The sequence below is a fragment of the Arachis ipaensis genome, chromosome B8 (assembly GCF_059453495.1).
Source record: "Arachis ipaensis isolate K30076 ecotype BB chromosome B8, ASM5945349v1, whole genome shotgun sequence".
NCBI classification, from domain to species: Eukaryota; Viridiplantae; Streptophyta; class Magnoliopsida; order Fabales; family Fabaceae; genus Arachis; species Arachis ipaensis.
Genome location: NC_142443.1, coordinates 123484296 through 123556384, shown reverse-complemented (window position 1 = coordinate 123556384; position 72089 = coordinate 123484296). Strand labels below are relative to the sequence as shown.

The window sequence follows — 72089 nt, the reverse complement described above, 5'->3', positions numbered from 1 at the left end:
AAGATGAATGGCATCCAAGAAGAAAGCACACCACAACCAAAATAAAGGAGAAGAAATCACCATTCCAAGGTCACTGTAGAAAGAAAACCAAAATTAACTCAAAACTCAACAGAAGAAAATAATGTTCAACTCAGAGAAAATTCAATTGGCAAGAGAAAATATGTTAGAAGGAAAAGAGTAAACAAGACCCCTACTACTCCACCAGAAGAAACAACTGGCCTGATTAAAGACTTAATGGCAGAATCTACAAAAAGTCTTGTAGAAGGACTTTGTTTGACGGATTTACTGGCACATAAAATATAATTGCACAACCAAGTACAGTAAAATTGAAGACAACAGAAATGTAAGTTTTTCTTGCGGTATAATCACTTCCATGAAGGAGGCATCAAAGTCATTACCAGAAGAGAGACAAGTCCCGAGGTAATATGTATCACTCCTACATTTTATTACGTATTTTTCTAATAAGTATATATAGAAAAATATGTCATAGAAAAGATACCTCCTTCTCTACCAATCCAAATCAAAGGAAGTTGTACATATTACTATACATTGCTACAATGACGCTGGACTGCAAAAGGAGATAGAAGTGCAAAGATAGAAAAAGATCACCAAAATTCTATAAGCACTCTGGATCGGCGTGTCCACGTTACCACAAGAGGACTTGCAGAAGAGAGAAAAATTAAAGTCTCCTTATGAAAGAGTGAAGACAACTTGTTATCCGACTTGACAGAAGTATTCCAAACCATAAGACCGCACGGGATGAAGCTAAATCCCACAAAGTGCACCTTCGCCATAGAAACAGGAAAATTCTTAGGATTCATGCTCACCCAAAGGGGGACATTCAAGCTAACCTGACCTGCTTGAAAGGAGGCACGACTTCACATGGACCTAGGAATGTGAATAAGTCTTCCAAGAATTCGTAAAATTCTTGCCTCAGCCTCTAATTCTTACCTGACATGAAACAGGAGAAGAGCTTGTCTTATATTTAGCTGTGACCAACAAATCAGTAGTCTATGCACTATTCAAAGAAGATGACATCGGGCAAAGCTCGCCTACATCACCAATAAAGTACTACAAGGAGCTAAACTCAATTATTAGAAAATTGAGCAAGTTTCATATACTTTGGTCTTAACATCCCAGAGATTGTGACCCCACTCTCAAGCTCACACCATCAAAGCTCGAGCTAATAAGACCATCAAGCATATTGGTGAGCACGGAATTACACTTCACACTATTGAACCAGCAAGTGCACTGGGTCGTCCAAGTAATACCTGAGTGAGTCAGGGTCGATCCCACGAGGATTGTGATTTGAAGCAAGCTATGGTTATCTTGTAGATCTTAGTCATACGGATAGAAGAGTTGTTGGATTTGTTTAAAAGCATAAAATTGGAATAAGATGGAATTACTATGTTTGATTATGACCAGTGATAAGAAGATGGTTAAGGCTTGGAGATGCTTTGTTCTTCTGGATTAATTCTGATCTTACTATCTTCTTCAACTGTGAGTGATTTCTTCTATGGCAGGCTGTATGTGATTAACGTCTTTTTTAAGAGATCGATAATACTCCTCCATATCTGAACCCCAGGGTTAGTGCGGATTCAGTCTGATTGAAGGTGAAGCTTCTGCAGTTCATTCTCCTTGGTGATCCTACTCAAAACGCCACATACAAAGTCGAATTTTCTGGATCAGAGGATGTTGCGCCTTTGGTTCTAGCTTCTACTACAAAGACTCTAATCTCCCCATACTTTGGATGAACTGGTGTTTCGAGAAGTCTCCAACGAAGTCGTAGATTAGCCGTCTAGGAGATGTATGATCAAGTTGGTGGTTCATCATTGTCCGATGAAAGACTCACTCTGAACCCATGTAGAATTAGATAACCTTGTGCCGGCTCAACACATTCATATTGATGAAGAACGAAGATACATCTTAGAATAGAGAATCAAACACGGATTGAAATAGAACAGTAGTACTTTATTAATCCATAAAAGTCAGCAGAGCTCCTCCCCTCAACCTAAGAGGTTTAGAAACTCATACTAATAGAAAATACAATCTATAAAATGAAATATGACAGGTCCTCCCCCAGAATCCGTAAAAGTTCTCAAATAAATACTAAGCTAAATGACTAAAGATTACATAGGAAGGGTAAAACAGTCTTTTAGTGCTAAAATTCACTTCTGGGACCCACTTGGTGAGTGTTTGGGCTGAGCTTGATTGAGATCCACGTGCTAAGAGGCCTCTAGGGCATTGAACGCTGGCTAGGGGGTCCTTCTTGGGCATTGGAACGCTGGCTACTTCTTTGTGGGCGTTGGACGCCATAATAAGGCAGGAGGCTAGTGTTGAATACCAATTTTGGGCCTTCAATTCTAAAGCAAAGTATGGACTATTATATATTTCTGGAAAGCCCCAGATGTTAGCTTTCCAAAGCCATTGAGAACACTCCATTTGGACTTCCATAACTCCAGAAAAGTTCTTTCGAGTGCAAGGAGGTCAGATCTAGACAGCATCTGCAGTGCTTTCTCTACCTCTGAATCAGACTTTTGCTCCAACTCCTCAATTTCAGCCAGAAAATACCTGAAATTTTCTAAAAACACACAAACTCAAAGTAAAATAAAAAAATGTGAATTTTACACTAAAACCTATAAAAACTTAATAAAACTTAAACAAAACATACTAAAAACTATATGAAAATGATGGCAAAAAGCATATAAATATCCGCTCATCAGAACACCAAACTTAAATTGTTGCTTGTCCCCAAGCAACTAAAAACAAAGTAGGATAAAAAAGAAGAGTAAGATTCAATAAATCTCAGAGTTTCCAATGAAGCTCAATTTCAATTATATGAGCGGAACTTAGTAGCTTTTTGCTTCTGAATAGTTTTGGCATCTCACTATCCATTGAAACTTAGAAGTGTTAGCATCTTTAGGAACTTAGAATCTAGATGATATTATTGACTCTTCTAGTTTAGTTCTTTTTTATTCTTGAACACAGCTTTTTAGAGTCTTGGTCGTGACCCTAAGCACTTTGTTTTCCAGTATTACCACCAGATACATAAATATCACAGACACTTAACTGGGTGAACCCTTTTGGATTGTGATTCAGCTTTGCTAGAATCCCCAGATAGAGGTGTCCAGAGTTCTTAAGCACACTCTTTTTGCTTTAGATCACGACTTTAACTGCTCAGTCTCAAGTTTTTCACTTGACACCTTCACACCACAAGCATATAGTTAGGGACACTTTAATTGAAGTGCTTAGGCCAAGATTTTGTTTCTTATAGGCCCTCCTAACCATTGATGCTCAAAGCCTTGGATCCTTTTACCCTTAACTTTTGGTTTAAAGGGTTATTGGCTTTTTCTTTCTTTTCCTATTTTTCTTTTTGCCATTTTTTTTGAAATATGCTTTTTCTTTTTCTTTGCTGCTTTTTCTTGCTTCAAGAATCAATTTTTGGATTTTTTAGATTACCAATAATACTTCTCCTTTTTCCTTGTTCTTTCAAGAGCCAACATTCATAAACTCCAATTTCAAATATGCACTGTTGGTGCACGAAATTGTGATCATCAATGGCGCCAACAACATGGTACGCTCAATCGTAATCTCAACTTTTTATCACAACTTCGCACAACTAACCAGCAAGTGCACTGGGTCGTCCAAGTAATAAACCTTACGTGAGTAAGGGTCGATCCCACGGAGATTGTTGGTATGAAGCAAGCTATGGTCACCTTGTAAATCTCAGTCAGGCGGATATAAAATAGTTATGGAGTTTTCAAAATTTTATAATAAGTAAACATAAAATAAGGATAGAAACACTTATGTAATTCATTGGTGAGAATTTCAGATAAGCGTATAGAGATGCTTTCGTTTCTCTGAATCTCTGCTTTCCCGCTGTCTTCATCCAATCAGTCTTACTCCTTTCTACGGCTGGCTTTATGTAAGGGCATCACCGTTGTCAATGGCTACATCCCATCCTCTTGTGAAAATGGTCCAAATGCTTGTCACAGCACGGCTAATCATCTGAGGTTCTCGATCATGCTGGAATAGGATTCACCCTCCTTTTGCGTCTGTCACTACGCCCAGCAATCGCGAGTTTGAAGTTCGTCACAGTCATTCAATCCCTGAATCCTACTCGGAATACCACAGACAAGGTTTAGACTTTCCGGATTCTCATGAATGCCGCCATCAATCTAGCTTATACCACGAGGATTCTGATTAAGAGATCCAAGAGATAATCATTCAATCGAAGGTAGAACGGAAGTGGTTGTCAGGCACGCGTTCATAGGGGAATGATGATGATTGTCACGTTCATCACATTCATGTTGAAGTGCGAATGAATATCTTAGAAGCGGAATAAGTTGAATTGAATAGAAAACAGTAGTACTTTGTATTAATCTTTGAGGAACAGCAGAGCTCCACACCTTAATCTATGGAGTGTAGAAACTCTACCGTTAAAAATACATAAGTGATGAAGGTCCAGGCATGGCCGAGAGGCCAGCCCCAAAACGTGATCACAGGATCAGAAATACAATCCAAGATGATCCGAAGATGTCTAATACAATAGTAAAAAGTCCTATTTATAATAAACTAGTTACTAGGGTTTACAGAAGTAAGTAATTGACGCATAAATCCACTTCCGGGGCCCACTTGGTGTGTGCTTGGGCTGAGCTTGAATGTTACACGTGCAGAGGCTCTTTCTGGAGTTGAACGCCAGGTTGTAACGTATTTCTGGTGTTCAACTCTGGTTTGTGACTTGTTTCTGGCGTTTAACTCCAGACAGCAGCGTAGAACTGGCGTTCAACGCCCTTTTACGTCTTCTAAACTCGATCAAAGTATGAACTATTATATATTTCTGGAAAGCCCTGGATGTCTACTTTCCAACGCAATTAGAAGCGCGCCATTTTGAGTTCTGTAGCTCCAGAAAATTTACTTTGAGTGTAGGGAGGTTAGAATCCAACAGCATCAGCAGTCCTTCTTCAACCTCTGAATCTGATTTTTGCTCAAGTCCCTCAATTTCAGCCAGAAAATACCTGAAATCACAGAAAAATACACAAACTCATAGTAAAGTCCAGAAATGTGAATTTAGCATAAAAACTAATAAAAACATCCATAAATGTAACTAGATTCTACTAAAAATATACTAAAAACAATGCCAAAAAGCGTATGAATTATCCGCTCATCATAACACCAAACTTAAATTGTTGCTTGTCCCCAAGCAACTGAAAATCAAATAAGATAAAAAGAAGAGAATATACTAGAAATTCCAAACTATCAATGAAACATAGCTCCAATTAAATGAGCGGGACTTATAGCTTTTTGCCTTTTGAATAGTTTTGGCATCTCACTTTATCCATTGAAGTTCAGAATGATTGGCATCTATAGGAACTCAGAGTTCAGATAGTGTTATTGATTCTCCTAGTTCAGTGTGATGATTCTTGAACACAGCTATTTTATGAGTCTTGGCTGTGGCCCTAAGCACTTTGTTTTCCAATATTACCACCGGATACATAAATGCCACAGACACATAATTGGGTGAACCTTTTCAGATTGTGACTCAGCTTTGCTAAAGTCCCCAATTAGAGGTGTCCAGGGTTCTTAAGCACACTCTTTTTTTGCTTTGGACCTTGACTTTAACCGCTCAGTCTCAAGTTTTCACTTGACACCTACATGCCACAAGCACATGGTTAGGGACAACTTGGTTTAGCCGCTTAGGCCAGGATTTTGTTCCTTTAGGCCCTCCTATCCACTGATGCTCAAAGCCTTGGGATCCCTTTTATTGCCCTTGCCTTTTGGTTTTAAGGGTTATTGGCTTTTTGCTCTTGCCTCTTGGTTTTAAGAGCTTTTGGCTTTTTCTGCTTGCTTTTTCTTCTTTTTTTTTGCCTATATATATATATATATTTTTTTTTTTTCTGCAAGCTTTGTTCTTTGCTGCTTTTTCTTGCTTCAAGAATCATTTTTATGATTTTTCAGATTGTCAAATAACATGTCTCCTTGTCATCATTCTTTCAAGAGCCAACATATTTAACATTCTTAAACAACAACTTCAAAAGACATATACATTGTTCAAGCATTCATTCAGAAAACAAGAAGCATTGTCACCACATCAACATAATTAAACTAAGTTCAAGGATAAATTCGAAACTCATGTACTTCTTGTTCTTTTGAATTAAAATATTTTTCATTTAAGAGAGGTGATGGATTCATAGGACATTCATAACTTTAAGACATAGTTACTAACTACTAATGATCATGTAATGAAGACACAAACATGGATACGCACTTAACATAGAAAACAAAAAATAGAGAAAGTAAGAACAAGGAATGAGTCCACCTTAGTGATGGTGGTGTTTCCTTCTTGAGGAACCAATGATGTCCTTGAGCTCTTCTATGTCTCTTTCTTGTCTTTGTTGCTCCTCTCTCATTACTTTTTGATCTTCTCTAATTTCATGAAGGATGATGGAGTGCTCTTGATGTTCCACCCTTAGTTGTCCCATGTTGGAACTTAATTCTCCTAGGGAGGTGTTGATTTGCTCCCAATAGTTTTGTGGAGGAAAATGCATTTGAGGCATTTCCGGGATCTCATGGTGATGAGCTTCATGCGCCTCTTGAGCTCCATGAATGGGCTCTCTTGCTTGCTCCATCCTTTTCTTAGTGATGGATTTCTCTTCCTCAATGGGAATATCTCCTTCTATGAAAGCTCCAGCTGAGTAACATAGATGGTAAATAAGATGAGGAAAAGGTACCCTTGCCCCAGGAGAGGGCTTTTTGGCTATTTTGTAGAGTTCAAAGGAGATGACTTCATGAACTTCTACTTCCTCTCCAATCATGATGCTATGAATCATGATGGCCCGATCCACAGTAACTTCAGATCGGTTGCTAGTGGGGATGATGGAGCGTTGGATGAACTCCAACCATCCTCTAGCCACAGGCTTGAGGTCCAATCTTCTTAGTTGAACCGGCTTGCCTTTGGAGTCAATCTTCCATTAAGCTCCTTCCACACATATGTCCATGAGGACTTGGTCCAACCTTTGATTAAAGTTGACCCTTCTAGTGTAGGGGCGTGCATCTCCTTGCATCATAGGCAAGTTAAACGCCAACCTCACATTTTCTGGACTAAAATCTAAGTATTTCCCCCGAACCATTGTAATGTAATTCTTTGGGTTTGGGTTCTTACTTTGATCATGGTTCTTAGTGATCCATGCATTGGCATAGAACTCTTGAACCATTAGGATGCCGACTTGTCGGATGGGTTTTGTTAGAACTTCCCAACCTCTTCTTTGGATTTCATGTCGGATCTCCGGATACTCATTCTTTTTGAGCTTGAAAGGGACCTCGGGGATCACCTTCTTCTTGACCACAACATCATAGAAGTGGTCTTGATAAGCTTTGGAGATGAATCTTTCCATCTCTCATGACTCGGAGGTGGAAGCTTTTGTCTTCCCTTTCCCTTTTCTAGAGGATTCTCCGGTCTTGGGTGCCATCAATGGTAATGGAAAAACAAAAAGCTTATGCTTTTACCACACCAAACTTAGAATATTGCTCGCCCTCGAGCAAGAGAAGAAATAATAGATGAAGAAGAAGAAGAAAATATGGAGGAGAGGGGGGAGTGGTGTATTCGGCCAAGAAGAGAAGAGAGGGTTGTGTTGTGTGGAAATGAGGAGGAATGGAGGGCTATATATAGGGAAGGGAGGGGGGGTAAGGTTCGGCCATAAGGGTGGGTTTTGGGTGGGAAATTGATTTTGAATTTTGAAGGTAGGTGGAGTTTATGAGGTAGGTTTATGGGGAAGAGTGGATGGATGTGAGTGGTGAAGTGGTGATAGGAAAGAGAGATTGAGGTGATTAGTGAAGAGTTTTGGGGAAGAGTGTTTATGGGAATGTGTGAAATAGGGGTGAGAAGAAGTGAGTGGAGGTAGGTAGGGATCCTGTGGGGTCCACAGATCCTGAGGTGTTCAAGGATTTACAACCTTGCACCAAATTGCGCATGCAAAATGCCCTTGCACACAACTCTGGGCGTTCAGCGCCAGATTGGTGCTTGTTCTGGGCATTGAACGCCCATTTGATGCCCATTTCTGGCGTTGAATGCCAGAACCATGCTTGTTCTGGGCGTTCAGCGCCAGCTCTTCTCCAGGGTGCAATTCTGGCGTTCAAACGCCCAGATGCTGCCCATTTTGGGCGTTCAGCGCCAGAACCATGCTCTGTTCTGGCGTTGAACGCCAGCCATATGCTTCTTACTGGCGTTTAAATGCCAGTAAGGTCTTCCTCCAGGGTGTGATTTTTCTTCTGCTGTTTTTGATTCTGTTTTCAAATTTTTTATTTATTTTGTGACTCTACATGATCATGTACCTATAAAAACATATAACTAATAAAAATATAATTAAATAAAGATTGGGTTGCCTCCCAACAAGCGCTTCTTTAATGTCAATAGCTTGACAGTGGGCTCTCATGGAGCCTCACAAATGTTCAGAACATTGTTGAGACTTCCCGACACCAAACTTAGAGTTTGGTTGTGGCCTCCCAACACCAAACTTAGAGTTTGATTGTGGGGGCTCTGGTTGACTCTGTTTTGAGAGAAGCTTTTTATGCTTCCTCTCCATGTTTACAGAAGGATAACCTTGAGTTGTAAACACAAGGGAGTCCTCATTCAATTGAAGGACTAATTCACCTCTGTCAACATCAATCACAGCTCTTTCTGTGGCTAGGAAGGGTCTTCCAAGGATGATGAATTCATCCTTATCCTTCCCAGTATCTAGGACTATGAAATCAGCAGGGATGTAAAGGCCTTCAACCTTTACTAACACATCCTCTACTTGTCCATAAGCCTGTTTTCTTGAATTATCTGCCATCTCTAATGAGATTTTTGTACCTTGCACCCCAAAGATTCCCAGTTTCTCTATTACAGAGAGGGGCATGAGGTTTATCCCTGAACCAAGGTCACACAGAGCCTTTTCAAAGATCATGTTGCCTATGGTACAAGGTATTACGAACTTTCCAGGATCCTGTTTCTTCTAAGGCAATGTCAGTTGATCCAGATCACTTAGTTCATTGGTGAACAAGGGAGGTTCATCTTCCCAAGTCTCAATACCAAATAGTTTGGCATTCAGCTTCATGATTACACCAAGGTACTTGGTAACTTGCTCTTCAGTAACATCCTCATTCTCTTCAGAAGAGGAATACTCATCAGAGCTCATGAATGGCATAAGGAGGTTTAATGGAATCTCTATGGTCTCTAGATGAGCCTCAGATTCCTTTGGTTCCTCAGAGGGAAGCTCCTTATTGGTCACTGGACGTCCCAGGAGGTCTTCCTCCTTGGGATTCACGTCCTCTCCTTCCTTTACAGGTTCGGCCATGGTGATCAGTTCAATGGCCTTTCACTCTCCTTTTGGATTTTCTTCTGTATTGCTTGGGAGAGTACTAGGAGGGATTTCAGTGATCCTTTTACTCAGCTGGCCCACTTGTGCTTCCAAATTTCTAATGGAGGACCTTGTTTTATTCATGAAACTCACAGTGGCCTTTGATAGATCAGAGACTAAATTTGCTAAATTAGAAGTATTTTGTTCAGAGTTTTCTGTCTGTTGCTGAGTAGATGATGGAAAAGGCTTGCTATTGCTAAACATGTTTCTTCCACCATTATTAAAGCCTTGTTGAGGCTTTTGTTGATCCTTCCATGAGAAATTTGGATAATTTCTCCATGATGAGTTATAGGTGTTTTCATAAGGTTCACCTAAGTAATTTACCTCTGCTATTGCAGGGTTCTCAGGATCATAGGCCTCTTCTTCAGAAGGCGCCTCTTGAGTACTGTTGGATGCAGCTTGCATTCCATTCAGACTCTGAGAAATCATATTGACTTGCTGAGTCAATATTTTATTCTGAGCCAATATGGTATTCAGAGTATCAATTTCAAGAACTCCCTTCTTCATAGGCGTCCCATTACTCACGGGATTCCTCTCAGAAGTGTACATGAACTGGTTATTAGCAACCATATCAATGAGTTCTTGAGCTTCTGCAGGCGTTTTCTTTAGGTGAATGGATCCACCTGCAGAAGTATCCAATGCCATCTTAGCTAATTCAGACAGACCATCATAGAATATATCCAGGATGGTCCATTCTGAAAGCATGTCAGAAGGACACTTTTTGGTCAGTCCTTTGTATCTCTCCCAAGCTTCATAGAGGGATTCACCTTCCTTCTGTCTGAAGGTCTGAACATCCACTCTAAGCTTGCTCAACTTTTGAGGAGGAAAGAACTTGGCTAAGAAAGCCTTGACCAGCTTATCCCAAGAGTTCAGGCTATCCTTAGGTTGAGAGTCCAACCATACTCTAGCTCTGTCTCTTATAGCAAAGGGGAAAAGCATGAGCCTGTAGACTTTAGGATCTACTCCATTAGTCTTAACAGTATCACATATCTGTAAGAATTCAGTTAAAAACTGAAAAGGATCTTCAGATGGAAGTCCATGAAACTTGCAGTTCTGCTGCATCAGAGAAACTAATTGAGGTTTAAGCTCAAAATTGTTTGCTCCAATGGCAGGAATGGAGATGCTTCTTCCATGTAAATTGGAATTAGGTGCAGTAAAGTCACCAAGCATCCTCCTTGCATTATTATTATTTTTGGCTGCCATCTCCTCTTCCTGTTCGAAAATTTTTGAAAGGTTATCTCTGGATTGTTGTATTTTAGCTTCTCTTAGTTTTCTCTTCAGAGTCCTTTCAGGTTCAGGGTCTGCTTCAACAAGAATGTTCTTATCCTTGCTCCTGCTCATATGAAAAAGAGGGACAAAAAAATAAAAATAATAGGGATCCTTTTTACCACAGTAAAGAGGTGCCTGTGTGAGTAGAAGAAAAGAAAAAGAAAAAATTTGAACACAGATGGAAGAGGGGGTTCGAATTTGGGTGAGATGAAGTGTTAGTAGATGAATAAATAAATATAGTGAGATGAGAGAGAGAGAATTTTCGAAAATAATTTTTGAAAAAGAGTTAGTGATTTTCGAAAATAGTTTTTGAAAAAGGTTAGTAATTTTCGAAAATTAAAATAGAAAATGAAAATAATTAGTTAATTAAAAAGAATTTTTGAAAAAGAGTGAGATATTTTCGAAAATTAGAGAGAGAGAGAGAGTTAGTTAAGTAGTTTTGAAAAAGATAAGAAACAAACAAAAAGTTAGTTAGTTAGTTGAAACAAATTTTGAAAATCAATTTTTGAAAAGATAAGAAGATAAGAAGTTAGAAAAGATATTTTAAAATCAAATTTTGAAAAAGATAAGATAAGAAGATATTTTTGAAAAGATATGATTGAAATTAGTTTTGAAAAAGATTTGATTTTTAAAATCACAATCAATGACTTGATTCACAAGAAATCACAAAATATGATTCTAGAACTTAAAGTTTGAATCTTTCTTAACAAGTAAGTAACAAACTTGAAATTTTTGAATCAAAACATTAATTGATGATGTTATTTTCGAAAATTATGTGATAAAGATAAGAAAAAGATTTTTGAAAAATATTTTTAAAATTTTCGAAAATAAATAAGAAAGATGAAAAAGATTTGATTTTTTAAAAAAGATTTTGAAAAAGATAAGATTTTTAAATTGAAAATTTGATTTGACTCATAAAATTAACTAGATTTTAAAAATTTTTGAAAAAGTCAAATCTAATTTTCGAAATTTATGAGAGAAAAAAGGAAAGATATATATATATATATATATTGATTTTTGAATTTTTTTATGATGAGAGAGAAGAACATGAAAATGATGCAATGCATAAAAATTTTGGATCAAAACAATGAATGCATGCAAGAATGCTATGAATGTCAAGATGAACACCAAGAACACTATGAAGATCATGATAAACATCAAGAACATGTTTTTGAAAATTTTTAATGCAAAGAAAACATGCAAGACACTAAACTTAGAAATCTTTGATGCTTAGACTCTATGGATGCAAGAATGCATATGAAAAACACCATACAACACAAAATAAGAAAACATCAAGATCAAACAAGAAGACTTACCAAGAACAACTTGAAGATCATGAAGAACACTATGAATGCATGAATTTTTTCGAAAAATGCAAGATGAATATGCAATTGACACCAAACTTATAACATGACACATGACTCAAACAAGAAATACAAAATATTTTTTTGATTTTTTTTTTTGATTTTATGATTTTTTTGGTATTTTTCGAAAATTATTTGAAAAAGAAAAATAAGGATTCCAAAATTTTTAATATGAATTCCAGGAATCTTATGCTCTTTAGTCTAAAGCTCCAATCAAAGGGTCAGGCATGGCTTAATAGCCAGCCAAGCTTTAGTATGTAACTCAGACATGACACGCCTAACATGCCCTATCCAGAAGAATTAGACATGGCTTTACAGCCAGCCAGGCTTCAACATGCTTCATGAAACACTAGAATTCATTCTTAAAAATTCTGAAGAAAAATATATTTTTGAAAATATTTTTATTTTAAAATTTTTTTCGAAAACAAAGGAGAAATTTTTGAAAGATTTTTGAAAAATTTTTGAAAACAAAACAAAAAGAAAATTACCTAATCTGAGCAACAAGATGAACCGTCAGTTGTCCAAACTCGAACAATCCCCGGCAACGGCGCCAAAAACTTGGTGCACGAAATTGTGATCATCAATGGCGCCAACAACATGGTACGCTCAATCGTAATCTCAACTTTTTATCAAAACTTCGCACAACTAACCAGCAAGTGCACTGGATCGTCCAAGTAATAAACCTTACGTGAGTAAGGATCGATCCCACGGAGATTGTTGGTATGAAGCAAGCTATGGTCACCTTGTAAATCTCAGTCAGGTGGATATAAAATAGTTACGGAGTTTTCGAAATTTTATAATAAGTAAACATAAAATAAGGATAGAAACACTTATGTAATTCATTGGTGAGAATTTCAGATAAGCATATAGAGATGCTTTCGTTCCTCTGAATCTCTGCTTTCCCGCTGTCTTCATCCAATCAGTCTTACTCCTTTCTACGGCTGGCTTTATGTAAGGGCATCACCGTTGTCAATGGCTACATCCCATCCTCTTGTGAAAATGGTCCAAATGCTCTGTCACAGCACGGCTAATCATCTGAGGTTCTCGATCATGCTGGAATAGGATTCACCCTCCTTTTGCGTTTGTCACTACGCCCAGCAATCGCGAGTTTGAAGTTCGTCACAGTCATTCAATCCCTGAATCCTACTCGGAATACCACAGACAAGGTTTAGGCTTTCCGGATTCTCATGAATGCCGCCATCAATCTAGCTTATACCACGAGGATTCTGATTAAGAGATCCAAGAGATAATCATTCAATCGAAGGTAGAACGGAAGTGGTTGTCAGGCACGCGTTCATAGGGGAATGATGATGATTGTCACGTTCATCACATTCATTTTGAAGTGCGAATGAATATCTTAGAAGCGGAATAAGTTGAATTGAATAGAAAACAGTAGTACTTTGCATTAATCTTTGAGGAACAGCAGAGCTCCACACCTTAATCTATGGAGTGTAGAAACTCTACCGTTAAAAATACATAAGTGATGAAGGTCCAGGCATGGCCGAGAGGCCAGCCCCCAAAATGTGATCACAGGATCAGAAATACAATCCAAGATGATCCGAAGATGTCTAATACAATAGTAAAAAGTCCTATTTATAATAAACTAGTTACTAGGGTTTACAAAAGTAAGTAATTGACGCATAAATCCACTTCCGGGGCCCACTTGGTGTGTGCTTGGGCTGAGCTTAAATGTTACACGTGCAGAGGCTCTTTCTGGAGTTGAACGCCAGGTTGTAACGTATTTCTGGCGTTCAACTATGGTTTGTGACTTGTTTCTGGCGTTTAACTCCAGACAGCAGCGTAGAATTGGCGTTCAACACCCTTTTACGTCTTCTAAACTCGATCAAAGTATGGACTATTATACATTTCTGGAAAGCCCTGGATGTCTACTTTCCAACGCAATTGGAAACGCACCATTTTGGGTTCTGTAGCTCCAGAAAATCCACTTTGAGTGCAGGGAGGTCAGAATCCAACAGCATCAGCAGTCCTTCTTCAACCTCTGAATCTGATTGTTGCTCAGGTCCCTCAATTTCAGCCAGAAAATATCTGAAATCACAGAAAAACACACAAACTCATAGTAAAGTCTAGAAATATGAATTTAGCATAAAAACTAATAAAAATATCCCTAAAAGTAACTAGATTCTACTAAAAACATACTAAAAACAATGCCAAAAAGCGTATGAATTATCCGCTCATCAACTGTTCACTCATACATTCAAAAAAAGCAATGCCACCACATCAAAATAATTGATTATTATTATTATAAAACTCGAAAATTTATGCATCTCTAATTCTTCTAAAAAATCACTATTTTATTCATGTTTAGATAAGAGGAATATTTCATAGCTGATTGAAAAAAAATAAAAGCTTAATTATTACTAATGCTTATGCAATTCTTAAATTAAAAGACAAGAAAATAAAAAATAAAAATAAAAATAAAAGCCTAAATACTAGTAGTAATCATGTAAGCATAAATATGGAAGACAGAAATTAGAATAACAGAAATATGAAAAACAGGAATTGGAATAGTCACAGGGTTGAAACTCAATAACCTCAAGCTTGAGGGGCAATGGGCTCTTCAGATGAGAGCTTTTGGCACTTCAACTCCTCTATCTCACGCCTCTGCTTCTCTTGCTCTTTGACCAGTTTGCAGATCATGCTAGTCTGATCTTTCTGCTCCTCTCTTAGTTGATCCAAGGTGGTTTGTAGGTGCATCACATATGCCTTCTGCTGATCCCAATACTCATTTGGAGGGATCTCTTAGGGAGGCTCAAGTGCCTTCCTTTTGGGCTGATCCTCTGGTATCCTAGAGCTTTCCAACTCTTGCTTAGTGATTGGGCTTTCCATTGGAATAAATGTGTCTATATGAAGTAGAACTTTAGCCTCTTGGCATAGGCAAAAGATAAGATTTGGATAGGCCAGCATGGCATGAGTGGATATTCTGTTTGCCAACTTGTACATCTCACGGAGGATTATTTGGTGAACTTCTACCTCATTCCCCATCATGATGCAGTGAATCATCACATCTCTCTGAATAGTGACTTTAGAGCGGTTACTAGTAGGGAGTATAGAACGCCCAATGAAGTCTCGTCATCCTCTAGCAATTGGCTTGAGGTTCATTCTTTTCAGCTGGTTTGGCTTGCCTTTTGCATCCTCAATCCATTGAGTTCCAGGCAGGCAGATATCCTCTAGGACTTGATCCAGCTTTGGGTTGGCTACCACCCTTCTATTGTATGAATTAGGATCATCCCTTTGTAAGGATAATTTAAAGATCTCTCTCACCCTATCCAGATGAAAATAGATGATCTTTCTCCTGACCATAGTGCGAAAAGTATGGAATGCTGTTCCATCCTTCTTTTGCTTATTTGTCATCCCCAGATTTGCATAGAATTCATAGATCATGTTGTATCCAACAGTGATTTCAGGATTGGCTAGAATCTCCCAGCCTCTCTTTCGAATTTGCTCTTGAATCTCTGGGTATTCTTCTTCTCCTAATTCGAATTTGACCTCGGGAATTACTGGCCTTTTACTCATTATCTTGTGATAATGTTCTTCATGTTGCTTGGTGTAGAATCTAACAGGTTTGAAAACAACTGTTGGGTCATCTTCCTTCTTGTTTCTTGGAGCGTTCTTGCAACTTCTTGGAGCCATGGGATTCGAATCTTAATGAGAGAAAAGGGCTCCTTCCACACCAAACTTAAAAGGTTTGCTCGTCCTCGAGTAAAAGGTAAGAAAGGAAGAAGAAGAAAGTGAAGGAAGGGAGAATAGAAGAGAATTCGAATGGAGAGGTGGTGAATAAGTGGGAGGGGAGCACGGATATATATAGGGGGGAGGAATTTTCGAATTTAATCTTAAAAGAAAGATAAAGAAGTTTTGAAAAAGATAGAAAAGATAAGTTGTTAAACTTGAAAGATATGAAAAAGATATAAAAGATATAAAAGATAAGATAAGAAGTATGAAAAAGATTTTAAAGTTTAACAAAAGATATGAACAAGAATTACTAAAGATAAGAAAAGATTTTGAAAGAATTTGAAAACTAGTTGAAAAAGATATGTAGTTTTGAAAAATATTTGAAAAGATTTGAAAATGTTTTAAATTTGAAATCAATTTGAATTTGAAATATTTGAAAAAGATTTGATTTAAAAAATCATGGAATTTCAAAATTGAAATTTAAAATGATAGGTTGAATGAAGAAAAGATAAGGTTTTGGAAATTACCTCCCTTGCTTGTCTTGCTGGCATTAAACGCCTAGAATGGCTGCATTCTGGCGTTTAACGCTGCTGTCCCTACTTGCTGGGCGTTGAACGCCCAGAATGGCACCCATTCTGGCATTCAATGCCAGGCTGCCTTCCTCTCTTGGGCATTTAAATGCCGAGCTAGGCTCCCTGGCTGGCGTTCAATGCCAGGCTGTCTACCTCCATGGGCGTTTAAACGCCCAATTTCCACCCTTTTTCGGCATTTAACGCCAGAGAGATGCCTCCTCCAGGGTGTTTTGTTTTCTGTTATGCATCATTCTTTCTCTGTTTAAACACTGTTCATGATTACTAACATTAAAAAGCAAACTAATTAGAAATTAATTATAAGAAAAATTAATTAAAACAGAAATAATTTAGAAAATTAGAAAATAATATACTATTGATCATAGGGTTGCCTCCCAACAAGTGCTTCTTTAATGTCTTTAGCTGGACTGCACTGTACTTAATTTAGTAGCAGTGTTGAGCCTCCTGGCTCAAAATCTCCTTCAAGGTAATACTTGTACGGTCCCTTCCAACAGGATTTGAGTTTTCCAGGGAATAGTTTGAGTCATGAGTTGAAGAGCAGGACCTTCTGTCCTGGTTCAAAGGCTCTGGAAGATATCTTCCTGTCATGCCACCTTTTTGCTTTTTCTTTATAGATCTTTGCATTTTCAAATGCAACTAAGCAGAATTCGTCCAACTCATTTAGTTGGAGAAGCCGTTTCTCTCCTGATGCTTTAGCATCAAGGTTAAGGAATCTAGTAGCCCAATAAGCCTTGTGTTCTAATTCCACTGGCAAATGACAGGATTTCCCATATACCAGCTGATATGGTGATGTTCCTATTAGGGGTTTTGAAAGTTGTTCTGTATGCCCATAGAGCATTGTCAAGCTTTCTAGCCCAATCTTTTCTAGAGGCGCTTACTGTCCTCTCTAAGATTCGCTTTAGTTCTCTATTTGAGATTTCAGCTTGCTCATTTGTTCAGGGATGATACGGTGTTACTACTTTATGGCGAACTCCGTAACGGCTTAAGATAGAATCCAGCTGTCTGTTGCAGAAATGAGTACCTCCATCACTAATTAGCGTTCGAGGGACACCAAATCTGCTGAAGATGTTCTTTTGGAGGAACTTCATCACTACTCTGGTGTTATTAGTGGGTGATGCTATTGCTTCAACCCATTTAGACACATAATCTACTGCTATGAGGATGTAGGTGTTTGAGTATGAAGGCAGGAAGGGTCCCATGAGGTCTATGCCCCATACATCAAATAGCTCAATCTCTAGGATCCCTTGTTGAGGCATGTCGTGACCATGAGGGAGATTTCCAGCTCTTTGGCAACTGTTACAGTTACGAACAAACTCTCTAGAGTCCTTAAAGAGTGTGGGTCAGTAGAAGCCACTTTGGATAACCTTGGTGGCTGTTCGCTCACTTCCAAAGTGTCCTCCATAGTCTGAGCCATGGCAATACCATAGGATTCTCTGTGCCTCTTCTTCAGACACACAGCGTCTAATTATTCCATCCGAGCATCTCTTAAAGAGATATAGTTCATCCCATAAGTAGTACTTTGCATCATGCATGAGTTTTTGGGCTTGCTGCTTATTGTACTCCTTGGGAATGAATCTTATAGCCTTGTAATTTGCAATGTCTACAAACCAAGGTGCCGTCCGGATGGCAAAGAGTTGCTCATCTGGAAAGGTTTCAGATATGTCAATGGAGGAGGAGAAGTCCGTGCTACTGGTTCAATCCTAGACAAGTGATCAGCCACTTGATTTTCTGTGCCCTTTCTGTCTCTAATTTCTATATCGAACTCTTGCAGGAGTAATATCCATCTTATAAGTATGGGCTTAGAATCCTGCTTGGTGAGTATATACTTCAGAGCAGCATGATCAGTATAGATAATGACCTTGGATCCTACTAGGTAGGACCTGAACTTGTCAATGGCATAAACCACTACAAGTAATTCCTTTTCTGTAGTAGTGTAATTCTTTTGCGCATTATTTAGAACACGACTGGCATAATAAATGACGTGCAGAAGCTTGTCATGTCTCTGCCCTAGAACTGCGCCAATGGCATGATCACTGACATCACACATCAGTTCGAATGGCAAGTCCCAATTGGGTGCAGAGATGATAGGAGTAGTGACAAGCTTAGCTTTTAGGATTTTAAAGGCATGCAGACATTCTTGGTCAAAGACAAATGGAACATCAGTGGCCAAGAGATTACACAGGGATTTTACAATTTTCGAAAAATCTTTTATGAACCTCCTGTAAAATCCTGCATATCCTAGGAAACTTCTGATTGCCTTAACATTAGTAGGTGGTGGCAATCGTTCAATCACTTCCACTTTAGCTTGATCTACTTCTATTCCTTTGTTTGAAATTCGATGCCCAAGAACAATGCCTTCAGTCACCATAAAGTGGCATTTTTCCCAGTTTAAAACTAGGTTTGTCTCTTGGCATCTTTTCTGAACCAGGGTCAAATGATCAAGGCAGGAGTCAAATGAGTCTCCAAAGACAGAGAATTCATCCATGAACACTTCAAGGAACTTCTCTACCATATCAGAGAAGATGGATAGCATACATCTCTGGAAGGTGGCAGGTGTATTGCACAGGCCAAATGGCAATCGCCTGTAGGCAAATACACCATATGGGCATGTGAATGTTGTCTTCTCTTGATCCTATGGATCCACTGCTATTTGATTGTACCCGAAATATCCATCTAGGAAACAATAAAACGCATGCCCTGCTAGTCTCTCTAGCATGTGGTCAATAAATGGTAAAGGAAAATGATCCTTTCTGGTGGCGTTATTGAGCCTTCTATAGTCAATGCACATACGCCACCCTGTAACTGTCCTTGTACGAATCAGTTCATTCTTTTCATTATGAACCACTATCATGCCTCCCTTCTTGGGAACAACTTGGACAGGGCTCACCCATGGGCTATTCAAAAATGGGATAAACAATCCCAACCTCCCAGAGCTTAGTGACTTCCTTCTGCACTACTTTTTTCATAGCCGAATTCAGTCGCCTTTGTGGTTGCACTACTGGTTTGGCGTCATCCTCCAGCAGGATTTTGTGCATGCATCGGGTCAGGTTAATGCCCTTAAGATCACTTATAGTCCACCCAAGGACGGTCTTGTGCGTCTTGAGCACTTGAATTAGTGCTTCTTCTTCCTGTGGCTCTAAGGCAGAGCTTATGATTACAGGATAAGTGTCTCCATCTCCCAGAAATGCATATTTCAGGGAAGATGGTTATGGCTTGAGCTCAAACTTTGGAGGTTTCTCCTTTTCCTTAGGAGTTTCAAGAGGTTCCCTTAAATCAGGCTGGGCATTAGTAAGGATGTCATTCAACCCTTCTTTGAGTCCCGCAGCCATGTTTAATTCTTCCACCAGGGAATCAATGAGGTCAATGCTCATGCATTCCTCTGGGGTGTCTGGATGATGCATAGCCTTGACAGCATTCAGTACAAACTTTTCCTCATTTACTCTCAGGGTTACTTCCCCTTTTTCAACATCAATAAGGGTTCGTCCTGTAACTAGGAAGGGTCTCCCTAGGATAAAGGATGCACTCTTGTGCCCTTCCATATCCAACACCACGAAGTCAGTGGGAAAAGCAAAGGGTCCAACCCTGACAATCATGTCTTCAACTACGCCTAATGGTATCTTAATAGAACCATCAGCAAGTTGAAGGCATATGCGGGTTGGTTTGACTTCCTCAGTCAAGCAAAGCTTCTTTATTAATGAAGCAAGTATTAGGTTGATGCTTGCTCCAAGGTCACATAGAGCTATCCTTGTGCAAGCATTCCCTAGAGTGCATGGTATCATAAAACTTCCAAGATCCTTAAGTTTCTCTAGTAAGCTATTTTGAATGATTGCACTGCACTCTTCAGTGAGGAAGACTATTTCTGTCTCTCTCCAATCCTTGTTATGACTTAAGATGTCCTTCATGAACTTAGCATAAGAAGGTATTGATGCGGTATTTTACAACCACACTTACTAACCGGCAAGTGCACCGAGTCGTACCAAGTAATACCTTACGTGAGTAAGGGTCGATCCCACGAGGATTGATGGATTAAGCAACAATAGCGTTTGATAGGATTAGTTAGACAAATTGAAAAGAGTGTTTGAATATTTAAAGGGCATTTAAACAGAAGACAGAGAAATAATTAATGTGGGAATAAAATATGGAGAAGATAGTTAAGGTTTCAGAGTTATCTATTTTTTCGGATTAATTTTTCTTATTAACTATTTTAATCATGTAGGATTTAATTTATGCAAACTATATGTGACTTTACCCGAATTCCTTAGACCTTCCTAGTCTCCTCTAAAATTCATCAACAGCCAATTCCTTGGTCAATTAATTCCAATTAGAGGGTGATAATCAAATTCCAGTTTATATGCCACAAAAACTCTAATTACCCAAAAATAAAAGGATTATATATCACGTATCCCATTAAGTCCAAATAATTAAAATTTAGGAGAATATGTTTTCAAGCTGTTGTTCAAGTAAAGAGCTTTTCCAAGTTTTACAAGAACTCAAATAGAAAGAGGGTCATACTTCCGTTCCACCCAAATTCATAAGATAAAGAGCGAAAACAATTCTTAAATATAAATTCATACATAAATTAAATTAGAAAAAGCAATAAAATTAATCCATAGAAATAGACAGAGCTCCTAACCTTAACAATGGAGGATTAGTTGCTCATGGAATGTAGAATGTAAATTTGTATAGAATTCCCTAATGGAATCCCCCTAATCGTCTTTTCTACTAGGAGAAAAGTCTCCCCTTTTTATAACTAATCCTAATTAATTTGAAATCTAATATCTAAAACTAAAAATTAAAATAATATCTTTTCCTAGAATTAAAATTTTAATTTAAATTTGAATTAATTTAAATAATCAAATCTCCAATGGATGGATGGGGACTACTTGAATCGTCCATGCTGCAGCTTCTAATCTGTGTTTTCTGGGCTGAAAACTGAGTTAAAACAGCCCAGAAATCGCCCCCAGCATTTTCTGTCAATTCTGCAGATCGCTCATGTGACGCGTCCGCGTTGTCCACGCGTTCGCGTCATTTGTGCAGATTCCGTCCACGCGTTCGCGTCAGGCACGCGATCGCGTCATTGCGATTTCATCCATTCCGCGCGGTCGCGTGAGCCATGCGTCCGCGTCGGTATTCGCTGGTCATCTCCTTGGCTTCTTCTCTTTCTCTGCAGAAACTCCATCAAATTTCGCCAAATGCTACCTAAAATAAACAGTACAAAACTCAAAATAGCATCCATAGTGGCTAAAATATAATTAATTCTTAATTAAATTCAACAAATTAGATGCAAATTCACTAGGAAAAGATAGACAAGATGCTCACGCATCACAACACCAAACTTAAACTGTTGCTTGTCCTCAAGCAACCAAAACTAATATAAGCTTAGGATGTGAATTTGCATGAGAATGAGAGTTCGATTAAGCCCATGTCTCTTCTTATAGTGGGGTTTACAACTGCAATCCTGAATAGTTTTGGCATCTCACTTTATCCTTTGAAGTTCAGAATGATTGACATCCATAGGAACTTAGAATTCAGATAGTGTTATTGATTCTCCTAGTTCAGTATGTTGATTCTTGAACACAGCTACTTTATGAGTCTTGGCTGTGACCCTAAGCATTTTGTTTTCCAGTATTACCACCGGATACATAGATGCCACAGACACATAACTGAGTGAACCTTTTCAGATTGTGACTCAGCTTTGCTAAAGTCCCCAGTTAGAGGTGCCCAGAGCTCTTAAGCACACTCTTTTTGCTTTGGATCACGACTTTAACCGCTCAGTCTCAAGCTTTTCACTTGACACCTTCACGCCACAAGCACATGGTTAGGGACAACTTGATTTAGCCGCTTAGGCCAGGATTTTATTCCTTAGGGCCCTCCTATCCATTAATGCTCAAAATCTTGGATCCTTTTTACCCTTTGCCTTTTAGTTTAAAGGGTTATTGGCTTTTTCTACTTGCTTTTTCTTTTTCTTTTTCTTTTTCTTTTTCTTTTTTTTTCGCAAGCTTTGTGTTTTTCACTGTTTTTCTTGCTTCAAGAATCAATTTTATGATTTTTCAGATTATCAATAACATTTTTCTTTTTCATCATTCTTTCAAAAGCCAACAATTTTAACATTCATAAACTTCACTTTCAAAAAATATGCACTGTTCATGTCATGCATTCAGAATCACAGAAAATACCACCACATTTAAGTAAATAAGACTATTATTCAATATAGACTCACTTTCTCATGCAATATATCACTCCTATATTTTTTTTTATTTTTGATTTAAGCTCAGTGAGTAATACATGAAACATCTTTTTAGAATTAAAGCAATAGGAAAACTAAACTAGTCCTAGGATTCTAACTGATAAATGATCATGCAACAAACAAAGTAAAATAACAGGAAACCAGAACATAACATAGAAAAAGAGGGGAGGAATAAAAAATGAAAGGAACTCAACCACCTTAATTATCCTAGCGGTCGCTTTATTCTTCAGGTTGTGCTCCTTCGCGAAGATGATTCGCCTCCCTTTTGTACTAGAAAACCTATAAGCGCAGCGTCAACACCAAACTTAAAGGTTTGCTTGTCCTCAAGCAAAGAAGAACTGAAAATAAAAAAGACAAATATTAAAATGAAAGAAAAAAATAAAAGGATAAGAGAATAAGAGAGAATTAGGATTGGAAGAGAGAGAAAGAAAACTGGGCGGCGCAAGCGACGCGTTCTTCATAATGACGCGTTAGCGTCAGGCACGCGTCCGCGTGGATGGCCATGTATGCAAATGACGCGGACGCGTCAGGCACGCGTCTGCGTGACCAAATTTGTGCTTTTAGCACACTTCTTGCCTCAAGCCAGCTTAACTCTCTGTCCAGACACCTTTTACGTCAATTTTTCGGGTCACGCGTCCGCGTGGATGACGCGGTCGCGTGAAGTGGCAAAAATCATGAATGACGTGGTCACGTGAGTCATGCGTCCGCGTGGGCTTGTTTGTGCTAGAGGCATAATTCTTGCACCACTCTCGCGCAACTCTCTATTCAAATTTATTTTTCACGCACACATGATTGACGCGTTCGCGTCAATGATGCGATCGGGTCGTGTGCCTCTCTTCTTTTTTTTCTTTAATTATAAAAAAAATTAAATAAAATAAAAAAAATATTTTAACCCATTATTTTTTTTATTAACTTTGGTGTTTTCTAGTTAGTTTTATTTTAATTTTTTTTTAATTTTTAGAATTTTGTTCTTTCTTCTTTACTTTCCTGTTTACCACGTTTACCACATGGTGTGTTTAATCCTTTTTGGTGTTTTGTGCTAAGAAAAAAATAATGGTGCGGTATTTTACAACCACACTTACTAACCGGCAAGTGCATCGGGTCGTACCAAGTAATACCTTACGTGAGTAAGGGTCGATCCCACGAGGATTGATGGATTAAGCAACAATAGCATTTGATAGGCTTAGTTAGACGAACAGAAAATAGTATTTGAATATTCAATCGTGCAGAAAATAAAATAGTAAAATAAATAAGTTGGGAATCTAACCATAGCTTTGCTTTATCCCTCAGAGCAAATGGAAAAAGCATGAGTTTGTACACCTCTGGGTTTACTCCATTTGTCTTCACAGTATCACATATCTGCAGAAAATCAGAAATAAATTGATTTGGATCTTCATGAGGAAGTCCATGATATTGGCAGTTTTGTTGCACCAGGGTGACCAATTGTGGCTTCAACTCAAAGTTGTTTGCAGTTATAGGAGGCACCACAATACTTTTTCCATAAAGATCCGCAGTAGGGGCAGAATAAGAGCCAAGCACTCTCCTCTGTTGATCATCCCCATTCGGATTTACCACATTGGCATTAGCATTATTATTTGCCATAGTGGATTCTGCAGCCTTGCAAAGTCTTGCTTGTTGTAAACGTCGCCTGAAAGTTCTTTCAGGTTCAGGATCAAAGTCTAAGAGATGTTCTTTGTCTCTATTCCTGCGCATACACAAGCAGAAAACAAGAAAAATTGGGACTCTCTACGTCAGAGTGTAGAAAAGTCCCTGTGAGGTAACCTATATAAAATAATAAAATAAAAAATACTAAATAAATAAATAACAAAAATTCAAAAATTAAAAAAGAAAAATAAACAGAAAAATTTAAAATAAAATTTATTGAGTGACACCAAACTTAAATTCAAAAAAAAAATCAAAATATATATTTTTATTTTTATTATTATTTTTATTTTTATTTTTATTTTTTTTATAATAAAAAAAAGAATGAAAAACGAAACAGGGGAGGGGGGATAACGTAAACGAAAGGGAAAAATAAAAAATTAAAAAAAAAAAAGAAAAATAAACGTAAAGAGAAAAAAATAATCGTAAGAAAAAAATTGCAAAATAAAAAATATAAAAATTAATAATAAAAAAATAAAAATATTATCTAATCTAAGCAATCAAACAACGAGTAGTTGTTAATCACAATCAATCCCCGACAACGGCGCCAAAAACTTGATGCGGTATTTTACAACCACACTTACTAACCGGGAAGTGCACCGAGTCGTACCAAGTAATACCTTACGTGAGTAAGGGTCGATCCCACGAGAATTGATGGATTAAGCAACAATAGCGTTTGATAGGATTAGTTAGACAAATTGAAAAGAGTGTTTGAATATTTAAAGAGCATTTAAACAGAAGACAGAGAAATAATTAATGTGGGAATAAAATATGGAGAAGATAGATAAGGTTTCAGAGTTATCTATTTTTCCGGATTAATTTTTCTTATTAACTATTTTAATCATGTAGGATTTAATTTATGGCAAACTATATGTGACTAGACCCTAATTCCTTAGACCTTCCTAGTCTCCTCTAAAATTCATCAACAGCCAATTCCTTGGTCAATTAATTCCAATTAGAGGGTGATAATCAAATTCCAGTTTATATGCCACAAAAACTCTAATTACCCAAAAATAAAAGGATTATATGTCACGTATCCCGTTAAGTCCAAATAATTAAAATTTAGGAGAATATGTTTTCAAGCTGTTGTTCAAGTAAAGAACTTTTCCAAGTTTTACAAGAACTCAAATAGAAAGAGGGTCATACTTCCATTCCACCCAAATTCATAAGATAAAGAGCGAAAACAATTCTTAAATATAAATCCATACATAAATTAAATTAGAAAAAGCAATAAAATTAATCCATAGAAATAGACAGAGCTCCTAACCTTAACAATGGAGGATTAGTTGCTCATGGAATATAGAATGTAAATTTGTATAGAATTCCCTAATGGAATCCCCCTAATCGTCTTTTCTACTAGGAGAGAAGTCTCCCCTTTTTATAACTAATCCTAATTAATTTGAAATCTAATATCTAAAACTAAAAATTAAAATAATATCTTTTCCTAGAATTAAAATTTTAATTTAAATTTAAATTAATTTAAATAATCAAATCTCCAATGGATGGATGGGGACTACTTGAATCGTCCATGCTGCAGCTTCTAATCTGTGTTTTCTGGGCTGAAAATTGAGTTAAAACAGCCCAGAAATCGCCCCCAGCGTTTTCTGTCAATTCTGCAGATCGCTCATGTGACGCGTCCGCGTCGTCCACGCGTTCGCGTCATTTGTGCAGATTCCGTCCACGCGTTCGCGTCAGGCACGCGATCGCGTCATTGCGATTTCATCCATTCCGTGCGGTCGCGTGAGCCATGCGTCCGCGTCGGTATTCGCTGGTCATCTCCTTGGCTTCTTCTCTTTCTCTGCAGAAACTCCATCAAATTCCGCCAAATGCTACCTAAAATAAACAGTATTGTACAAAACTTAAAATAGCATCCATAGTGGCTAAAATATAATTAATTCTTAATTAAATTCAATAAATTAGATGCAAATTCACTAGGAAAAGATAGACAAGATGCTCACGCATCTGGTATCTATTCAAGAGCCTCTACAAAAGGGATCTTGATCTCTAATGTTCTGAGATAATCTGCAAAGTGGACAAACTGTTTATCTTTTTCCTCTTGACGGAGTTTATGAGGAAATGGCATCTTAGCTTTATACTCATCAATCTTGGTTGATGAAGGCTGAGTGCCGTATGTATTGGAAGGGGGGTTACTAGCTTGCTTAGGAGGGTTGTTATCAGTATGTGACTGGCCTCCCTTGCTTGGGCGTTCAACGCCCATATTGCTGCCCCCTTCCTAGCGTTCAACGCCAGGGATACTAGTCCCTTTTGGGCGTTTAACGCCCTTGTTGTTGTCCCCAATTGGGCGTTCAACGCCAGGGATGGATACCCTTTCTTGGCGTTGAACGCCAATGACATTCCTCTTTGGGCATTCAATACCCTCAGAGACATCTTGGACATCAGTCTGGTGTTCCTCTGTTAGTTTTTCTTCCCTTGATCTCCTACTGCACTGAGGTTGGGTGTTTAAGAATTTCCCACTCCTCAGTTGAATAGCCTGACATTCCTATGTTATCTGCTTAGATAACTGCTGCCTTGTTTGACTCAGCTGGACTTCTACATTCCTATTAGAAGCCTGAGTTTCTCGCAAGGCTTCTTGCAATTCCAGTAGTTGCTGGGCAAGGGTGTGTAGTTGCTGAGTCAATGGGCTATCCTGTTCTGGAGGGTTAGGTTCAGTAGATATTTCCTTAACATCTCCTTTCATAGAAGTATCAGCAGATGAGTATAGATGCTGATTAGTGGCAACTGTCTCAATAAGCTCATGAGCCTCTTCAATGGTCTTTCTCATATGTATGGAACCACCAGCAGAGTGGTCCAGAGACATTTTAGCCATGTCTGAAAGTTCATAGTAGAAAATGTCTAATTGTACCCATTCTGAAAATATTTCAGTGGGACATTTTGTTAGCATCCTTCTATACCTCCTCCAGGCATCATGAAGAGATTCATTATCTCCTTGTTTGAAGTCTTAGATGTCTAGTCTCAGCTGGGTTAGTTTTCTTGGAGGGAAGTATTGATTTAAAAACTTGTCTACTAGCTGTTTCCAAGTTTTCAAGCTAGATCTGGGCTGGTTATCCAACCACCTCTTTGCTTGGTCCTTTACAGCAAAAGAAAAGAGCAATAGTCTGTAGACATCTTGGTCTACTCCCTCATTGTGTACTGTGTCAGCAATCTTTAAGAAATCTGCCAGGAACTCAGTAGGTTCTTCCTGTGGAAGTCTAGAATACTGACAGTTTTGTTGCACTAAAGTAATGAGTTGAGGGTTTAGTTCAAAGCTACTTGCTCTGATGTGAGGTATGCTAATACTTCTTCCATAGAAGTCAGTAGTGGGATTTGTATAAGATCCCAGAGTTCTTCTGAACTCTTCATTCCCAATTGGGTTCATGATGAAGAAAGGTAGGAGAAGAAGAAGAATTAAGGATAAAGATGTAAATTATGATTAAAATATTTTTGTTTTTGTTTTATTTATTTAATTAATTCAAAAATAAAGGTTAATTAATTAAAAAGAATTGAAAATTAATTAATGAATTTCGAAAAAGAAGAGAGAGAAATAGAAGAAGAAGTTTCGAAAATTATAAGAGAGAGGAATTAGTTAGGAAGTTTTGAAAAAGAAGAGAGAGAACAAGTAACTAATTAAGAAAGATTTGAAAAAAGATAAGATAGAAGATTAGAAAAGATTTGATTTTAAAGATATTTGAAAAAAGTCAACAAGATAAGATAAGAATTGAAAAGATTTGAAAAAGATTTAATTTTAAAATTTAGAAGAAGATAAGATAGAAAAGATTTTAAATTAAAGATAAGATAAGTTAGATAAGAAAGATAAGATAAGGAAGTTAAGAAAAGATAAGTTTTAAATTAAAAAGATTTGGAATCAAAATCAAAAAGTTAGTTTCTAATTTAAAAAAAGATTTGAAATTTAAATTTTAAAAGAGAGATAAGAGAAGAAAGAATCAAATTTTAAAAGAAAAGATTTGAAAAGAAGTTGAAGAAGATAAGATTTTGAAATTTGATTTTTGAAAAAGATTTGATTTTGAAATTTTAAATTTTAAATTTTAAATTTTAAATTTTGAAATTGAAACTTAAAATTTGAAATTGAAATAAGATAAGATAAAGATTTGAAAAAGATATGATTTTTGAAAATATTTGATTTTGAAATTTGAAATTAAGATAAGATAAGATAATAATTTGAAATTAAAATTTGAAATTTTATTTTGAAATTTTCGTAAATTAATTAAAACAAAGATAGAAAAGATATTTTTTATTTTTGAATTTAATGAAGAAATAGAAAAACAAATAAATGACACCAAACTTAAAATTTTTAGATCTAAGAACACTAGAATTCGAAAATTGCAAAGAAAAACACAAAGAGACACCAAACTTAAAAATTTTAAGATCAAAACAAGAACACTTTGAAGATCAAGAAGAACATTAAGAATAAAACTCAAAGAATTCAAAGAAAACAAGAACATGCAAAAGACATTAAACTTAAAAATTTTGAAAACTAAAGACACAATTTTCGAAAATTTAAAATAAAAGACTCAAGAGGACACCAAACTTAAAGATTGACACAAGACTCAAACAAAGAACACTATTTTTGAAAAGTGTTTAGAAAAAGACTCAAAGAAATTTGAAAATTCAACAAGAACGAAAACAAAAGACTCAAACCAAAAACAAAGATTAAATAAAGAAAAGAAAAGGTTTTTGAAATTTTTTTTTTATTTTTTCGAAAAAGAAGAAGAAAATAAAAGACTCAGATAAAATAAAACTAAACCTGTAAAGAAAAGGAAATTTACCTAATCTAAGTAATAAGATAATCCGTCAGTTGTCCAAACTCGAACAATCCCCGGCAACGACACCAAAAACTTGGTGAGCGTGGAATTACACTTCGCACTATTGAACCAGCAAGTGCACTAGGTCGTCCAAGTAATACCTGAGTGAGTCAGGGTCGATCCCACGAGGATTGTGATTTGAAGCAAGCTATGGTTATCTTGTAGATCTTAGTCAGGCGGATAGAAGAGTTGTTGGATTTGTTTAAAAGCATAAAATTGGAATAAGATGGAATTACTATGTTTGATTATGACCAGTAATAAGAAGATGGTTAAGGCTTGGAGATGCTTTATTCTTCTGGATTAATTCCGGTCTTACTGTCTTCTTCAACTGTGAGTGATTTCTTCTATGGCAGACTGTATGTGATTAACGTCTCTTTTAAGAGATCGCTAATACTCCTCCAGATTTGAACCCCAGGGTTAGTGCGGATCTAGTCTGATTGAAGGTGAAGTTCCTGCAGTTCATTCTCCTTGGTGATCCTACTCAAAACGCCACAGACAAGGTCGAATCTTTTAGATTAGAGGATGTTGCTGCTTTGGTTCTAGCCTCTACCACAAAGGCTCTAATCTCCCCATACTTCAGCTGAACTGGTGTTTCGATAAGTCCCCAATGAAGCCGTGGATTAGCCGTCTAGGAGATGTATGATTAAGCTGGTAGTTCATCATTGTCCGATGAAAGACTCACTCTGAACCCATGTAGAATGAGGTAACCTTGTGCCGGTTCAACGCATTCATATTGATGAAGAACGAAGATACATCTTAGAATAGAGAATCAAACACGGATTAAAATAGAACAGTAGTACTTTATTAATCCATAAAACTCAGCAGAGCTCCTCCCCTCAACCTAGAAGGTTTAGAAACTCATACTGATAGAAAATACAATGTGTAAAATGAAATATGACAGGTCCTCCCCCTAGAATCCATAAAAGTTCTCAAATAAATACTAAGCTAATGACTAAGGATTACATAGGAAGGGTAAAACAGTCTTTTAGTGCTAAAATCCACTTCTGGGGCCCACTTGATGAGTGTTTGGGCTGAGCTTGATTGAGATCCACGTGCTAGGAGGCCTCTAGGGCGTTGAACGCTGGCTAGGGGATCCTTCTTGGGTGTTGGAACGCTAGCTACTCCCTTGTGGGCGTTGAACGCCAGAACAGGGCAGGAGGCTGGCGTTGAACGCCAGTTTTGGACCTTCAATTCTGAAGCAAAGTATGGACTATTATATATTTCTGGAAAGCCCTGGATGTTAGCTTTCCATAGCCATTGACAACGCTCTATGTGGACTTGTGTAGCTCCAGAATAGCTCTTCTGAGTGCAAGGAGGTTAGATCCGGACAACATCTGCAATGCTTTCTCTGCCTCTGAATCAGACTTTTGCTCCAGCTCCTCAATTTCAGCCAGAAAATATCTGAAATTGCCTAAAAACACAAAAACTCAAAGTAGAATCCAAAAATGTGAATTTTACACTAAAACCTATAAAAACTTAATAAAACTTAAACAAAACATACTAAAAACTATATGAAAATGATGGCAAAAAGCGTATAAAATATCCGCTCATCCCATATCCTCTAAAAAAAGGATATTGCTCCAGTGGGCTGTGGAGCTATCTGAATTTGATTTAAAGTACAAAGCTCGGATGGCCATCAAGTCGTAATACTTGGCCGATTTCCTTGCGGAATATACCAATAAGCAAAAATAGAGCTCCGCGATTGGGGGATGGATCATCAAACAAAGCTGGTATGGGGCAGGGATCATCCCCAAGAATGAAGAAGGAAAGGTCGGGCATATAAGCCGAGAGCAGAATGGCCGAGCTGATGCCTTTTCAAAGCTAGCCAATACAAAGTCCGGGACAATGATAAAATCCTGATCCAAGAAATACTACAGTCACCTTTAATATCATAAGAAGTCAACAAGACGGACATCTTGGCAATCTAGGAATGGATAACTCCAACCGTTGAATATATCAAGTTCGACATCCTTCCTCAAGAATAAAGGAAGGCAAGAAGATGAATGAAAGAAGCTCAGCACTACATCTTAGTTTGTAATATTCTTTATAAAAGAGGGATCTCAACACCTCTATCAAAGTGCATCCTGACTTCAAATACAAGAGGTTCTAGATGAAACCCAAAGTGAAATCTGTAAAATTCATCTGGGGGCAGGTCACCGGCAAAAAGGTGTTACAAGCTAGCTTCTACTGACAGACTTTTCAGAGCTCACACAAATACTATAAGCATATGGAATGACTCAAACTACCACTGAAGAATCTCCCTTTGACATGCATATGGCACAGAAGCCATGATTCCTATTGACATAAATAAAGAAAAAATAATGGCAACATTTTACAATGAAGTTGGAACACAAAAGAAGAACTCGAACTCCTTCCATAAATCTGAGAGCAAACTCAGATAAGAGAAGAGGCTTTGAAAAATTCTACAATGAGGTTGGTAACATTCAAGCTCAAAAAGAAGAGTTCGACCTCATTCCAGAAATTCGAGATCAAACTCGGATAAGAAAAGAGATTTTGAGACAAAGAATGGCTACGAGATTCGCCACAAACGACCTCATCCTGATAGGAAATAATATCGGGCTATAGAGGTTGGGTGAAGAAAAGCTGACAGCAAACTAGATACGACCCTACAAGATTACTGAAGTCTTAGAAAAGGGCTACTACAAAGTGTCCGACCTCAAAGGTGACGAACTTCCTAGGTCACGACACACCTCCAACATAGGGAGATAATGCAATTTCTTATGGAAATTGATTTTCTACAATTAAAACACACCAATTGAAACTCGACAAACTGCGAAAATCATGGGCCGATCCTATAGAAGTCGTCTGGATGAAGCAACGAGGAACCAATTGGTGGAAAGAAGTTACATACGCGAGTTGAAAAAAATACCTCGAAACAGCTCGGACCATACAGGTTGAAAAAGTTGTGTTTAGAACAAGTCACAAAAGTAACTTAACTAAATATGCCCCTCGAGGCATAAATACGATTTAACAACTCGACCCACACGAGTAATAAATGAATCGTACAAAATTTCAAGCCCACGATCTCATCTCTACAAGTTCAAAAATAAATGACCTAGTCGTATAAAATGGAACAATTTCACAAAAACAAGTTGTCCAAAGAAAACTTATTCTAGCATCCACAACAACATAAGGACAACTCGGATTGAACGAGTTGTGCCAGTCAACCATATTTTCAACAAACTTATATCAAGCACAAGTCGTGTCTATCTGAAAGCAAAGCTTTAAAAGTGATTTGTATCAAAACAAATCATTAAAGCAAAGATTTAAAAGTGACTTGTATCAAAACAAATCATTAAAGCAAAGCATTAAAAAGTGATTTGTATCAAAATGAATTACTAAAGTAAAATCAAAACAATTCTTTAACCAAACAACTCGTACAGAAAAGGAGTTGTAAAGGAAAGAAAGGATTGTAAACATTTTGAACAAAATCGAAACAATCGAAACGAGCTGTATCATACACAAGGATAAAACCCTGGTAAAACTAGAAAGGGAAGGGAATAAACATATAATCCCTTTACTTAAGGCGCCAATTTATGCTCGACAAAGCACAAAAATCACGAGCCGACCTTTTTAATGGTCGCTTGGATAAAGCGATGAGGTTTAAATTGGTGTCAAATGGTTATAATACGTCTTAATAATTTAAAACAACTCAAGTTCATGAGTTGAACGAAATCGAGTAAAAAATAACCATATAATCTAAGCAATTTGCATTAAAACAAATCGTGCAAAACAACTTGATATATAACGAGTTGTGCTTCAAAAAAGTGACTTGTATAAAAACAAGTCATCTATAAAAAACTCAGAATGAACGAGTTCAACAAATCATTGAAAGGCTTCATTCGATAATCCAATCCACTTGATTGCTCGAGTCTGACTTCATAAAGCTCGATCTCGAGCAGGGGCACGATGGATAAAGTAACAAAGTCCGATGGCTATAAAGATGATCTAATACTTTAAAAAGATTCAAAGTAAACCAGTTGTACTTAAAACAAGTTGTGAAGTCCTAAAAACAGCTCGAATTTAAACGAGTTGTATGAAATCAGATCAAGAAATAGCCACGTTCTAATTAAACGATTTGAAATGAAACAAATCGTAAAACCTTAAAACTACTCGTATCGAACAAGCTGGGCGAGATTATACTAAAAAATAATCAAATCTGAAAATAAGCGATTTGTACCAAAAACAAAGTCGTGCAACAAATCTACAATCTTCAAAATAACTCGGTATAAAACGAGTTGTACAAAATCAGAATAAGTTTCAAAAACATGATTTGTATTAAAACAAGTCATGCATCCTCAAAAAATCTCGAGCTGAACAAGTTGTACAAAACTAGGACAAGAAATATTCTCTAGTTAAGCAAGATGTGTTAAAACTAGTCATACAAGGCCTACAAGTCTTAAAAAACTCAGAAAGAACGAGTTCTACAAATCAGTTCTAGAAAAAAAGATTTGGCCAAAAACAAGTCGTATAAAGAGAGCAAGACGGACAGAATGTGAAAACGACTTGTAATATCATGTCAATAAATGACAACTTTTAAGGAAGTAACAACTACACTACAACAAAATGATAGCGCGCGAAAAAAAATGCACAAATGGTTACGAAGTAATATTCTGAAAATATTACATCATTCAAATCATGTTGAGTCGACCGACCTCCTTGCCTTCATACCTCAAAACTACTAAACAACTTCTCCACAGCTCAATATTTCAATTTGGTCATCTAATTGCTCAAGCCTGATCTTGTAAAGCTCGACCTCGAGCAGGGGGCACTGTTCATGCACTGGTCTACAATTTAGCCATGCCCAAAATGAATAAAGCCCAATCTACAGATATCGTCCGATCTACTACCTACCCGACCTTCTAAAAGGTCGGACACGACAAAGAATGTACAATTTTACTTATCCAAATAAGTAACTACCTCCCTAAATCTCTCCTATTATCTCTATCTTCTCTAAAAGATAGGTCCCAACAAACTTCCAAAATAAAGGGAACGGTTATCCATCAGAAAAGATGGAACTACTCCAACAAAGGTGGTTATCAACTCTACTATAAATACACTGACACTCCTTAAGTATAATTTACGTTCTAGTCTACTAAAAACTTGCCTAAAACCCTTGCTAACTTAAATATCAAAGTCTCTTGCAGGTACCACCCCCACCTCCTTACAAGGAACTCGGACAGGCGGCACCTCAACATCAATAAGTCGGACGCTGCCACACAAAAAAATTTATACCTCACATTTAAGCCCAAATCAATGTTTCATGTAATCCTCAGAACATAACTGTTAATGATAAATGACATATCATTTTTATGAAAAACTTTAATTATTTTTTATACTGCAAAATTGTGAAATTGTCATCTCTATAAAATTATTGACATGGTACAACTACAAGAAGCAATATGGCATAGCTCATCTATTTATTTACTTTCGGCATATAAAAGTTTATACAAAACCTATTATAAAATGAGCTTATGTTTTGTGATTATGCCACGTTATTAATTTTGCATAGATAATAATTTTACAATTTTATAATATAACAAATAAATAAATTTTTACATAATACTATATTTGAATCTTCCTAATCAATTAAATTTAATACCTATCATTGCTCAATGATATTAAAAAATAATAGTTAAATGCAATTAATGTCTACATTAAGACTATAATAATAATTTTCAATTAAATATTTAAACTATATATTAATTGGTCTACTTAAATATTTTTAATGACTCTCTCTTGCTATTATTATTCTATTTCATAATCTTTTAAATGAATTGTCTAAAACGTCTCTAAGCAGTAAGTACATTCAGCTTTAAGTATACATTCTAATATATCATAATTAGTAAATTTATTTATAATGTTATGCTATAATTTTTGTATTTTCATTCTTAACTATTTTTTTCTAACTCTTTTTTATTATTTTCCTAGAATTGATTATATTATATGCTAAAAAATATATATAAAAAATTATATTATATAAAGATATTAGAAAGCATGCACAAATAAAAAAAGAAAAATGCCAAGTTCACAAGATTTTGTTATTGTATTTTTCCTTTGAATTTTTTTTTTGAATAATTATATGGAATTATGTATAAATTGCAAATATTTTTTTACAAACAAACTTTCAAATTTAATACCATTAATTTATATATTATCTAATTAATTCTCAAATAATATAACACCTTTAAATGTATACTATATAGTATAATTAATTTCTCTTCACATAATATGCAAGTCTTAGTCTAGTTCTATAATAAATTAGTATTAACTTTTATATGATATAAATAGATACTAAACTCAGGAAATGAGACTTCATTTTCGATCATGTCTGAATTCTTTTTTTGATAACATTTTTTGTATGCACTACTTCTCCGGTTGACAAAATAACAATATCGCGACAAGAATTACACCCTGGAAATTTGAAACCGCCATTAACTTCCACAATTAGATCAAGATACAAACCAAAAGCGGAAAAAGACTTCTCCCACAGTAAAGGAAGCTGCGAAAACATGAAGGGGTAGAAAAATGCAAACAACTATACTTCAAACCAAGATAAGTATTTAACATAACAGTTTTTCTGTTTTAGGTAACTCCGGTACATAAATAATTTGATGAATCCAGAATTTAGTAGAGAAATGTTACTGTAAAGCTTCCACATAAGGATAAGATAGAAGCTTTCTTTTCTTATAATTATTCATTCGTTCATGATGGAAATCAACTACTCTTCCTTTCCCTTTTTGTCGTTGTCAGCTTTCAGAAACCGTGAAAACCAATATGCAGAAGACTTTGGATGCCTAGTGAGGTCATTCTTATAATCGACATAGACCAATCCAAAGCGTTTGGTATACCCTTGAGCCCATTCAAAGTTGTCTAGCAATGACCATGCAAAGTATCCTCTAACATCTACTCCATCCCTGTGCATTCAAATGATGATAGGCAGTAACATAATGTCAGTTTAACTAGTCATTCTTCAAGTGATTCTTCCTTAGTTGTTATACTGGTGAGAACTTCCTCAATGTGAAAGATCCTTTATTAATTTCATAAGGGGATAAGTATGCATTTTGCTGTCAAAGTTTACAGTTAATTTCAATTTTACACTATTTTTTTCAAAAAGGAAAATATTCTAGTTTTAATTTCTAAATGTTTCAATTTTATTCTTTGGCAAAAATTTGTTGGCAATCAATAGTTGGTCAAAATTTTATTTCTAGTTATATCTTTTTCCCCTATTTTCCTCATATAATCCAAAACCTCATTCCCTCTGCTTTTTCTCTCCTACTCTGCTGCCTACCACAACCACCGAAAGACCCTTTCCCTTCTTCCCTTAACCATTCTCTTCCACTCTGTACAAACACTCATCAAAACCCTCCTCTCTTCCAATGGACGACCCACAAGCCCTCCTTGATCCTCTGTCTTGCCAACAGGTGACAATGCCCCAAAGGACTTGACGGCAGAGCAGAGGGAGGTGCTCAAGAGGGTCAGATCAGTCACAAGGAGGAGGAAGAGGGAGGTCAAATGGAAGATTGATGAGTTCAACAAGGCCATGACAAGGCAGAGGACCATTAGGGAGGGGACATGTTGAGACCACTGTGAGGGTTTACTTATCCCCTTTTCACAATATCATTATAGTTATAATGGTAATTGACAAAGAAGAAAAAGAGAGAGAGAGAGAAAAAGGATTGGCCTGGAAGACCATGGTTCTATGTGTTTTTCATTCATCTCCATTCTTACATCTTTTTGTGTTGCATGTCTTTGATAATTTGCTTCCATAGAAAGGGGATGAGTAGGGTGGTGCTGAGGTTCAAGGGTGTGGACAGGGTGGAACCTAGGCAAGGACTAAAGTGTCCACCATGACTTTGTGTGAGATAAGGTTTATTGCCCTAGTCACATTAACCTGCCAGTTGTCACTAATCATGGGATCAAAGTGTCTATCACCCTCAATCACATTTTTAGAGATTGATTTGGAGGTTTACTCTAGAATTAGAGCAAACACTATGAGACACAATTGGGTTCCTAAAGTTGCAAACATGCTTCATTTTAATATCTCAAATATCAAAATCAACTATCGAGTCCTAAAGTTACATTTCATAGGTCATATCTTTGTCCAATCAATCGTCAACTGTCATTGTTTTGCTAATGTGTCATGTTAAGTGACTCGACAACATGCCATGTGGCATGGTTCATCGTCTATTAATACCACATGGCAAAACATATTGGCTGACTAATTGTTCATCTACAGAACATACTTCAAGGAATAAATTTTTTGATATTTCAGTCACTAAAATGAAGCACATTTACAATTTCAGGAATTGAATTGATGCGTTATTTACAGATACCAGAAACAACTATTTCTAGAAGTTGAATGTTTCACACGAATAAGGAATAATGATACCAACTAGGGGCTAAAGGCATAAATATGCAAAACTAATGTCAAATCATACATGCTATCATATCCCTAGAGACAAGTAGGAAGAACAAAATCAGAAATCAAAGGAAAACAAAGGAAATGACATTCCAAGATCAAGTAAAATGAGAACATATGCCATCAACCATCATATATTTTAAAAGAGATTTGTTAGGAATCCACATTATTAGAGTGCAGTATGAAGGGCAACTAGCAAGATAGAGTGACGGTTGGGAAAGAATGCATATTTGTAAACCTACTATGGAGTTAGCATGAGGAGTGACCACATTCATTAAGTGGGAAACAAAAAATATGCCTAGATGTCAAGTTTCTCAACACTTAGCAAGGCTACTAGTACATTTCTCTCTGTTTCATTAACACACGCAAGAAGAGATCTTTGCCATGCAAGTATTCATCAATTCCTAGATAAATGGTAGCATCAAACTACCAGATAGCTTGGTAATTGGTGAAAAGAACAGGATTAACTCATACAGATGGTATATGCACATAAGATATAGTGAGTAAACTAACTTTATAGCCTCAGCAACTGCGGCAATGTACTCATACAGATGTTATATGCACATAGAAAAGTGAGCAAACTTACTTTATAGCCGCAGCAGCTGCGGCAATGTATTCTTTGAAATAGCGAACTCTTAGTTTGTCATCTAGCATCTCATGCAGTGGCAATTTATCATCATCTTCATCATCCATACCTGCCATGGAAATCCAGCTTAAGAAATGAAGAACCATTATATATATACACATACAAATACATCTATTACAGCTTAAACGCGGAAAACAGTGAAAAGTATTGCAGCTGAAGGTGAAAACTGGCCTATATACACAATAGACCACTACCTTCAGTGATGTTGTATAAAGCTAATTCAAACTAGCGGACTATCAAGTATCAACTATCCAATTACCTTTGGATTATTAATTTTTCATTCATTCCTAAAAGTGAAACTAGAATTACATTTGGTTATATTTTGAGTACAGCATTTTCCATAGCCTTTGAGCTAAACTTGTTAAACTATAACCCATAATCCCATATGATTAAACTCGTGATAATCTAAACTGTCAATGCCCTATGGCCGTTAATGCTTTTCCGGCATTCTAAGTGCCATTATACAGCCAAATAATTCACAAAGAGATATATGGCGTACACAACTTAACGCCTTTCGCGTAATTTTCCCCCTCATTTTTATCTGAGTGTTGTTTCTTCTATTCGTTTTGTTGCCAATTTTATGAAGGACAAAAAAAAAAAAAAAGAAGTTGCATACCATTCTCCGTTATATAAATTGGTGTAGCATATTTTTGTGATACATAATTGAGAACCTTGCGAAGACCCCAAGGAACAACATAAAGCCACTCTGATGCTGCCTGTGTATACACACAACATAAAACTCCATCTGGTTATGTGTATGCATATTCATGAAGCACACACAAAGAAATGTGCAACCATACACACAAATCAACACACACACACAGATGATACACACCTTCTCACCAATGACCTTGCCACCTTCCCATTCCACTGTTGACAACAAACAGCTCAATCAGCTAGATCGTTAATTATGATAGATAAAAATGATACAAGGTTCTGAACTTCTAATTATTACCGATTCTCTCTATCTCCTGTGCCCCGTAGTAACGACTTTCTTTATTGGAGTCTGTCACATAAGTGATAAACCTTGTTGTATAGTGATTTAAACCAATAAAGTCCATAGAATTCAGAAGCAACTTCTTGTCTTCCTCTGAGAATTTCGGAAGCTGGTCTCCAAGTCGTTCACGCATAGCTTTAGGATACTCACCATAATATAGTGGATCCAGGTACCTGGGTTGAAAATATATATTAGCATGATTAAGCAGCACACATCAAGATCATAACTTAGACGTGCAGAACCTATACAAACCTCCAACTCTAATTTGCCTAAGTTAGTTCATTTATAAATTTTATTTCACTTTCAAGTTCCCACAAAAGTCATTTCTAAAGATCAAATGACACTAATGTCAATTTAAGCAAAGTTACACCGCTCATAACTTTTTTATACATGTATATTTTATCAATCAAATCAATGAATCATAATAACATATAATGAAGATCATCTATACGAAGTTTCACTGAAATCAGATATCAATCAATATGAAATTGGAAAATCCTTTGTATATGTATAGTTGAACAAATATGTTAATTTTCAACTATATAACAAGTATAGATAATGATTTTTGGATTGACATAAAATTTTGTAGAGATTATCTATCATATAAGCTTCTAATCCGATGGTTGGTTTTTTAAAAAATTACACAAACAAAAAGTCATTCAACAGTATAACATTTACTAAATTGACTTTGGTGTCATTTACTTAGAGAATTAAAGAACCATATCTTTGTGTAGATTGTGAGTCTAAAGAAAGAATCTTTTAAGCTCCTATCCAAATAATAATATGGAATGGACGCAAGGGGGGTCACCAGCCAATCTGAAAATCCAGGCGCCTTGCAGCAGCAGATTTGTCTTCAATCTTATCAGAATTAGCCTCTGCCCATTCACAGTCTACAACCAGGCCAATTTGCCCACCTTGTATATCCTAGAAAGACAACTGGCCACCATTAGTAAATTGTTAAATAAAATTCAGAGATGATTAAAAAATAAGAACGATTAAAATTTAAAAATGGTATTTTGCAATACGGATTAATTAATGCCATCTCCACCAGAAACCAAGTTTAAGGAAATAGCAAATCTAATGATAATAGTAAAAACTTGCTTTTCTTTTTTCTACTAGGGGAGGGGTGGGGGGAGCATATGCTAGACCATATGAACAAAATGAAAGCAACCCAATTTAAAGATTAAAGTTTGGCATAAAAGTAACTATGCTTTACACCTTGTACTTGCTTCGGTATATGGAGACTGCGGCCGCATGAGCCAAGATTTGATGATGTGCTGCCAAATATGGCTCAACTAGTGAATTCTCACTTCTCCCAGGTGCAAAGATTCCCATATCATACCCATTCACCGAAGTTTGAAGGGGCTCATTAATAGTAATCCAGTTCTTCACTCTATCACCAAAATTTGCAAAGCAAGTATCTGCATAGAGTGCAAAATATTCTCTGGCATATGCCAGAAAGCGAAACATAAGATTTAAAAATATAAAATATTGATAAAGAAATCTCAAGAGGATGTTTAAAATATTTCTCAATAAGGGTACCAAGGACTAATTTGTAAAACTGGTACTAATGCCAAATAAAGAGATTTAAAAAGGTGAGCCAACACGAAAAATTGGCGGCCGGTGCTTCCTAAAGAAGCTGGTGTCAATAGATGACAATGACGACAATAACATCAAAGTCTTTTCCCACTAGGTGGAATGGGTTAACGATGTTATTGCGTTTTACCATGTATCATGAGATCTTTCAAACATAGTTTTCTCTTGACCACCTTATTCATTGTCCTTTTAGATCTTCCTCTACCTCTCACTACCTGTCTATATTCTATCTAAGCCACCCTTTTAACCAAATGCTTTGTCAGTCTTCTCCCCACATGTCCAAACCACCTAAGACGAGACTCCACCATATTTTCAACAATAAATGCTACTCCAATTTACTCTCTAATATCATCGTTCCTTATTTTGTTCATACATATATGGCCACTCATTCATATAAACATCCTCATCTTGACCACACTAAACTTGCTGCCCATCACTCCATTCCATATGACACAGCGGGTCTGATGGCAATGTGATAAGATTTACCTTTATGTTCTCCGAAACCTGTGTATTTTGTCTCATTCTCTGTTCTATTACCCTGTTCCGTAACTTTATGGTATGACCCGTGAGCTTGATTCCTTTATAGTTTTCACAATTTTGTATGTCCCCTAATTCTTAAAAGATAGGGACCAAGATGTTCTTTCTCATTGGTTTAGCATCTTCTTAGACCTTAAAATCTCAAAGTTTGGTTATCCAACCAACCTCTTATCCTCCAAACCATTTCCAAACTTTAATCGGAATATTGTCCGAACTTATTACCTTGCCATTCTTCATTCTCTTTAGGATCTCTTTTAGTTCAAAATCTCGAATCCTTCAAGAATAATTTAAGTTTTAGTCATCTTATATTTGTATTTTCCATTTTTTCACATTATAGCATAGAGATTACTCTTTAAAGCATTTCCACTTTACTTTTACCTTCACTTTTACTTTTATGTCCTACCATTACAACTCCTTGTCTATTGCTCCAATACATTAGTTTCTCCAAAGCTTCCTTTTGTCACTCTTCTAATTACTTCTGACATCTCACTTTACATCTCATCTGCACTTCCATATTCGTCCCACCTTACTTCTTCTAATACCCATCTTTGGAAATTTCTCTCAATTTTCATCTACCAACACCTGATCCTCAGGATTTTTTCGTCCCTTAACTTTTATGCCTTATGATGGTATCTACCAACTCAATAGATTTTCCTGTAAGTGTGCTATATTCCATATCCCAAACCGCAACTTGTTGCATCTTTAACCTTATCTCATTTACCTATACCTTTGTGATCTAGCTTATTTACTCTTGTTTGTTCATGAAAACGTGGAAAACTTGGCTCATTTTGCACTACACCTGAGCACCAATGCAATAGCCCCTGCTTATTTGACATTATACTTGAGTCATACAATGCGTTACTTCTAGCAATAACCTAACTTTAGCGCAATATTGTATTTGGTTCATCTCATGAATATTCGACAAAGTTTTTCTTGGCTGTCGTGAGCCTAACACGTCCCTCCTCCTTTATCCGAACTTGGGACCATGTAACATAGACAACATTTTTACCACTAGCCAAGGCCACCAAAATAAAGCTACAAAAAATCTCGAGACATAATTGAAGCAAGCATTTAGAAAAATAGATAACAACAATACCACCACCATAGTCTTATCCCACTAGGTAGAGCTAACAACATTGATCAAACAACACCATTGCTCCCTATATGTATCATGTGTGCAGTGGGATCATTCACACAGAGACCTTGTTTGATCACTTTGTGCTCTCTTTAGGTCTTTCTCTACCTCTAACCACTTTTTTATCTTCTATCTAATCCACCCTTCTCTTTGGATGTTTTACCAGCCTTCTCCTGATATGTCCAAACCACCTTAGATGAGATTGTACCATTTTTTCAATCGTCATTCCTTTTTTTCTTCTATATGCATATGACCATTTATCCATCTAAGCGTCCTCATTTCAGTCACCTAAACTTATGTTCATATTCACCTTTTGTTGCCCAACATTTTGTCCCATACAACATAATTAGTTTAATGACACTGTGATAAAATTTACTCTTAAATTTCAAAGGTACATTTTCACACATATTAAACCCGAAACACTACATTTATAAACACATGATATATAAAATTTTAAAATGGAGAATAAATAGAATCTGTTTAGACAATGACATCTAGTTTAACGTCTCCTCAGAATATTATCTTTTGCATCAGCCCAGGAGCCTAAATTTGATGGCTATTTGGCAATAGTAATTTTAACGTTTCTATACAGCAAGAACACTGTCTGCAAAAAAGGACTTCAGGTATACCACAAAGTATTTCTGTACCATCTAGTTTAATATTTGATAATTTAACAAAATATTTAGAATATCATACTGTCTCGACGGAAATTCTAGAAACATGCAGAACAAATAAGGGTCTGCAGCATCCATTTAACTAAGACTTCATGTGGTTGTTCTTGCATATATTAGTATCATGGACAAACTAAATTTCCAGTTCTGGCACAAATAAGATCAGATATGTTTCATAAACATAATTCTCTCACAATATGCTCATTATGGGCTTCTGACATCCATTTTTTATTTTCTTACTTCTCAAATAGCCACCAAACAGATTTGATTACCATAATTAACCTCTTCAGCTCAACATTTTTAAGTCAATAGCTTACGGTACTACCTCAACCTTTATTACTCTCAAAGCATGTCCAATGAGTGCTTCCTCAGGCTATTGTGAAAGAATCAAAATGTAAAAACGAGAAAACAAATCAACATCGTGTAATACTTACATTATTTTTTTATTTAACCATCCTCCCATTGACTCATCAAGATGCAGCGGAAGATCCCAATGGTACAAAGTTACAAATGGCTTAATACCTGTTGGAAAGAGTAACTTAATATAACATTATTGAGGTAAGACTCAAAACGCTAAGGTAAAGTAGCTCTATATACGCCATACCTTTTTCAAGAAGGGCATTAATAACGTTGTTATAAAAAGTTATCCCTTCATCATTGACTTTGGTTCCTAAGCCATCTACAGCCAAAAAGTAAATGTGATCATTTAATTAAATCATACGATGTCTTGCTGTGATGCAATATAAACATGGATTGCAACTTATGTAAACCAATTCCCATAGTCATCCATATGACACTCAGATTGCAACTTATGACACTCAATATGGGTGATATATTACCTTGATACTCTTCATTAATCATAAACATAAAAAATACAAAAAATAAAATAAAATATGCATTCTTAGTGGCTTTACCTATAGCTAGTGTCTTAGTAGGCATGAAACATGACTATCAATCCAACTTTTTTATTTATTGTGTGTAATAATAACAAATGTGAAATTAGTTAAGATGATAGGTATGTTATACTCTAAAAAATAAACTTTGGGATTCAAGTTTTAGAATAACAAAATAATCTTTTATGAATTATATATGATGAAGGGTATTTTCTGAAAAGAAAGTTGTATACCAAACTTCTTACATATTACCATTATATATAGTAGAAGTAGAAGTAGATTATATTTGCAGTAATAAGGCATGTAAATCCCTAAAGAATTTTAGGATAGACTTGTAGGTATCTAAGAGAAAAACTGAAAAAGTACCAAATATGTCCTTGAAAAAACTTTAAGATAGACTTATAATTCTATGAGGGTTAAAAAAAAAATAAAAAAAAACCAAGTCCATGAAGAATTGCAGTGTTTTACTTATAAGTCCATGACAAAATGAGATGGAAGATTGATAGAAGGACGAAATGCATCCAGCATTGCAATTCTATCATAACTTAGTTCTTTTTTCCCCTCAAGGAACTATAAGTCCATCACAAAATTTCCTCAAAGACTTACTTGGTACCTTTTTCTTTAGCGACTTATAAGTCTATCACAAAATTATCAGGGATTTAATTGTCCTATTACTCTTGAATTTAAATACAAAAACAACATCAACAAAACCTTGTCTTTCGCCTACATGGATCAAATGGAACCATTACACTTTGTCATGAATCATGTCAAAACTTGGTGAGAAAATTCCACTCCCCTCCCCTAAGAGATACTAAAATGACACTCCCTCCCCTTTATTTGTAAAATATATATTTTCCTCTCTTATAACTTTAAAAAACTTCCTCTTTAATCTATTTTAAATTTAACTAATGTTAACTTTATTCATTTTTCAAGAAAAAATATAATTTTTTACAAAAATACCCTTTAACAGAAATTTATATTTTTGTCATTAAATTTTGCTTACTAAAATACCTTTTAATAAATTATTTTTTATTGATTAAATTGTATTTTTATCAAAATATTTTTTAAAAAATTTGATAATTAAATTATTTTTTTTCTAAGATGCCCTTCAATAATTTTTTAACTATTAAATTGTGATTTTACTAAAATTTTTGTTAACAATTATAGTTATATTTTACTATTAATTTTTCGATATCAATATATATTATTTTAACATTAAATAAAAAAAGTATTAGGTCTTCTTAGATCTTTGCTCCAAATTATTAGAGTACCCCCCATCTGATCTACCCTCCTGACTAGGTGGTTTCTAGTCTTCTCCCAACATGTCCAAACCACTTAGGCAAAATTTACCATTAAAAGTTTACAATAAATACCACTCCAACTTTTTCTCTAATAACCTCATTTCTTATTATGTCCATTTGAGTATAGCCATTCATTCACCGAAACATCCTTTTCTTGACCACCCTTTGTCACCCAATAACTAATCTAATGTCGGTGGAATAAAATTTATCCTTAAGCTTTTAAGGAACATTTTTATCACTTATAAAGCCCAAATTACTCTTTCACTTTGATCAAACCGCTTGAATCTTATGGTTTACAACCCAGTTAGATACTTACATCTCGACTTGTGGTGATGTTTATTCCAACTTTCACTTCTACGATTGGGTTCTATCATTGCTTGTTGAACTTAAACTCAATATCCTCGTCTTATTTTGACTTATGCATAGTCCACATACCTCTAAACCTCATTTCCACAAATCTAACTTCTCATTTAAATATTTCCTCAATTACCATAGGAACTACATTATTGGGTAAGAAAAAGAAGGTATGATACGGGGTTCTTAGATATACTCCATAAGCATCTCTAAGACTATTGTGAGAAATGATCCTTAATGTAATTCTGCAGCAATATAAAATTCCTCTGTTAAACCATTTGACTCCTTACAGTCCTTAATTTGTACAATTATAGACTACCTTTGGTCCCTTACACTTTTCTTCTCCGAGAACTTCCATAAGACCTTACCTAGTAGCCTATCATATGGCTTTTCCAAGTCAATGAACTTTGAAGACCATATTTAAATCCCTCTTTTTGCTCTAGTACCTCTCAAGTAGTCTTCTTAACAAGTATAGAGCTCTATAGTAGATCTATCCACATAACCAAATTGATTTACCAAAACCCAATTCTCTTGCTCAAGCTCTGTTCTATCACCTTCTCCGAAAATTTCATAGCATGCCTCATGAGCTTAATATCACTAGTATTCTGATAGGCCCATGGATGTAATAATAGAACGGGAATTATGTGCAAGCACAACTAAAAGCTGATGTAGCAATGGGAGAAAAGAGAGGCTGTGGGTTCATTAGAAGAGAGACGTGTGATTTTATTAGGAAAAATATAAAAAGGTAAAGAATGAGCACCTTGTGGAATAACTCAAGAAGGCTTTGAGCTCTTTAAGCATGGAGGTCACAGACTATTAGGAATTGTTCAGTATCACTAAAAAGAGGAGAGAAAAGTGAATGAAGATTAATGTCAGAAAATATTCTACCACTCTCATTTATTTTCCTTCAAATTCAAAATGGTTTCACTCTCAGTTTATGGCATGCACTATATTGGACAACCTATAAACGTGCTATTTTCAAACTTCATGCTTTAGATGTTAAATCCTAAGCATTAGGGTGTGTGTTCCTAAATCAACTGGCCATATGATTTAGGCAGCCTTTAAAACATTTTGGTAATCCTCCCCATGTCACCTATCATTTGTAGTAAATGAAATGGAAAGTTATTTATTTAAAGATTATTTGCAAGGAAAACTTAAGTAAAAAGACATACCAGGGAAAATACGAGACCAGGAAATTGAAAATCTATAAGCACCAAATCCCAACTTCGCTATAAGATCAATATCTTCCTATTATCATAATCACATTCAAAATGTTAGAAAATCTGTAAGAAAATTAGGAGAAGGACAACTAACAACAAATCACAAACAAAATTACAGATTTTTTTATAACCCATGTTCCATTATGACTCAATATGACATCCCACAAGGAAGTACTTAAATTCAAGAGGAAACTGCTTCAATAAACATTATTGTTGTGGAAAGAAAAGCAGAAGCATACAAATGAAGAGAAATCAGCTAACTATGATTTTGGTCCCTAAAAATGTCACAAGTTCCCATGTAGTCCCTTTTTAATTTATTTATTTTACAAAAATTAATTTACTCTTCAGTAAGTAAAGTTCAGGATTTTTTTTTTTTCAAAAATGAATACAAATTGAATTTGGATCCTCTAAATTTTGGACTTTCACTTGAGAGGATAAAGTATGATCTTTCACCCTTAAATGTTTTCTCTCTCATGTTTTCTCTTAGTCTCACCTATGAAATAAATGGTGAGAGATCACACTTTACCTTCTCAAGTGAAATCCAAATTTTAGAAGATCCAAATCTATACAAATTATATCACTGACCATATACCGATGGTAATGATCAACTGCTACATCACCATTGCTCTTGTCAAGAATTTTTCCTGGCAAAACAACAAAGACAAACCCCTAATAAAGCATCAAGTAGCACCATTTAAGAAAACTTATAGTTAAAGATTTTGCCACTTTCCCTACCTTCAGTGTGTGAAAAGGCATCCCATATACTAGGCCCTCTACCACCCTCATTGCAAGCGCCTTCAATCTAAAAACAAGTAATAAATGTATAACTGAGAGATAAATAGATTATGTCATCTTTCTTTAAATACAACACTATTTATATGATTATACGTATGACAACAATTTGCCAAAACACTCTGGTCCAGGCTGTTCATATCATATAATTAAATAATAAAAGGGATATTTGAACGAATTCCTGGTCCAAGATTTCTTGATTAAAATTTAACAGTGTTTTCTCTTTTTAATGGTTTACCAGTTCAGCCTTGTAGGTCTTTAGTACAAAAAGAAGGATGAACTCATAAAGCTCCACAGTTTAGAGAAGAACATGAACATTTCAAATGTCAGAAGAGATACAATATCAGACAATGAGCATAGTTAGTTCAAGCAAAATTGAAATCAACACGCATTATTTTTATCAATATATAGAGTTAAGTAACTACGTTCTAGAGATTAAATTAATATCACAAATCATTAACTAAATTGATTCATATAAATCTTTTGAGGGAAACAAATTCTATAAAATTTGTAAGTGGATCTCTACAGTTCCAAAACAATATATGACCCTAAATCATAAGCTCGATGGACATATTTGCCGATCTTTAGACAGAGAACCACACTTTCTTTTGTTCTAGAAAGACCTAGGCCTCGTCTTACGTCAGTTAATAAGGCCTCAAAGGGGGCAAAACTGAAATAAAGAGTGATTCAGATTGGAAATAAAACTTCATACTCCCTTCATGAATGCGTTAATAAGTATATATAACGTCACAATTTTCTTCTCAAACAAGGGGTATATTTGCAAAATAATAATAAAAAGTATCAGACACACAAAACTCTAAAGCGAGGGAACGGGTAATGGAGAAAGTGAGGGTCTAAAGTAAGAAATGGAGGCTTTGGAGCATTCAAGGAGACGTTCTTCTCACAATTATGAGCATACGGAGCATTTAAGTGCCGGATTCAATCTCTTCTCGTCATTCGAACATTGGTACTAATTTCACATCCTTGTAGATCGAATATTTTTTCTTGAAAAAAAAAACAAAGAAAACAAACAAACAAACAACAATAATAACTTGACAACTAGTACAAGACTCCGATCATTCTCAGTAAAAAAAAAAAAAAAAATCAGAAAAGTTCCCATATCAATATAGATTTGAAGGAAAATCAAAGTGAGGAGACAGTAAAAGAAACAAGAGCAAGAAACGAAGGCAAGAAAAACATGTACATTATGGAAACAAAAACGTGATCAGGTTAGTTAGCGTGGTGCATTGAACCTGATAGGCGGAAGTAGCGACACCGAAAACAAAGTCAGGAGGGAAGTCGCTGCGGGAGACTTGGCGCCCTTTGACGGCGCCGTTCTCATTTCCTCCGTTTTCTCTCAGGAACTCCTCCTCTTTAGCCATCTCAGTTGTAGTGTTTTCCGGTGAAAGCACGTTTTTTGCCACAGCAAAAGTTGCTGACTCGAATCTTGCAACGCTATTATTAGTTTGGTGAAAATATTCGTCGGCTTTGCACCAACATTTATTTATAGGTGAAGTTCTTTCCGGAAGTTGAGATTTGAAATCAACTATCAAGATAAAAATAACTGTAGATGAGTTTTTCCTTTATTTATAATATATATATATATATATATATATAATATATATTGGTGTACAGATAGACGGGACGGGAATATGGATTATTATATATAATATATATTGGTGTACAGATAGACGGGACGGGAATATGGATTATTTTCTTTACAGCATTGTCTTACGAAATTATTTTTAATTTCCCAAATTTTTTTTCTTTTCTTCAATAATGAGAGAATTTTTTTTCTCAACCAGCTCTCTTTCTAACTTCTGCTACTGCTATGCTTGAGCTGGTATAATCTATGTTTGATTTTTTTTTTTTTTGAAATAAATCAAAATAATTTATTATTTCTAAAAAAATCTTTATCTGATAAAATTCAATGTTTTTGCTAAGACACAAATGGCCTAAGTCTTAAGAAAGATGAGTATTATATTTAAAATATTTCAGACATGTGGATACAATAATTTAAAAAAGTATTCGTACTTTTTAATATATAATTCACTGATATGTTGATATACATGTGGGTATATAAAAATATAATTTTTTATTCTTTTTTTACATTATATTTACTTTTTATTCTTCTTTTTATATTATATTTAAATATTTTAATGTAATTTAAATAATAATAATAATATATTAATAACTTTTATAATATTAAATAAATTAAATTTTAATACAAAATAATTTATTTATTTTTATCTTTTAAAATATCAATCAATATATATTTTTAGGTGAGTTCTACCCAACTCCCTCTAAAACAACATGTAAATTACCTTTTATGACGTGGCATATTTTAATTAGATGTTTAGTTTTAGTTTTAGTTAATTTAACCCACTAAGAGTAAATATCTTAACTAAAGTAAGACTATTTTGTAATTAAATAGTTTTATAAGATGGATGATTATATAATTTATGTAAATATTAAAAAGTAAATTTATATTTTTTACCATTGTTTTGAGACCCAATACAACGCAATTCCCATTCCTCTCTGAAATTGAAAGAAAAATCAACTCAAGCCCTACCCACCCATTGACCCAGCCCCGCAGCCACGCCAACCACCATAGCCACCTCAACCCCGCAACCCCACAGCAGCTTTATGAAGGTATGGTGTTTAATATAAGTAATAAAAAGTTACTGTTAAATAAAAAGATCACTATCTGCTGCTGTTTTTCTCATTGGTTTCATGGTGCCATTTTTCCTTTCTATAGGACATATGTGATCGCGTAGTGAAAGAGTTGGAGACATTAGGTGTTTCAGAGTCTTTTAACTCTAAGATGTCTGATGATCTACAAGTAACCAATGAAGCAAAAGAGTATGATTCAAGAAGGTTGAATGAGTCCAATGAAATGGCAAGTGATGCTGGGCCAACAAACATTCTGATAAAAGGGTCCAAGAAAAAAAAAAAAGAGAAAGCCACTCGAAGCATGATTTGGGAGAAGAAGAAAAGATTCAGTTTTTAGTATTTTAGTAAATTATACAATTACCATTTTGGGATATAATTTAATTTTAAAATAGATTAACCATAGTTAACATAACAACTAATTAAAGAGTGACATATCATAGAAGGTAATTTACATGTTATTATAGAAAAAGTAGAGTAGAATTTACTATATTTCTATCATACTATATTTTATAAAAGTAAAAGATTGATTACTTTTTAAAACTTCTATAAACTAATTTCTCTAACATTGTAAAAAAAAAACTAACACTAGTCAATGTTGGTTATGCTGAGATTTCGAGTAAATGATTAATTCTGTCTCTAAAAAAAGTTTGTTTTTTTAAATTGGTCCTTAAAAAGATTTTTTTAATCAAACTCGTCTTTCAAACATTTTAAGTTAGTCACATTAATCCTTTCATCATTTCCATTACCGATTGCATCAAATTTTGTCGATGTAACACATTAAGTGACCACTACAAGAAAAACACTAAATATCATCAGATTTACCATCGAATTTAGCAAGAAAATTTATCGGCAATTTAGCAGTCGATTTTTCGATGGTTACGAGTAAAAATTCGTCCCTCAAATAAGTTACTGTCGGATTTAAAATTCCGTACCAAAATCCGATGATAAATAGAGGTACAAAAATTAATTTATTAACGCCAAATTTAGCGTCGGATTTTTCGTCGAAATGTTCTGATGGTAATAGGATTTTAGTGAAATGCAGCGTTTAGGCAACGCCGACCACCTTACCGTCGGATTTTTCTGCTGGTAAATTTGACAATAAATTTGGGGTAAAATTCAAACGCGAAAACCCTCTCCCCTCACTTCTGCAAACTCTCTCCTACATCCCTTGCTTCTCTGCGCTGTAACGAACACCCTCAGTCTTTCCGCGACCTAATCGAACCACCACCGCAGCGCCATCCTCTGTCATCTCCGTCGCCGTCTGAGACACCACCCTTCTTCCCTTTCTTCTCCCTCTTCTTTTCTCCTTTTATTATTCTTCTCCTTCTAACCGAAGCCATCGCTCCTTCTCTACCTCTCTTCATCTCTCTGTTCTGACCTTGTTGCTAGCCACCCAGTGGCGCTACAGTCCTGTCTCTCCCTTCTCTTTTCACCTTCTCCTTCTTCTTCATCCTTTCTCTCTAGCTCTCCAACTCTCTTTCTCTCCCTCTCTCTCTCTCAAACACAATACCAGAACTGTTCTATTTCTCTATTCCAGAGGTCTCAACACTTCAACAACCACCCTTCGCCACCTCTAGCTCCAGCAACATCATAGTGCCCCAACACTCCCTCCTCTCTTCTCTGTTTCATCTATCTTTGTTTAGCACTCCATGTTTTGATCAAACTATTTTTTTTTTAAATTCTGTTTTGGTTAGTATTAGTTTTTAGGTTGATTATACTTGAGTAATATTTAATTTTCTGGTATTTGTAGATTTAGGTTGTTAAGATAGGTTCAATTTATTTTAGTAGGTTTGAACTACTAAAAGTGTTTAAAATTCCTTATTGTTAATGGATATTGCTGTTGATTTTGTGTTGTATATGCTGATTTGTGTGAATTGATGAAAAAAGAATGCTTGTTTTTACTATCTCTTATTGTTTATGCCTTTGCACACCAAGTGTTCGACGATGTGTCTTTATGACTATTTTGGATTTTAAATTGCATGTTGTAGCTACCATGTGATTTAGAATGTTTGAGTTTGATTGGCATAATTCATTAAGTATACTTTTGTGATGGTGGACTACTTGAGATTCTAATATTTGTGATGATTGAGTTTTTGGTATGTATGTAGTGATATAATGTCATATTAGTTTGTTTGTGAAATGTTGATAGATAGTGTTTTAGGCTCCTTCTAATTATAGATGAAACTTTACCGAAATTTCTAAAAAATCTAAATATAATAAAAGTTCATAGATAAGTTCACATTTGATTTAAACTAGTAAAGATAAGAAGTCTAATCAGAATCAAATTTGAATTTAATTTTGATATACTCCACAATGTAGCTCTTCTTACTTGGCTTCTTACATCTTAAATGATTTTTGAATCTGAACTAATTCTAACTAACTATGCTAGTTGGTATGCTCTTTGTAGACATGATAATAGGTAGAAGTGTCACGAATCGGTCTTGTAGTCGTGTTAGAGGAAAGGTTTCTACTAGTACTCCTGGGACTTTTCAGTCATCACCCTCTACTCCGACTATCCCTATTCACAAGCAATGGATGCACAGGATCAGTCGTTCATCATGGTTGCTAACACCAACTATGGAGTTCCTTCTACTGCACCACCTCGACACCAGGAAGTCATCCGGCTGCTTCACCAGAGTGGACTCCTCCACCACGTCCATCCACTCAGCAGCCCACTATTTCGACGATGACGCCACCTCTAGCAGTAGACACCGCAGTGCCAGAATCTTCTCACGAATCCCATCCAGATGTACTTCCACCACCATCCGTTGCATGGATGACGATTGGATCTGATGATTTGATGGCGTGAGTACTATTTTAATGTCTTTTAAATGCAATCTATTTTGATAATCTTATTCAATATATATGATTTCTAATCTTAAGTTTTTCATTGATAAGTTTGCACCAATAACAGTGTATGTACACAAGAGTGTACCAATATCATTATGTTGATGTACGACCACCCATGGCCGAACTATAAGAAGATCCCTACTGAGACCAGAGAGTGATGATTTCAGAAGTAGGCGATAAAAACTCAACATATTTAAACCTTAACTAGTTTATATCTTCTATTTATTTAATTATTATTTAATTTCAATTAACTAGTGCTGAATATTTCTTTGTGCAGGAGAAATTTATATGGGACAAGACTCATGATGCCATGATCAGGAAGATCTTCGACCATTAGATGGCTAAGCAGCTTTAGCGGATGATGTAGGACGTACGTGAGAGGCGCGACCACCTCATTATTTGGCTCCACCCGGACATTAAGAACACAATGTACATCCATTGGGAGATTTATGAGGGGTTTAGGTATCGCCGTCTCACAAGTATAGCTAACAGGGCATCGACCATGTCGTTGATGTATATCGGCAGGTCAGCAACTTTCATGAAGACAAAGACCAGGCTGGTATGTAACTTGTTTTATTTTGTTATTAAGTTTGTTTTGTCTTTGACATTTAGTGTCATTATTACTTGATTTAACATATTGTTTCAATATGTGTAGTCTAAGTTATTGGATCTTGATGCCACGATGGCAGACACCTTCAAGTATATTCACACCTTGAAGGAGAACAATGAGAGATTTACTGATTAGCGGTCTGCGGATCATTATGTGAGTAAAAATCATGTGAAATAAAATTTTCAATTAACTGTCATCCTAATTATAATATATATTACATAGGAGTCCTACACGCAGAGACTAGAGGCTGCAATCCAGCAATCCCAGCATACTGGAGAGGACGGCAACAACTCTGCTGATTCAGTCGTTGATTCTTATACGATTTGGCGTGAGACCGCATCTGAGCCTTACAAGAATTGCATCTACAGGTTGGGATCGTTCATCACCAACAACCTCTGCACTTTCACATTGAGAGCTTCATCCGCATCTACCACCAGCCCTGTTAAAGTCGAGGATAGCGTCAATTTGAGGTTCAGCAGCTGCATCAGTCTGAGGAGAGGTATAATGAGATCCTCGCACGCGTGTTAAACACAAATTCTCTCAGGCTGGAGCTTAGGCAGGGGCTAGAGTGGATTCAACGGATGTAGCAACAAATGACGATGTACCACAAGAAGATGTGCGCTGGTGGCAGCGGCATTGGTAGTGGCAGCAGCGCTATTGGAGGGGAACCAACATTACCGCTTAGTTCGCCGTCTCAGTATGACCAGGAGGATGACAACAATGATGACTTTCAGGATCCGTAGTGATTAGGATTTTGTTCTAGACTATTTGATTGTATTTTATTTATTTGACTTTTTATTTTATTCGTACACTTGATATTTAATAAAATTATTATTTGGTTTCAATTATTTGAAATTTGACTACTAATAGTGTAAAAAATAAATTAAAAAAAATAAAAAAAATTGAATTTGAATAGTAATTATGTTATAAAAACAAAAAAAAATTAATTATACCATCAAATTTATTGGGAAAAAAATCCAATAGTGATTAAGCGCGAAACAAAATAGTGTGGCGTCAAATTTCACCAATAACCAAATATTTTTTAGGCAAAGAATTGGCCACAAAATCCACCGGTAATTACCAGCGAAAATTACCGTCCGATTGAGAAATTTGCCGGTAATTACCGTCGAATTGAGAAATCCGACAATAATTAATTACTAGCGAAGGTTATACCGTCGGATTATTTCCGATAGTAATATGTTTACAAGTAGATTATTTTTGTTATTACGTCAGTAAATTCGACAATATTTAGTATTTTTCTTGTAGTGGACACCACACTAACCACAACATACATCTGAGAGTTAATATTAATTGACTGCTAATATGATAAGTTTATGAAATTAGATCAAATTAATTCCAAATTGAGAGGGACCTTGAGACATTAAAATCCCATAATTTGGGGTTGATTTAATCTAATTTCATAAACTTATCATGTTAGCAGCCAATTAAGACTACTAGGTGTGTGTGCTATGATATCACTTAATGTGACATATTAACAAGGACAAATCCTGACGCCATCAACAACAAAAGTGACAGAATGACTAATATGAACAACTTAAAATATTTGAAGGACAAAATTAATTAAAAAAAAAATCGTTTGATGATCAATTTAAAAAACAAATAATCTCTCAAAAATAAATTTGACCATTTACTCCTAGAATTTGACCATTTACTCCTACCATTTCTATTATAGTCAAATTAGTCATTAAAAGATGACCCGTTCTTTAAATTCGTCCTTGAAAGATTTTATCAATCAAATTAGTCCTTCAAAAATTATAAATTAATTATTTTTGTCCTTCAGTTACTCAATTAGCAGTTCTCGTCAACGATTAATGATATAGAACGTTAACTCACATTATACATGACATCTAGCATATCGAATTAGACAGTAAACAAATATATTTATAAAAATTTATCAAGTGTCATTAGATTATTTTAAGATTATGATTTATATAATTAAAAAAATAGACTAAATTGATAAATTTTTATAAATATATTTATTCAATGTTCAATTAAATATGCTAAGTATTATATATGCTGTTAATTAACGTTTTATACCATCAATCATTGAGAAAATTATTAATTAAATAATAAAAAAACAAAATAATTAATTTATAATCTTTAAAAAATTAATTTAATTGATAAAACTTTTTAAAAATAAATTTAAAACGACTCATCTTTGAAAATTAATTTAACCATTAACTCATACTCTATCTATACATATACTATTATTATAAACAAGAGGCTATATAACTTTGGCAACCAGATTTTGCTAATTGTGTGACGTTCCCCACAGCTAAATTAATTAAGGAATGACAACTGACAAGGGTACCTCGCCACAAATCTCAAGGAGTCCAGACAAGTAACAACTAGATCTGTCATTGTCTCAATACAAGCATTATTTCCAGTGAAAGAGTACTCCAAAACTTACGTTTTATGACAATAAGTAAAAAATAGAGCCTGGGACCTCTTTTAAAACGGAAATGTCTGGTAACAAAAAAAAATTAGTTAAAAATAGGTATAATTTGTCTTATTTAATATTTATTAATTGTTATAATAATTAATTAATATTAAATAAGACAAGTTCTCACTATTTTTTTTTTTGTCAATCTAATATTACTCCTTTCAAAAATATAGAGAGAGAAAGAGGCCGAGACCAATGCTTATGTTGTCTGTCACTGAACTACAAGTACAGCTAACTGCATTCTAGCCCTTTATTAGCCTTTTATTAGTAAGTTTCGCATAAAGAACAGTGAATTCTAATTAACTCATTTTTATATACCAGTTGTTTTATTGTTTTTTATTAGATTTAATTATTTTGTTAATTTTTATATATAATTACAAAAAAATTTTAATTAAATTTTTATATTTTTTAATTAAATTCTTATACTATTTTTAATTTTATAACTAGATTCTTTTTAATATGAAAAATGGTAGAATTAAGTGAATATTTTTTAACAAATTAAAAGGATTCATATTTAAAAACCTAACTAGATCTTTAATCGTATGTATTTTAAAAAAAAATATTTTATTTATTTTAATATTTTTTATATAAAAATAACCTAATTAAGAAACTAAAAATAACATAAAAATTTAATTAAAAAATATAAAAACTTAATTAAAAATTTAGTAGAACTATACGAATTAACAAAATAATTAAATTTTTTTATTATTATTTGATACATATCATATGATATTATTGTTTGGTCTGTTTAGTATAGCGAATGGGCACATTTTTCAACTAGTTACAGAGTATCGACTTCTGTAAATTTTTAACGAGTTAAGTCTCAAAGTGGTCTCCGAAGTTACATTCGAGTCTCAAAGTAGTCCCTGAACTTAATAGTTACCCATATTCGTCCCTGAAATTGCACTCCGAGACTCAAATTCGTCTTTCCGGCACATTCTGTCCATCTGGCACCCAGAAAGCTGATCTGGACTAGAGGGTGACACGTTGGCAAAGAAACAACTAGCTAAGATAGATGAGTAAACTTTGTTGATTCAATTTGGTCCCTAAATTGAAGTTAAAAACCCTAATTTCCAAATTTGAAGATCAATCTGCAGTTTCCATTCTCTTTTCTTCTCGTCTCTTCGCTTGTATTCTCTTGTCTTGGCTTCTCCATCTTCAAAGCCAGACAGTTATGGCTAGCGCGAGCAACACAGTTGGGAGCTCGAACAACCCACAATCTTTTGGAAGCATTATGAAGTGAATGACCAGAAACAGAGATTCGCGTTTGCCAGAATGGTGTGGGTGCGGGTCGAGACCAGTATTGCGATGATCAGGAACGGATTCTAACCCAGAAAGACCGTTATTGTTGGTTGCTGTATTTCTGGATATAAACTTGACTGATTCACTTTCTTGGGTACAGACTATAGGTAAGAGGTGGTGTGGGTTATTTCTATGGGTGGATAAAATTATGGAAGAAGATGTGATAACATGTAATGGTAGAACAATCCCTCTAATTGACAATGAAAAATGAAAGATGAAGATTATTTGAAAACTTGGAAGTTTGGAGTCTGAAATTAGGATTCTAAAATAGGTGGAAGTTTGATATTTGTATTTATGCTGCTAATTATAGTAGTTGTTCTTCTCTTAAAGTTGGATAGGCAATTTGGCCAGTTGTATTTGGTACAAAACAAATGACATGCATATGTTGTTCCTGTACTTATACCTGTATGTTTGTTTGAAAGAAATGCAAATTAAAGTATTTGATATTACTGTGCTTGTATATTTTGAAAATTGGAAAAATAATATGAACTACTAATCCATTTATTCATAATATAATTATTGTCAAAGACATTCATAATTAAGGCCTTACATAATCATAGGATCCTAATTTCTGATTTGTAATGAAATAAAAATGAACAGTGTTTAGAATCATTCTTAATTGTATATCAGAGGACAAAATAAAACAAAAAATTTGACACAGATCAATTCAAGAAAGTCATAATTCATATTCATAATATATGTAAAACACATCTAAAGAAGGTATTATAGAGCCAGTACAATAGTCACCAAGTATATCAGAATTGTCAAAATATAGGCCTCATAAGTTTCCAACACTAAAATCTCCAACACTAAGATCCTAATTAAGAAAGCATACAAAATAAATTAATTCATCAAAACAGATAAATAAAGACACCATCTGTCCCTAAACATAATAATCTAAGTCATTAATTCTTGGTTCTGGGTGGCTTGAATCCAAGATTAGGCATAAATCGTATTATGCTTGCAAGCCTTGATATAGTTCCTTGTGTTGCACCTTGCATTGGATTATGTGGATTATGCTTACTGGTGGAATGCTTGTTTGTAGAGTGTTTGCAGGTGGGGTGCTGGGTAGTTGGGTGGTGGTAGCTAGTGTGCTTGTTGACAGAGTGCTGCTTTTGAGTGTGGACAACTTTTTCTTAGGAGGCAGTTTGGTTGGGTGAACAGGAAGGGGTTGCACCTATATATGTATGAAACATGTAAATTATGAAACATGTAAATTGACTAAGAAAATTTAAAAGAGTGTTTATATATATATAAAGTAACTAATAATATGAACCTGTTTGGGAGTCATCAGTTTCTAACAAAACAAGTTGACTAAGATCAAGCTGAATTTCGATCTGAGCCTGTGGCACAAGTGTGGCATCACTACCATCTACAGTAGTATTTGGAGCAGAATTGTTGACCTCATCTCCATTAACATTAGTATGAGTAGCTGTTATAGCAGCTGCAGCAGTTACAACAGCTGATTCTTCGTCAACAACCTTCTTATCATAATTCCTTTTGGTGTGACCTGTTTCACCACAATAGCGATAATTTCCTTTTTTATAATTTCTTTTCAGGGAGGTATTCTGCTTCTTGCCTCTATTGGCTCCTTGTCAGCATCCTTTTTTTTCTCAATTAGCCCTGGCTTCTTCTTGAACTTTGGTGCTTGAGGTCTGTTATGTGGTGATTTTTCCCATAATGCTTGACCAAGAAGTGGATTTATATGGAAGACATATGTGTTGTTGTATGCTTCCATGATCAACCAGTTATGACAGAATTCATCTGGCTTTTTACCAGCCCTTGTCAATGCGGCACATGCATGCACACATGGTATCCCTACACAAAATTTCACAGCCATAAATAAACAAAATTCCAACTGCAAGTCATGAATAAAACAACCAAAAAATATGCATAAAAGACCATATTACTTAGTTGCCAAAAATCACATGTGCATAACCTCTTGTGCAAGTCCACCGTCATATTGGTTGGCCAGCCATGAACTTCAAATTCCTCATAATTTGTATCACAAGGCCACATGGGAACCCAATTTCTTTTATTCTTTTCTTATCTTTTTAAACCTGCTTCGTTGTATTGGAGGTAGAATCACAATGTTGTTCCTCAACTTCATCTTGTTTCTAGCTATAGATCTCATGGTATACATCCTGACCTCCTCCAACAGTGTAATAATAGGCTTGGCTCTAGGTTCTTTGATATGTGAGTTGAAAATCTCACAGGCATTATTGCAGATGTTGTCCATTTTAGGTGCATTACTAAAGAATTCCCTGCTCCATGAGTCTTTTGGCCATTTGCAGAGATAAGTCCATGCATCCTTATTTAGCCTCTCCAATTTTTTCATCCCTTCAATGAATCCTTCTTGAGTCGTACACCTTGCACACTTCCAAAGCTAACCTCTAAGCTCATTATTCTTCCATTATTTGTTGATGTTCCTCCATAAATGTCAAACACAGAATATGTGATGGACATTTGGGAACACATCTTGAACTGCATATACAAGTCCCTACATAACCAAAAAACTAGTACTAAAGTTTTTAATCGAGCCTCAAAATAGTCCCTCATATTGTATTAATGAACTCAGAATGGTCCCTAAAGTTGTGTAAGTGACATCACATTAGCCCCTCAACAGAGTAAACAAATATTACCAGTATATAGCAACTATCAATTATGCAGTATCTATTTTATACATTAGTAATCAATTACTACCATTAATTAACATGTCTAACATTATTCCTCCATAACAGATTTACTACTCAGCAGTTCTAAATAGCAATAAACAAATTTACTACTCAGTAGTTCTATATAGCAATAAACAACAATAATTAAGATCTAACAATAAACAATGATAAAGGGATTTACTACTCAGTAGTTCTATATAGCAATCTTCAATTACTACCATTATTAAGATATCTAGCAATAAACAACAATACTTTTTGCATGTTTGAAATAAAATACCAACCATGTCGTTTGTAATCACCCAAATCTTGATGCAGCAATTCCGGAAACCATCACCAATTCTTTATGTTTTCAATGGACACAATTGCATAAGAAATCACATAAATGTGATTGTTTGCATTTTGATCAATAGCAGAGAAAATTTGACCAATAGTAGAGAAAATTTGACCACCATGTTGTGTTTTCAGAAATACTCCATCTAAGCCTATAAGTGGTCTGTAGCCAACCTTGAACCCTCTTTTACATCCATCAAGACAAATGTACATCTTCTCAAAAGTTGGATCTTTATCATGATTGGGATGAGGTCTAACACCAATACTAACAGCGAAGCCAGGATTACTTTTTAGCAATGTCAATCTATAATCCCTAACCATACCATATTGGGCAGCAGTATCTCCGTACACTACAGCCCTAGCATCTTCTAGAGCCCTTGTTAGTGAGGACTTGTTTAGGTCTAAGTCACACTTGCTCTTGAAGTACTGTGCAACCTCAGAATGTTTAAGATTAGGATATTTTCTTAATTTCTTAACCAGTTGGCAAGCTAGCCACTTCCTGTTAGCTAGCCTGTTCTTAGTCTCTCTAGGACAAGTGTGATCGTTCATAAAGGTCTTAATCTGCCAACAATTACCCTCACTGTCTTGGAAAGCATATACAAGCTAGCCACAGCCCTCACCCATACACATAGCCCTCATCGTTACATTGTCATTGTTCTTAAACCAGATTCGCCTTCCCTTCTAGATACAGTACTCACAAACAACCTCCTTGAATTCCATCTTTGAATTAAATTTCATTCCAACCTCTAGTTTAAGCTCGCCAAACCTTCCTCCTTCCCTAAACATAGAAAACACCTAATCTGAATCAACCTCCTCCAACTCATCCACAGAGTTCGGAGGAGTCTTCATTTCTTCCGAGTGGCATGACTCTCCACCATCATATTCATCATAAGCTCCATCTTGAGCATCATAATATGGTTCCATTTCACCAACCTCAGGAATTGGTCCAAAAAATAATTCATCATCTTCAGACCTTGAGTCTACACATACAAGACCATCATCCTCAACCATATTAGCTCTCTTTTCTTTAACTTGTTTCTTATCTGTTGAAGTTCTCAATTTTTTATCATTCTTCTTTCCAATTGATCTCTTCACAATCACTTCTTCTTTCTCACTAGAGACCTCATCATCAGCATGCCTATATGATTCATCTTCTACACTATCATAATTGTCATGGCTATCTGAGGATTCTTCCTCACTAGACAATGTCATGAACACAGTTTTGAGCTCCTTCCACTTAGCAGATGGTCTTTCAAAAGTTTCAGTTACAACTGCTCTTGTTAAAGACCTCCTTGCATGTGGTGCTGTATTTTTTACTTTTTGAGAGCCTCTCTTTGGTAGATCAACCTTTTTGGTTTCTTTAAATTTGGACTTGGTTAGAGGTTTTGCAGTGGGTTGGGCCATTAATTTTGGTAGTGGATTGGACTTAGTACTAGGAGTAGCAGTGAATTGGGTCATTGTTTTTGGTGGTGGGTTGGACTTAGTACTAGGAGTAGTAGTGGGTTATACCATTCTTTTTTGTGGTGATTTGGGATTACTAATAGAAATTACAGTAGGTTGAGTCTTATATTGTCCTGGAATAAATTTACTAGTAGCTTAGTTGTGGGGATTGTTTTTGGGGTAGGGATGGTGGTGTGCATTAGTTCTGAAATTGGAGTTGGTAGTGATGTGGTGGAAATTGTTTTGGGACTAGTGGTGTGAGTTGGTTCTGAAATTAGAGTTGATGGTAATGTGGTGGAAATTGTTTTGGTTCTGACATTGGTGGTGGGGTATGGGTTGGGAATAAGGTCTTGTAGCATTATATATAAAATTCTTGCATTTGGATTATACTAGTTCTGCTTCCTCATTAAACACAGGTTCAGAGACTCCATCTTTATAGTACACATGGATAATTCCCTTGTTCTTCTGAGCAAGGTAACACGTCTCCATAAGATCCTTATCATGTGTGATAGCTCTGAGACCAGTTTACAAAGGCCTATTAGACACCAGCCACCAACATTGAGTCACCTTGTCATACTCAATATTCTTGTGATAGTCTCAGACGAAAAAGACATCCAGTGTGTGGTAGCACGAATCCCACACTTTCGTACTGTTGTACCAGCAAGTGCACTGGGTCGTCCAAATAATACCTAAGCGAGTCAGGGTCGATCCCACGAAGATTGCTGGTTTGAAGCAAGATATGGTTATCTTGCAGATCTTAGTCAGGCAGATCAGAAGGTTGTTGATTTGAAGTTGTAAGAGTAATGTATGACTTAAAAGGAATAAAGCAAAAGAGGTAGAAAATACTAATAGGAATAGGGTTAAGGATTAGAGTTGCTTTGTCTTTCTGAATTAACTCTGGTACTACTGTCTTCTTTGCTTGTGAATAATCTTCTTCTATGGCAGGCTGTATGTGATCAACGCCATGGACCGTGGTCATTGATCTCCTCTGCTACAAGTTGAACGCCATTGGCCGTGGTCATCCAATCTGATGAAGGGTGAAGCACTAGCAGTTCATTCTCTTGGCGATCCTACTCAAAATGCCACAGACAAGGTCGAATCTTTCGGATCAGAGGATGCTGCTTCTTAGGATTCTAGCTTATACCATGGAGACCCTAATCTCCCCGAAAATCGGCTGAACTGGTGTCTCGAGAAGTCCCCAACGAAGTCGTGGATTCACCGTCTGAGAGATGTATAAACATAGCTGTTGGCTCCTGCTTTCCAGTCACATATTCACACGAACCCAAGTAGAGCTGATTGTCTGATCATCCTATTCATCATGATGAAGATCGAGTATACATCTTAGAAATAAATCAAACACGAATCGAAGAAGAAACATTAATACTTTTATTAATTCATAGGACTCAGCAGGGCTCCTCCCCTCAACCTAGGAGGTTTAGAAACTCATACTGAAAGGAAATACAATGTAAAACGTGTATGGTGTTCAAAGGAATCAAAGAAGTTCTAAATAACATAAATAAAATCCCTTAAATACTAAACAGATGACTAGTAAGGGTAAAACAGTCTATCAAGTGCTAAAATTCACTTCTGGGGCCCACTTGGTGAGTGTTTGGGCTAAGTTTTGATGAGATCCATGTGCTATGAGGTCTCTGGGCGTGGAACGCCAGCTACGGGGTCCTCTCTGGGCATTTGGACGCTGGACTTTGCTCTGTGGGCGCTGGACGCCTGGAAGGAGCCAGGTAGCTGGCGTTGGACGCCAGTTTTGGGCTTTCTAATCCGAGGCAAAGTATAGACTATTATATATTGCTGGAAAGCTTTGAAAGTCAGCTTTCCATAGCTGTTGAGAGCGCTCAATGTGAACTTCTGTAGCTCCAAAAAAGCTCTTCCGAATGCAAGGAGGTCAGATCCGGACAGCATTTGCAGTGCTTTCTCTGTCTCTGAATCATATTTCTGCTCCAGCTCCTCAATTTCAGCCAGAAAATACCTGAAATTGTACAAAAACACAAAAACTCATAGTAGAATCCAAAAATGTGAATTTAACACTAAAACCTATAAAAACTTAATAAAAACTAAATAAAACATACTAAAAACTATATGAAATGATGCCAAAAAGCGTATAAAATATTCACTCATCATAACACTAAACTTAAACTGTTGCTTGTCCCCAAGCAACTAAAAACACAGTAGGATAGAAAGAAAATTAAGATACAATAAATTTCTAAGTTTCCAATGAAGCTTAGTTACAATTAGATGAGCGGGACTTAGTAGCTTTTTGCTTCTGAATAGTTTGGCATCTCACTATCCATTGAAATTCAGAATAGTTTGTATCTTTAGGAACTTAGAATCCAGATAATATTATTGACTCTCCTAGTTCAATTCTTTTTTATTCTTGAATACAACTTTCAGAGTCTTGGCCGTGACCCTGACAAACCCCAATTTGACGGTTTGTTTTGTATTGAATTTAGAGCATCTTGATAACCTTTTGTCACATTTAGCCTAGGAATTAGCATGATCTTGTTATCTCTCCCGTATTTGTGATTAAGTGTAAAAACATGCTTTTTAAGCCTTATTTTGATGAATTCTATTTCCTCTTTGATTCCATAAGATGCCTTGATGTGTTTGTTAGTAATCTCAGGATGAAATAGGCTAGGCATGGAGCAAAGGAAGCAAGGAAAGAAGCATACAAGTGGAGAGAAGCATTAAAAGTCAAAGAAGCAAAATCAGAGACATGCACGCGCACGCACACAAGGCGCTCGCGCGCACATTGCGAAACAGGCCAAGGACGCGCACGCGTACCATGCGCGCACGCGCCGATGATGGCACATGACCTCATTAATGCAACACGTGTGGCGATTTGAGAAGTTTTCTGAACCCATTTTTGGCGCCAAATGGCTAAGGAAAAGAAATAAAAGGATGAAGGATTGAGGGAAATCATCATCATCACTCCCAACCACTAATCACTTTTAGTTTAGAGTTTTAGAAAGAGAAGCTCTCACTTCTCTCTAGAATTAGGATTAGGTTTAGTTCAATAATCTTAGATCTAGATTTTAATTCATGCTTTCATTTCCTTCTATCTCTCAATTCTTTGTTGCTACATTCATCTTCTTCTATTCTTTTATTGCAATTTCCTTTATGTTGTTCTTATATTTTGTTGTAGATCTAGTATTGTTCCTTCTACTTTCTTCCAATTCAATAAGAGGTAATTCCTAATAATTGTTCTTCTTTGCTTTTCTATTGTTGACCTCTTGCCTTTGTAGTTGTAGATTCCTTTCATTCTTGCAATTAATAATGTTTACTTCTATTGCACTCTATGTGTTTGTTGAAATGCATCTTTTAGTTTTAGTGTAGATTTTGTTCCTCTTGGCCTAGGTAGAGTAATTAGTGACACTTGAGTTATCTAATTCCTTTGTTGATTGATAATTGGAGAGATTGCTAATTGGTTTGGAGTGCACTAAAGCTAGTCTTTCCTTGGGAGTTGGCTAGGACTTGTGGCTAAGGTCAATTCATCCACTTGACTTTCCTTTAATTAGTAAGGGTTAACTAAGTGGTAGTAATGAACAATTCTCATCACAATTGAGAAGGATAACTAGGATAGGACTTCTAATTTTCATACCTTGCCAAGAGCCTTTTATAGTTGTTAGTTTATTTTCATTGCCATTTACTTTTCATGCTTCTTATCCAAAACCCCAAAATAACTCATAACCAATAACAAGATACTTTATTGTGATTCCTAGGGAGAACGACCCGAGGTCCAATACTTCGGTTTATAAATTTTAGGGGTTCGTACTAGTGACAAACAATTTTTTTGTATGAAAGGATTAGTGATTGGTTTAGAAACTATACTTGCAACGAGAATTCTTTTGTGAAATTCTAAACCGTCAAAAATTCATTCGTCAAAATGGCGCCGTTGCCGGGGATTCGCAATGGTGTTATGTTATTGGTTATTGTACATATGTGAATAGTGTAAATAGTTTGTCTTTTGCTTGTTTTCTAGATTTTGTCAGTTTTATTTTTGCTTTTCCACCATGAATTCTCACTTTGGCTATGAGTGTGAATGCAACTATGTTGTAGGTGATGAGAACTTCAATGAAGAGATGTATCAAGGATGGGACAATCAAAGGTGGGAAGAGCCACATGCTTATGATCAATCTTCGTGGCAACAACCTCCACCAAGGCACTATGAAGAAGAGCCATTCTATGATGCATACCAATCCAATGGCTATGGTGAATCACCTTGTGACTTCCAAGCACCGCCACCATATGCCTATGACTCTCACCCTCAACATGAACCTCAACCATTCTCACAAGCCTTCCCATACCAAGCACCTTCCTATGATCCCTACCCCTCATATAACCAACCACCCCTACCATATTCTTATGACCATTATGAGCAAGAGCCCTTAGAACCACCACCCTATCAAGATCACTACCAAGAACCACCTCAATACACACAATCTCCACAACCTTACCAAAAAGAACCACCTTCCTATTATGAACTCTCTCTCCAAAACAACGAACCTTCCTACCCACCACAAGCCCCAATAGACGATTCCCTCACTTTATTACTTCAAGGACAAGAGGCCATGAAATGGGATACACTTGAGTTCGTGACCAACTTGACTAAGGTGGTGCACACTTTAGCCCACCAATGCTTGAATATTCAAGGTACTTCCGTGACCACATGTGAAAAGTCAAAAGAAGAGCAAAGCATGAAGGAGAAATTGGAAAATTCGGTGGAAAAGGAGGAGTCAAATTTTGTGTTGGAACAATTGGAGAAGCCTATGATCATTGAAGAAAGGGGAGAAGTGGTTGAAGATCTCGGAGATGTTGAAAGTCCATGGGAATGTAGCATCATGGAGAACTCTTCCAAGAAGCTTGATATTGATGTTGAGGAGGGTGCGCAATCTCCAAGACATATCATCGTTGGAGACTTGGAAGAGGTTTATCAAGAAATGGATTCAATCATAGATGAATTGCTCTCTATAATGGAATCTTCACCCGTTGGACATGGAGTTGAAATTATAGAAGAGTGTGCACAACCTCCCAAGGAAGATGAGAAGGGCATGGTGTATATTGAAATTGAAGAATATGAAGAGGTTGATCAAGAGATGACCTCGTTCATCAATGAATTTCTATCCAAAATTGAATCGCCTCTCATTAAACAAGATGAAGTTCTTGAAGATAACACCAAGCCACGTAACAAAGAGGATGAGGTTGAAAGTGAAGAGAATTGTGAAGAGGTGGAAACAACTAAAGAGGAGCACAAGAAAGTGGACCTTGCATGGTCTAAGTGTGGGGAAACCTCTCTCCCCAAATTACCATCCAATACAACATTTAAGTGGGTAAAATCTCTATCCCTGAGCTTTAATCTCTCACTTGAATATGGTTTGCTTGAAAATGATGGTCAACTTAGAACTCTTTGTGGAATTAAAAGTAAAAACGAGTTGTGTAGTGGTTGGAAAACAGGTGTTAAGCTTATCAAGGCCAAGGCCTCAAGGTATAGGGATGATGTTGGGACAAGGATTACTTTATACGGATCTAGGAGGAAGCATTGGTGGAGTAAAGAGAATTCTATGGGTCAATCACCTTTATGTCAACCGCTCATCCGACAAAACCATGAAACTCAACTAACGGATGGGTGTGAAGACAAGATATGGGATCCCGGTTCGCTATGTGAAGACTAACTATGGGGACTCATATCTTGGGTAGAACTGTGCCCAAGCTTGATGAACATGGTTGGAAATTCTGTCAACCAATTGAGAAGCAAAGATCCTTGGAGATTCAAGGACGAGTACAAACACAAGCCACCATGACAATAGGCTTCTCAAAATGTCCAACTTAAGGACTTAAACTAAAAGTGCTAGGTGGGAGACACCCCACCATGGTAAACTCTTTCTATTCTCTTTTAAATTTGCCTAATAAGTGATTTAAGTCACCATTGTAGGTAGATGTTTCACATAATTTGTTTGTACAACTTAATTGTTAGCCTAGTCACATGTATGTTGTGTTTCGTAGTAGATGAATAATATCAAAATGCATTTTTGCAAATTGTATGATGGTTGATTGAATAAAGAGTTGTAAGTAGTCTAGGGAGCTCCTGGGCATAATTTTTCTCCTTGAAAAAAAAAAAAAAAAAAAGAGAGAGAAGAAGAAGGGTGGGAAGGACGCGTGCGCACACCATACGTGCACGCGCCCCTGAGCGGACGCCTCTTCACCCATTTTCCAGAGAGTTGGGCCTCTCTTAGGCCGGCGTTATGCCCCAAGCCCAATTCCTTCCATGCTGACGTGCACTACGTGCGTGCGCGTCCATACAGCTATAAGGAAACGCACGCGTACGCGCATCTGCCGCGTACGCGTCGACCCGCTGCTAGAACTTCTGGGCCAATATCCAGAGAGTTGCGTTGGATCTGGGCCAACTTTAAGCCCCCAGCTCAACTCAACTCGCGCGAACGCACGCTGTACGCGTCCGCACCCCTCGCTGTTCACGCGTTGGCGTACTTCACGCCTCCGCACCCATCCAATAAGATCAAGCAGCTCACGCGAACGCGCCCAGCGCGCGTGCGCGTCGATGCGTATTAGCATCACCCAGGGCCAAAGGACCCGAGAGTTGTGCCAACTCTGGGCCTCTTTTAAGCCTCCAGCCCAGCACATCCGCGCCGATGCGCACCTTGCGCGCCCGCGCCCATCCCGATTCCTTCACCTACGCGCCTGCGCGTCTGGCGCTTCCGCGCCATTCTTTCATTCCTTCCACTCACGCGAACGCGCACGGCGCGCGCACGCGCGGATTCGAATTTTCACTTACCCCAGAGACGCGAACCCTAGCGCATTCGCGCACCACACTTCTTCCCCTCTAACGTTCCATTTCTCTTCTCCCACCACTCAACTCCCAGCAACCTCCGGCGAGCGCCACTCACCGCGACCGCCGCCGTCATCATTGCCTCGCCCTTCTCCCTTCATCGCCCCCTCTCTTCCACTCACTCTTCCTCTCTGTCTCTACCCATTTGCCCCTCAGCGTCCCAGTGCCGCCCAGCGCCACTCGCCGCGACCGCCGCTGCCGCCGGCGCAAGTTCAACCGTGCTGCTCCGGTCAGTTCTTCCTCTCACCACTCCGCTTCACCTCCTTTCCCTTTTGCTCCGCTCAGTTTTCAGCAACCTAGGTACCATACCCCCCTGTTCTGTTTCCCTTTCCTCCTTCTTCTTGTTTTTGTTAATGCAGTTAGAATTAGGTTAGTTAGTTAGTTTAGTTTGATTTAGGTGGTTAGCAAATCTGGGCTGAGTAGTGGATTTAGGCATTGTTTGCTTTCCTGTCACTGTGGAGTTGCTCTGTTTCATTGCTGTTTGTGCTGCATTACTGGCTTGTTCGCCCATTTACATGAATTCAAAACCTGATTTCTATGTTGCTGATTCCTTAATGAATCCGTATGGAATTTGTTGCGACCGTTTAATTTTGGGGATTAGCCAATTTGCTGCTGAAATGCTGCCGGATTTTCATTAACCACAGTTTTTATATTGAACTTATTTGATGAATGCAACAGCCCTAGTTGATGAATTCTGTTCAATTAGTGCTCAGTTGCCTACATGGTTTTTGAAAACTCCTCAGGAACAAGTTCTTTGGTCATGTTTCCATATTCCTGCTTGTTATTCATGTTGATTTGCTTCTATGCATTGCATGGTTGAATAAGCTTTTCGATTGACCATTGCTTGTAGTTCTCTGGAAGTTATACATTACTAGTGATCCTTCACATTGATTGATGTTTTGTTTCATATTAGTTGCTTTCTAGCAATATCATATTTCATCATCATTGACTTGTTGCAATTCATGATTGTGAACGTGCTTACAGCATTGTTTTGTTCACTCATTTCAAATTGAGACAGTAATTACCATATCACTAATTTTCAAACTGATTTCTACGTCTAACTCGTTCAACAAACTAACTCCTTTTGGTTTTCCTCCTAACTCTTTATGTCATTCTTTTGGATATGGTGCTTTCCGAGCTCAATTAATGAATAATATGCAAGACATGGTTTGCATTCTTGGTTTGAAGTTCGAGTTGAATTTTGTATTCTGTTGCTTGCATTCCAAGACACCTTCTTCCTTTATTCACTTCATGAATATGCTTTGCTTTGAGCATTTTGTATCTACTTGGCTATAGGCTTATGTTATATTATCTATGTTTTCAGGATGTCGGATAAAGGAAAAGCTATAGCCACTGCTTCCAAAAAAAGGAAGCGCTCCAAGACCTCTACACCCCCACCATCTGCTAACTATGCGAGGAATCCGCTGAATGAGGAGGAGAAAGAAAATCAGTTACTCCCATCCACTGATCCAACCAAATTTCCAAATCTTTACTGCGAGCTACGCCTTTCCCGCTATGCAAAGAAGAATCTGAATATTGAGAAGAAGCTGAATCTTCCCAATGATGTGAGGCGTGCCATAAACGCCTGTATTTCTGAGCTGGGCTTGGATTTCGTCGATAGGGACTTGGGACGGATTAACATCTCGTGGGTCAAGGAATTTTACTGCAATTTCTTTCGACCGAGCTTGGATTCGGTATTCTTGAGGGGTGGAGAGATTATGATCACTGAGGATGCCTTGAGGGATGCACTGCTCTGCAGAGTTGGTACTCCTGAGACTTGTGCCTACCAGCAGGCAGAGGTAGCTCTCCTCTCCATGACTTTCAACTATGAGGCACTTAGGCGCGTGATTGCTACACCAGATGCTTCTTGGGTAATGGATTCGAGCAACACAAAGCCCAAGGGCATGCTATTTGCACATCTGACTAGGGAGGCTAGGACTTGGCAACAAATATTTGCCCACTATGTCTTCCCTACCACTCACTTTTCAGAAATTCCGATGGATATGCTAGTCTTGATTGGGTGTGTCATGGAAGGGAAGGAAGTATATTTCCCCCGACTGATTAGGCATAGCATGTGGAGAGCTCATATTCGCGGCTTGTTACCGTTTCCGACACTGGTTACTAGCTTAGCTGAGCTAGCTGACGTCCCGTGGGAGGACAATGACGTGACACCACCACCTCCAGATGACGACGACAAGGAAGTTACTATTCCCTGGGGTGTGTGGGTGCACGAGAGGCCCCCGACCAGCCGCCGCTCTCGAGCTAGAGCGGCAGTCGAGGCAGCTATACCATCTTCTTTGACAGCAGCCCCACCTCCTTCAGCACCCGAGCCCACTTACCTACTGGTTCAGCGTCTGTTTCGGTTCTTGGAGCGCGAGAGGCTCCATGTCAGACGCCGATTGGATCGGATGGATCAGGCACTCATCTCCCTTGGCGCTGAGTTACCTCCGCTTCCAGACTCTCCGACCTCCGATGAGCAGGATCATCAGGAGGAGGATGCGGATGAGCCACTTCAGCGGGATGCACCTCCAGCTGCTCCTAACACTACCGAGATCCCACAGACCCATGAGGAGCCGGTCCCACAGCCACAGTCAGAGCCAGAGCCTACCGTTGTACCTCCCACTGATCCTCCGGTTTAGCATTGAGGACGATGCTTGATTTTAAGTGTGGGGAGGGCACCGGTGGCATTATCTGGGAACCGGTGAACTTTTCAGCCTAGTTATCCTATTTTGCACATCTTTGTATATATTTTGACGCATTTCTAGTTTGCTTTGGATACTTTTATTGCTTATTTTGGATTTTAGATATTTTGATGCTTTTGGATATTTTTAGATATTTTGGATGATAGATTCCGTACTTTTAGTTGGATTCTTCTTTATACATTTTGTTTATCTTTATTTTTGGTTGTAGTTGTGAGTAGAAATCATTCTTTGGATTGCAAATATTTAGTCACCCTTTTTGCATAATACATTGGTTTAAAAAAAAAAAAAAGAGAAAGGGTGAACTAAGAAAAATTTTTGAACTTTTCAATCACAACAATGCTTAGTCAAACATCGAGATTTTTTCAAGAAGTTTAAATATAGGGCATTAACCCAATTGATTGAAAGAGAACTTTTGAAAGCTTGCTTGAACTTCATACTTTGTGAAGCATGTATTGAACTAAGAACACAAGCTTGTGAGACTTGAGCCTATTGATGTGGTTACATTTTTATAACCACTTATTTTCCATTCTTGTGTGCAATTGTTCTCTTTCTATGATTGTGA

The 72089-nt window shown here is 36.5% G+C and overlaps 1 protein-coding gene and 1 non-coding gene across 2 annotated transcripts; one reads left to right on the top strand and one right to left on the bottom strand.

Annotated features, from left to right (window-relative positions):
• The first annotated feature begins 10097 nt into the window (after positions 1-10097).
• LOC148549707 (small nucleolar RNA R71) lies at positions 10098-10205 on the top strand. Its single transcript, XR_015898871.1, has one exon. It is a non-coding gene; the product is annotated as a small nucleolar RNA R71 (small nucleolar RNA).
• Positions 10206-35579: 25374 nt separating this feature from the next.
• On the bottom strand, positions 35580-49337 carry BGLU42 (beta glucosidase 42). Its single transcript, XM_088496725.1, has 13 exons — positions 48879-49337; positions 47569-47635; positions 47419-47477; positions 46786-46861; positions 43670-43744; positions 43500-43587; positions 40345-40570; positions 39935-40050; positions 39085-39299; positions 38965-38999; positions 38746-38845; positions 38070-38178; positions 35580-35978 (listed from the first exon to the last, which is right to left on the bottom strand). The coding sequence occupies exons 1-13, from the start codon at positions 49005-49007 to the stop codon at positions 35783-35785; spliced, it is 1491 nt and encodes a 496-aa protein (XP_088352851.1). The 5' UTR covers positions 49008-49337; the 3' UTR covers positions 35580-35782.
• Positions 49338-72089: the final 22752 nt, after the last annotated feature.

Excerpts from the sequence above, each read along its gene's own strand:
- BGLU42 (XM_088496725.1), bottom strand. The coding sequence starts at position 49,007 with ATGGCTAAAGAGGAGGAGTTCCTGAGAGAAAACGGAGGAAATGAGAAC. Across the intron at positions 40,571-43,499 it reads TGGTTAAATAAAAAAATAAT|AGAATATTTTGCACTCTATG; the intron begins GTAAGTATTACA and ends GGCATATGCCAG. Across the intron at positions 40,051-40,344 it reads TATACCGAAGCAAGTACAAG|GATATACAAGGTGGGCAAAT; the intron begins GTGTAAAGCATA and ends TTGTCTTTCTAG.